This window comes from Caretta caretta, chromosome 24, assembly GCF_965140235.1.
Source record: "Caretta caretta isolate rCarCar2 chromosome 24, rCarCar1.hap1, whole genome shotgun sequence".
Classification (NCBI taxonomy): domain Eukaryota; kingdom Metazoa; phylum Chordata; order Testudines; family Cheloniidae; genus Caretta; species Caretta caretta.
The window spans coordinates 18,717,940-18,787,283 of NC_134229.1; the positions used below are offsets into that span (position 1 = coordinate 18,717,940).

Sequence of the window (69,344 nt, forward strand, 5' to 3'; positions counted from 1 at the left end):
TGACTTACCTTGGACACCAGGTGGGTCAAGGAACTATCAGCCCCCTACAAGCCAAAGTGGATGCAATCCAAAAATGGCCTGTCCCAAAGTCAAAGAAACAGGTTCAATCCTTCTAAGGCTTGGCTGGTTATTACAGACAATTTGTACCAAATCGCCGCCCCACTGAGAGACCTAACCAAAAAGAAACCGCCAAATGCTGTTCAGTGGACCAAAAAGTGTCAGGAGGCCTTTAACCAGCTTAAAGCGACACTCATGTCTGACCCTGTACTAAGGGCCCCAGACTTTGACAAACCATTCCTAGTAACCACAGATGCGTCCGAGCGTGGTGTGGGAGCAGTTTTAATGCAGAAAGGACCGGATCAAGGATTCCACACTGGAGTGTTTCTCAGTAAAAAACTGTCTGAGAGGGAAAACAACTGGTCAGTCAGTGAAAAAGAATGTTTCGCCATTGTCTACGTCCTGGAAAAGCTACGCCCATACGTTTGGGGACGGCGTTTCCACCTGCAAACCGACCATGCTGTGCTACAGTGGCTTCATACCGCTACGGGAAATAACAAAACATTTCTTCGGTGGAGTTTAGCTCTCCAAGATTTTGATTTCGACATCCAACACATCTCAGAAGCTTCTCACAAAGTGGTTGATGCACTCTCCCGTGAAAGTTTCCCACAATCAACTGGTTAAAATCGTCCTTGAGATGTGGAAAAGATTGTTAGTCTTTATGTACTTGGTAGTATATTTAGAGGTGCAGGTGTACATGGCAATGCCCCTCTGCCATGTACATTGGTCAAATTGGACAGTCTCTACGTAAAAGAATAAATGGACACAAATCAGATGTCAAGTATTATAACATTCATAAACCAGTCGGAGAACACTTCAATCTCTCTGGTCACGCAATCACAGACATGAAGGTCGCTATCTTAAAACAAAAAAACTTCAAATCCAGACTCCAGCGAGAAACTGCTGAATTGGAATTCATTTGCAAATTGGATACTATTAATTTAGGCTTAAATAGAGACTGGGAGTGGCTAAGTCATTATGCAAGGTAGCCTGTTTCCTCTTGTTTTTTCCTACCCCCCCCCCCCCCAGATGTTCTGGTTTAACTTGGATTTAAACTTGGAGAGTGGTCAGTTTGGATGAGCTATTACCAGCAGGAGAGTGAGTTTGTGTGTGTATGGGGGTGGGGGGGATGTGAGAAAACCTGGATCTATGCAGGAAATAGCCCGACTTGATTATGTAAAGAGTTGTCACTTTGGATGGGCTAGCACCAGCAGGAGAGTGAATTTGTGTGGGGGGGTGGAGGGTGAGAAAACCTGGATTTGTGCTGGAAATGGCCCACCTGTTGATCACTTTAGATAAGCTATTACCAGCAGGACAGTGGGGTGGGAGGAGGTATTGTTTCATATTCTCTGTGTGTATATAAAGTCTGCTGCAGTTTCCACGGTATACATCTGATGAAGTGAGCTGTAGCTCATGAAAGCTCATGCTCAAATAAATTGATTAGTCTCTAAGGTGCCACAAGTACTCCTTTTCTTTTTGCGAATACAGACTAACACGGCTGTTCCTCTGAAACCTTATTAACTCTGTTTTTCCTAGAGCTCCAGGAAGAAATCCCAGCCAGCGTTTCACCCAGCTGAGATTTGGGGGGCGTGTCATAAATATAAAGTGAAGGGTAAACCCCTTTAAAATCCCTCCTGTCCAGAGGAAAATTCCTCTCACCTGTAAAGGGTTAAGAAGCTAAAGGTAACCTCGCTGATACCTGACCAAAACGACCAATGAGGAGAAAAGATACTTTCAAAAGCTGGGAGGAGGGAGAAAAACAAAGGGTCTGGCTCTCTACTCCGGGGCTCTGAGTCATCTATCTGCCACCCTGACTGGGAAAACCGAGAAGTCTGCTGCTTCCTGGGGGCTAAGATTTGCGATGTGACGTAGAGACTGCCGAGACTCATCAAGCCCTCGGATCGCTACCCCTTCCTGCTTCTCCATGTGGGCACCAATGATACTGCCAAGAATGACCTTGAGCAGATCACTACGGACTACGTGGCTCTGGGAAGAAGGATAAAGGAGTTTGAGGCGCAAGTGGTGTTCTCGTCCATCCTCCCCATGGAAGGAAAAGGCCTGGTTCGGGCCCGTCGAATCGTGGAAGTCAACGATTGGCTACGCAGGTGGTGTCGGAGAAAAGGCTTTGGATTCTTTGACCATGGGATGATGTTCCATGAAGGAGGAGTGCTGGGCAGAGACGGGCTCCACCTTACGAAGAGAGGGAAGAGTATCTTTGCGAGCAGCCTGGCTAACCTAGTGAGGAGGGCTTTAAATTAGGTTCACCGGGGGAAGGAGATTAAAGCCCTGAGGTAAGTGGGAAAGCGGGATACCGGGAGGAAGCACAGGCAGGAATGTCTGTGAGTGGAGGGCTTCTGACTCATACTGAGAATGAGGGGCGATCAGCAGGTTACCTCAAGTGCTTATATACGAATGCACAAAGCCTTGGAAACAAGCAGGGAGAACTGGAGGTCCTGGTGATTTCAAGGAATTATGACGTGATTGCAATAACAGAGACTTGGTGGGATAACTCACATGACTGGAGTACTGTCATGGATGGTTATAAACTCTTCAGGAAGGACAGGCAGGGTAGAAAAGGTGGGGGAGTAGCACTGTATGGAAGGGAGCAGTATGACTGCTCAGAACTCCGGTACGAAACTGCAGAAAAACCTGAGTGTCTCTGGATTAAGTTTAGAAGCGTGAGCAACAAGAGTGATGTAGTGGTGGGAGTCTGCTATAGACCACCGGACCAGGGGGATGAGGTGGATGAGGCTTTCTTCCAGCAGCTCGCAGAAGCTACTAAATCGCACGCCCTGGTTCTCATGGGTGACTTTAATTTTCCTGATATCTGCTGGGAGAGCAATACAGCGGTGCATAGACAATCTAGGAAGTTTTTGGAAAGCGTAGGGGACAATTTCCTGGTGCAAGTGCTAGAGGAGCCAACTAGGGGGGGCGCTTTTCTTGACCTGCTGCTCACAAACCGGGAAGAATTAGTGGGGGAAGCAAAAGTGGATGGGAATCTGGGAGGTAGTGACCATGAGTTGGTTGAGTTCAGGATCCTGACACAGGGAAGAAAGGTAAGCAGCAGGTTACGGACCCTGGACTTCAGGAAAGCAGACTTCGACTCCCTCAGGGAACGGATGGGTAGGATCCCCTGGGGGACTAACATGAAGGGGAAAGGAGTCCAGGAGAGCTGGCTGTATTTCAAGGAATCCCTGTTGAGGTTACAGGGATCAAACCATCCTGATGTGTCGAAAGAATAGTAAGTATGGCAGGTGAATAGCTTGGCTTAATGGTGAAATCCTAGCGGATCTTAAACATAAAAAAGAAGCTTACAAGAAGTGGAAGGTTGGACATATGACCAGGGAAGAGTATAAAAATATTGCTCGGGCATGTAGGAATGAAATCAGGAGGGCCAAATGGCACCTGGAGCTGCAGCTAGCGAGATATGTCAAGAGTAACAAGAAGGGTTTCTTCAGGTATGTTGGCAACAAGAAGAAAGCCAAGGAAAGTGTGGGCCCCTTACTGAATGAGGGAGGCAACCTAGTGACAGAGGATGTGGAAAAAGCTAATGTACTCAATGCTTTTTTTGCCTCTGTCTTCACGAACAAGGTCAGCTCCCAGACTGCTGTGCTGGGCATCACAGCATGGGGAGTAGATGGCCAGCCCTTTGTGGAGAAGAGGTGGTTAGGGACTATTTAGAAAAGCTGGCCTTCTCCAGAGTCCTGACTGGCTTCATGGGGAGCAGTTCCAGAGCATCGCCCAGGGACTCCGTGACAATGTTCCCTTCCTCCCACCTGGGACCCTGGCAAAGGCAGGGGAAGGCATTTGGAGGTTGAAGTGATGTTTCCAGAGGAAAGCTCTGGAAAAAAACAAAGTGAACCAATTGGTTTTCTTTCTTTCGTCCTTCAATTAAAAACTTATGTTCACTGACTGAATTGAAACTCTCCCAAGCTCTGGACAGGAAAGAGTTAACGATCATGGGATCTCTTCAGCCAGCCCAGAGTTTTTGCATGCATGATGGAGGTGTGAAGCCATCAGTGGCGAGGGTGAACGATCACCAATCAAATTCGGAAGAAGAGAGTTGACAGGACAGGATGGTCCCCGGCTTTGGAGTCGACACTTTTCTGGTGCTTGCATTTCAGTGGAGAGAATATAGAGCAATATGAACAAGGGGTCGACAGTTTAGCTCGTACTGACTTCACTCGTGCCTTAATGGGGCCTGTTGTAAATCGAGGCAAATATCAGGATGAGCTGATGTACCCCCGGAAGACCTGTGTGTACCCCTAGGGTACACGGACCCCTGGCTGAGAACCGCTGATCTCCACTAACGCACAAGGGAATTGGCCTCAGTACACATTGGCATCACCTGGTCAGCCAGTGTCACATGCAGGGTTGTGAAATCTCCCATCTCCGGGCACACCAGGATGTCATGGGGCAGCCCCAGCCGATCCCCCAGGGGGCAGGTATTTGGCAACCTGCCGGATAAAACCACAGCCAGATGCTTCCTCGCTGTTCTGCTCACTGCAGCAAACACCCGGGCACCATGTGGGTGGCTCTGCCCCTCTGCCTGCTGTCCGCTCTCCTGGCCACAGGTGAGTCCCGTCCGTCCCCGGGCACAGGGAGCCGGGTGGTGGGGTCGGGAATTCACCTGGGGAACGTGCCGCTGTCGATGGCAGATTCTGGTGTCAGGATGGAATTTGTGGGTAAAACCAGCGAGAGGAAAACCCGTGGCCACGTCCCACGGCTGACTCGGGGAGAGCAGGGACTCCCACAACCCATGCTAGGGGCCTGGCCAGCGGGTCTGAGTCCGTCTGTCCTTCCTTCCTCTCGTTCCTCCTCCAGCTCTCGCCCAGGCTTGGGGTCATCCCGATGACGAGCACCACCCCCGACCTGTTGTAATCTTGCTTGGAAATGTTCTCCTGCCTGTCAGTGCTGTGATTCCTGCCAGGACTCCTGGCTTCATTCCCCGGGTTTGAAAGGGGAATGCAGGTGCAACGGGTAGGCGCTGGGAGCCAGGACTCCTGGGATCATTCCCCAGCTGTGGAAGAGGGCTGGGGTGTAGTGAGTTTGAGCAGAGATGGCTGCAAATCAGGACTCCCAGGTTCTGTCCATGGCTCTGAGAGAGGAGTGGGGTCTCGTGGGTTAGAGTGGGCTGGGAGTCAGGAGTGAGGACTTCTCGGCTGTCTTCTTGGTTCTAAGCCTGAATTGAACACATCTTTTTTCTACCTCAGTTTCCCTATTTCTTAGATGGGGAGAATATCACTTTGCTACCATCTAGGGACATAGAAGGGGCAGGGGAAGGCATTCTGAGGTTTAATAGATGTTTCCACATGAAAGCTCTAAAAAAACCAAAGTAGGCAAATTTCTTTCTTTCTTTCTTTCAACTACCTGACACTCACGTCATGAATTTAAAGTCCCCCACGCTCTGGAGAGGAAAGAGTTGATGCTCCTGGGATCGCTGGCTGGAGGCGCACAGCCATCAATCCAAAGGCTTAAAAAGTGTCAATTGTATTCTGAAGAAGAGAATTGTCAGGATCAGCGATGAAAAGTGGGCTGAAGTCGAGTGTGGCTGAGCTGATGTAACTCTGAGAGGCAGAGGCCTGGAGCAGAGAGTTATGGCGGGATGTGTGTGTGTGTGTGTGTGAAAGGTTCACCGCAAAGTCAGGCACAAACCCCTTTTCAGAGCAGCCGAATTCTTGTTTTTCTGTCTACACAGATGTGTGGGGTTTGTTCATAGGGAGAAGCTGCACCCAAGATAGCCACATCAGCAGCTGAAAATGTATTCTAGCCACAGACACTCAGGCAGCAAACAGACTTGTCTGTGGTTTTGAGTAAGATACAAATGACCAGCTAGCAAGATGCCTTTCCCCATCCAGAGAGTTAAATGGAACTGGGCAGAATTGCTGCAAAAGCAGGTGGCATTTCTCCAAGATCTGCCGGCCCACACGTTCAGTGAGGAGGCATTGGTGGTAACAACTCCCACAGCGCCACCTCTTGGTTGCTGGTGGTATTTAGCCCACGGGCACTGCCTGGGGAGGGGTGGGGAGCCGGGGTTTGTACTGAGAAGGGATTTTTCCAACCTCCAGGGAGCGCTCTGCAATGCGAGGTGTGTGCGTCCAGAGAGCAATCGTGCTCCGGCCCCCTGCAGTCCTGTGCCCCCTCGGAAGGGACCTGCATCACCGTCGTGGCAGAGATGAGGCTGGGTGAGTGAAAGAAGATTCCTACTAAGTGTCGACACCATTGTCCTCCTGAAGCCAGGGATCGAACCCAGGAGACCTGGCTCCCAGCCCCTACCCCTACTCTAACCAATAGACTCCTCTGCTCTCCAGGAGCAGGGACTGCTCAGTCTGGAAAGGTAATGTCATAGACGGGGGATGGGATGAGATGGGGAATTGCAGTGGGTGGCTGTGGGGCCTGGATCAGACAGAAGAGAGGATTTTATCGCAGGGGGTGGGGAGATGAGATGAGTTGGGGGTGGGGTGGATGGAACAAAAGGGGAGGATGGAGCAGTTGGGGGTCCATTGGGGAGCTCAGAGGTGATTCTCTGTTTCTCTTTCACAGAGGGAAACTCCTTCTCCTACACGGCTAAATCGTGCCTGGAGCCCAAGAACTGTGAGCCTGGCCCCTTCTCACTGACCTACCCGCACAATGTCACCATGCGGGTGAACATCGCCTGCTGTGACACCGACGGCTGCAACACCAGGGCTGTCCCAGGTGTGTGTCTCCTGCAAACCTAGAGCCGTGCTATGGCCATACCCGCCTGGAGAGTACCCAGGAATCCTGGCTCCCAGCCCCCCTGCTCTAACTACTAGACCCCACTCCCTTCCCCGAGCTGGGATCGAGCCCAGCGTGTGGTGACTTCTCACCCCTGGCTGACTTGTGTGTGTCTGACTGTTCTCAGTGCCAACTGTGAGCTCCGTCCCCAACGGCCGGCAGTGCCTGTCGTTTTTCAAATTGGATCGTTTTGACATTCAGCCGATGGGGATCTTGGCCTGCACCGGCTCCGAGGACCATTGTGTTGAGGAATCTGGGATATTAACACTGGGTAAGTCCTCCAGATGGGGGCGGGGTCTGAACACAGAGCACGAGGTGGAGCCCAGGTGTCCTGGCTCAGTCCCAGCTGCCCGTGCTCTGACCCACTAGACCCCACTCCCCTGGCAGAGTTGCAGAGAGAACCCTGGAGTCCTACTTGCTGAGATGCCAAAGGAGCACCCAAGGAGGATCAGGCCACTGCGGAGAAACTAAATGAATTCTGTGCATCGGTCTTCACGGCTGAGGCTGGGAGGGAGATTCCCAAACCTGAGCCATTCTGTTTTGGTGACAAATCTGAGGAACTGTCCCAGATTGAGGAGTCATTACAGGAGTTTTTGCAACATATTGATAAATTAAACAGCAATGAGTCACCAGGACCAGATGGGATTCGCCCAAGAGTTCAGAAGGAAGTCAAATCTCAAATTACAGATCTACTCTCTGTGGTTTGTAACCTACCATTTAAATCAACTTCTGTCCCAAATGGCTGGAGGATGGCTAATGACATGCCAATTTCTAAAAAGGGCTCCAGAGGTGATGCCAGCAACAACAGGCCAATAAGTCTGACTTCAGTACTGGGCAAACTCATTGAAACTATAGGAAAGAAGAGAACTGTCAGCCACATAGATGAACATAATTTGTTGTGGAAGGGTCAACATGGTTTCGGTAAAGGGAAATCACGCCTCACCGATCTACTAGAATTCTCTGAGGGGGTCAACAAGCATGGCGACAAGGGGCATCCCATGGATATAGTGTACTTAGATTTTCAGAAAGCCTTTGAAAAGGTCCCTCACCAAAGGCTCTTAAGCAAAGTGAGCTGTCATGGGATAAAATCCTCTCATGGCTCAGTAACTGGTTAAAAGATAGGGAAAAAAGGGTAGGAAGAAATGGTCAGTTTTCAGAACGGAGAGAGGTAAATAGTGGGAGTCCCCAGGGATCTGCACAGGGCCCAGTGCTATTCACCATATTCCAAAATGTTCTGGAAAAAGGGGTAAATCGTGAGGTGGGAAAATTTGCAGAAGATACAAAGCTACTCAAGATAGTTAAGTCCAAAGGAGACTGCGAAGAGTTACTAAAGGGTCTCTCAGAACTGGGTGACTGGGCAACAAAACAGCAGATGAAATTCAATGTTGATAAATGCAAAGTGACACACATGGGCAAACGTAATCCCAACTAGACATACACAATGATGGGTCTTGAATTTACCACTCAAGAAAGATCTTGGAGTCATTGTGGAGAGTTCTCTAAAATCATCCACTCCATGTGCAGCGGCCGTGAGGAAAGCGAACAGAATGCTGGGAATCATTAAGAAAGGGACAGAGAATAAGACAGACAAGAGCATGTTGCCTCAATATAAATGCATGGGACGCCCACAGCTTGAACACTGTGTGTGGATGTGGTCGCCCCGTCTCAAAAAAGAGATATTGGAATTGGAAAAGCTTCAGAAAAGCCCAAACAAAATGATGAGGGGGTTGGAACGGCTGCCATATGAGGAGAGATTTTAAGAGTTGGACTTTTCATCCTGGAAAAGAGACGGCTAAGGGGGGATATGATCAAGGTCTAGAGAAGATTGAAGGGCGTGGAGGAAGTAAAGAAGGAAGAGTTATTTACTACTCCTAATATAAGAACGAGGGGTCACCAGAGGCAGTAGGTTTTAAACAAACCAAAGGAAGTACTGCTTCACACAACACACAGTCAACCTCTGTTATGTTCTCACGTTGTTCCAGCCCCCTGCTCTGAGCACTAGACCCCACTCTGCCTGCAGAGCCAGGTGCAGTCCTGCTGGGAGGGGAGTGTGTGAGAAACCACATGGGGGATGGGGGTGGGGGGTTGTGGGAGCCCCTGATTACGTCTTTCTCCCCCCGTCCAGGTGGCATCACCGTGACGAAGATTGTGGCTGGATGTGGCTCCCCTGGCGCCTGCGTGAAGAGAGTGGGGGTGAAGAAATACGCTCAGGGAGTGGTGGAGATGCTGAGCCAGGCTGACTGCTACCCAGCTCCCAGGGCCGGTGGAGGCATCAGGGAGCCCTGAGCCCCAGCCTGGCATCCTTCCCTTGTGCTGCGTGTTGGGCTGCAGTGAACCTCCCTTCAGCAGCCACCGGCTGCTGCTTCTCTTTGGGGGGGATTGCGGGTTAATTTTGTGCATTGGCTGAATAAAGCAAGTTGTGAGGAAAGTACCCCCCTTGCTCCTTGTCCCCTGACCGCCCCCTACCGGGCCCCCCCACCCCACCCCTATCTGTGCACAAGTGATGTTGACAGGAAGAGAACCAGGGAGTCCTGACTCCCAGTACCCCACCCTGTAACCCACCAGACCCCACTCCCTTCTGAAAGACAGGGATAGAGCCCAGGAGTCCTGGCTCCCAAGCCCCCTGCTCTAACCACTGGACCCCTCTCCCCTTGCAGGGCCAGGGAATGGAACCCAGGAGTCCTGCCTAGACCCCCTCCCCCAAGGCAAGGCCCATGGCCTGTGGAAAGGCACCGGCTGGCTGAGCTCCCCTGGGGAAGGAGGTCTGTGGGAAAGAGAGGCCGTGGCTCACCCAGCTGTCCAGGCGGGCGGGAACGCCCTGGAGGGGAGAAATGTCCTTCTAGGTTGATTTTGCAGGGCTCAGTTCATCCCGCTCTCTGGGGCGGCTCCACTGGGTGTGCCGGGCTCAGGGAAGGTGTCAGGAAACAGGGCAGATCCCCCCAGCCGGTGGTGCTCTGTGAGCAGATTTCACCCAGTGTGAACTCCTGGATCGCTGCCCCCGTCTGACCCCGGAGTCACAGCCAGTCCCCTCAGATACTCTCAGACAAGCCGGACTTTGTGAGGAAACCTCACGTACACCCCAAACCAGCCCACCCAGGTTGTTCCCAGCCCCAGGAGACCAGTCTCTTACCCCAGAGCCACGGGACCCCAGATCCTACAGCAAAGGCAACGCTGGCAGCCAGGTCTGTAGGAATCTCGCTAAAGGTTTGTGAGCTAAGGAAAGGGAATGAGGGTCACAAGGGGTTAAAGCAGGTAAAATTCATGCCCAGTTGAGTCGCAGTCTGTAATTCCAAACGGTGGCGGTGAAGGAAGAAACTGCCATTTTCCAAAGTCTTTTCAGGTGCCCCCAGACAGTCTCCAGGGATCCCCACTTTGCATCCGGTTCCGGTCCCTGTAAGCATCCAGCCAGCCCAGCGAGGCAGGGTTCCCTCAATCCATCCTTACAGCTTCTTCTCCCAGAGAACAAGCTGGCAGGGCCCCCACCCACGTGGGCTTTGCCTTCGATGGGGGGAGGGAGGAACGCGGTGGTCTGCACACACGATGCCCCTGCCTTTGGGGTCAGCACTTTTCTGGTGCTAAAGCTCTTCGTTAGCATCCCTACGGCATTGTCAAGGTTCCTTCCCCACTCTGAACTCTAGGGTACCAAAATGACCAATGAGGAGATAAGATGCTTTCAAAAGCTGGGAGGAGGGACAAAAACAAAGGGTCTGTGTCTGTCTGTGTGATGCTTTTGCCGGGGACAGAACAGGAATGGACTCTTAGAAGTTAGTAAAAGTAATCTAGCTAGGTATGTGCTAGATTATGATTTCTTTAAACGGCTGAGAAAATAGCTGTGCTGAATAGAATGGATATTCCTGTCTGTGTGTCTTTTTGTAACTTAAGGTTTTGCCCAGAGGGATTCTCTCTGTTTCGAATCTAATTCCCCTGTAAGGTATTTGCCATCCCGATTTTACAGAGGTGATTCTTTTTTACTTCTATTAAAATTCTTCTTGAAAGGAAAATCAATGCTTTTTCATTGTTCTAAGATCCAAGGGTTTGGCTCTGTGGTCACCTATGCAAATTGGTGAGGATTTGTACCAAACCTTCCCCAGGAAGTGGGGTGCAAGAGTTGGGAGGATTTTGGGGGGAAAGACGTTTCCAAACTACGTTTTCTCAGGAACCCAGATAAAGTTTGGTGGTGGCAGTGGAAATCCAAGGGAAAGGGTAAAATAGCTTGTACCTTGGGGAAGTTTTAACCTAAGCTGGTAAAAGTAAGCTTAGGAGGTTTTCATGCCGGTACAGTGGATGAGAAGCTGGCTATGAGTCAGCAGGGTGGCCTTGTTGCCAAGAAGGCCAAAGGCATTTTGGGCTGCATCAGTCGGAGCGTTGCCAGCAGATGGAGGGAAGTGATTATTCCCCTCTATTCGGCACTGGTGAGGCCACATCTGCAGTACTGGGTCCAGTTTTGGGCCCCCCACTACAGAAGGGATGTGGACAAATTGGAGAGAGTCCAGCGGAGGGCAACGAAAATGATTAGGGGGCTGGAGCATGTGACTTAGGAGGGGAGGCTGAGGGAACTGGGCTTCTTTCGTCTGCAGAAGAGAAGAGTGAGGGGGAATTTGATAGCACCTTCAACTACCTGAGGGGGGTTCCAAAGAGGATGGAGCTCGGCTGTTCTCAGTGGTGGCAGATGACAGAACGAGGAGCAATGGTCTCCAGTTGCAGTGGGGGAGGTCTAGGTTGGAGGTCGAGGGGAGGGACGGCATCCACAGGACAGCAACCGGGACCCCAGGGCAGGTCACAGCGGTGAGAGCTCAGCTGCCCGGCCCTGGGGAGCAGCTGGCCGCACGCTGCATGGTGGACGTCTCCTGTTCTTCCATCGGCGGCGGTTGCTACTTCAGGCTGATGGTGGCCAGCGAGAAGCCGGGAAGGCTGGGCTGTGCAGGCCCTGGGGCCCGCCCGCCCCTTCTGCCTGCAGTCCCACCCCTGTTCTGCTCCTTCCCCCGTGGCCCTGCCCCGGTTCCACCCACAGTCCTGCCAGGCACCGGGCTTGGGGTGCAGGGGTGCCCATTTTTCAGGGGGCCCCCAATGGGCTGAGGCTGCTGGGCACAGGCCCTGGCGGCCCATTGGCTAATCCGCCACCGCTGCACTGCGGGTAGGGGTGCAGGCTCCCCTGGCTGAGCTGCCCTGGCAGGGCAGGGCAGGGCAGGTGGGGGCAGGGGGCTCTGTGTGTGGACGGAGCGGGGTTTGGGTTTAAACACGGGTCAGAGCCATGTCCACAGGGAGAGGGGGAAGCCGGCTGGCTTTGAAACAGGGGAGCGTGGCTCCGAACTCGCTTGCAAAGCCACAGGGTGTGACAAGAGGCTCTGGCCCCATAGGGAGCCTGGGGCTGAGCCTTGCCCAGAGCTGGGCCAAGGGCATAGCCAGGTAAAGCGGGAACTGCCGGGACGCTGCGGGGGCCTGGCCCACTGGAAATCCCGGCCCCGGGCCTCCCTTTGTCCTAGTGCCTATGGGCCCTGAGAGCCGGGGCTGGAAGGAATCCGGGACAGGCGCTCACCTTCCGAGATCTGCCCGCTGATGGAAATGCACTGGCTGGCACGGCCCTCGCACTGCAGGGTCTCCGTGCTGGAACAGCTGCTCCGACCAGGGGCAATGCAGATCGGGCACCGGCCTCCCGTCTAGACGGTGTTCATGATCGGCCCTGCAAGACCCCCAAAGAGAGGGTCGGTGGGGGTTGACGGGCTGGGCTGAGGACAGGTGCCTTCTCTACTTTGTTACCACTTATTTCTAGCACCACAATAACTGAGATCAGGGACCTCCTTGTGCCAAGAGCTGCACAGACTCCCCAGAGCAGGGGCCCTGATTGCACTGGGCACTGCATAGATCCCCCCAGCCTGCTACTGGGGGCCCCCCATTGTGCCAGGCACTGTACGCCTCCCTCCCCTGAGATCAGGGTCCCTCCTATGGCACCAGGTGCTACACGGGACCCCACTCTTCTCCAGAAAAGAACCTTTTCCGAACCAGTTTGACACTCAGTCGGAGCCTGGGCCACTGGGAACGAGCAGGGAAGGATGCAGAGACGTACAGACAGGACAGAACCGGGTATTGCAGCTGTTCGTAGAGCAGGTCTGGGATTGAATCTTCACAAAGACCCCATTCCCGAAGAAGAGGAAGATATTCCTGGGCGTAGCGGAGGATACACAGGAGAAGGAATAGCCTGCATTTTCCTTCGCTTCTGGTTAGAAGCGAAACAGTCACAAAAATTATTTACAGATGAAACCAGCGCCCCGAGGGCTGGTGATTCCTGGGAGCCACCTCACCCCTTTTCCTGGCGTCCCAGGCCAGAAGGGCCCATACCCAGCACCTACTCTGACCTGCCGCACAGCCCAGGCTGGAGAAGTCCTCCCTACATTGTGCCCGATCACGTGTATTTGATGAAAGCATCTTCCAGGAGGGCAGCCAGCCTGGCCTGGGGGATGCCGATGGATGCTGCATCCACCACATCCCTAAGGAGCTTGTTAACCACCCTCCCCAGCATGTCTAGCTAAATACTTGTCTGGCACGCATCATCATGGTATCTGAACCCTGCGTCATCTTTAATGTATTATCCTCACAGCCACCTTGTGGGATGGGGCAGGGCTGTCACCCACATTGAACAGATGGGGGAAACTGAGGCACAGATCCTCAGCAGGACCTAACTCTTTGAAGCTCTGGGCCTAAGTGGTGTGTCCCAGGTCACACAGGGTGGCTGGCAGAGGGGGGCCTGGAGCCCAGGTGTGCTAAGCCCTTGGCACGCGTGTCCCGCACACAGCCAGCAAACGGTCGGTGCGGAGAACGATGGTGGAAAGTCAGCGCCACCCACCTTTGACCAGTGCATTTGCCTCCCAGACACCGAGGCAGGTGCTGTGACCAGCGGGGCAGGGCTGTGGCTGAGCAGGACAGTTGCTCACAGAATTTTTCCTACACTGGTAACAGGATCTGGTGAGGAGGGAAATAAAGCAGGATTTCCATTTTAATTTCTGGTGCCAGCGTCCCCCCTTTCTCGTACGGTCCCCGCAGGCCTAGGGCTTGTGGAGGTGGCCTTGGCTGGGTTGATCTCACTCCCGCCGTTAAAGCCAGTGCCTGGGATCGGTGCTGGCAGTGGCAGGGTGCACAGGCCGGTGTCTGCAGCAGTTTGGGGCACAGAGGGATGCGACAAAGTGGGAATTGAGCTCCTATTTCTACGATGCCATGGAGTGCCTCAGTTTCCCTCTGTGCTTTGCAAGGCTGTGCAGGGCCGCCCCTCCATCCATCCCCGACACACCTGTGAGGAAGTGGAAGCGTTCTTAATGTTTCCTCTCAATAGTGTGGGGGTGCCTCAGTTTCCCCTAGGCAGTTCTTAAGTATCTAGGTGGGATAAGGGTGTATGATCCTTGCAGAGCCCGAGAGGGCAGGTGTGTGCAGGGGTCTGGACACAGAGAATGGCCGACACCCTGTTTCCTGGCCACTGATGGCCTGGGCCCTTCCCCCCTGCAAGGTGAGAGCTAAAGGGTTGGAGAACAAAGGAATCAGGTGATCTCCTGGCCCGGGAAAGGGACAAAGCCCAGAGGAGGAGGGGCTGAAAGGAGTTTCAGTTTGGGGCTGGCTGGGACATGGAGTGAAGTGCAGACGTGGTTGCAAAATGGACCCAGCTGAGGGGTCCTGTTCTCTGCACCTGCAAGCTCTGTGTTAGACCATGTGAAGTGCAGACGGGGTTGTCTGGCTCACTGCCCCCCAAAATGGACCTGGCTGAGCGGTCCTGTTCTCTGCACCCACAAGCTCTGTTTTAGACTATGTTCCTGTTGTCTAATAAACCTTCTGTTTTACTGGCTGGCTGAGAGTCCCGTCTGACTGTGGAGTTGGGGTGCAGGACCCTCTGGCTTCCCCAGGACCCCGCCTGGGCAGACTCACTGTGGGAAGCGCATGGAATGGCAGAGGAGGCTGAATGCTCCGAGGTCAGACCCAGGAAGGTGGAAGCCGGGCGAGCTGTGTGTCCTGCAGATAGGCTGCTCCCAGAGAGGAGACTTCCCCAGAGTCCTGCCTGGCTTCGTAGGGAGCAGGTCCAGAGCATAGCCCGGGGACTCCCTGACAACACCCATCCTTCCGTCCGTCCATCCTCCTACACGTCCACCCTTCCCCCTACATACCCATCCATCCATTCCCCTACGAGACTGTCTGTCCATCTATCCATCTGCCTTCACGCCTGTCCATCCATTCCCCTACACACCTGTCAAGGTTCCTTCCCCACTCTGAACTCTAGGGTACAGATGTGGGGACCTGCATGAAAACCTCCTAAGCTTACTTTCACCAGCTTAGGTTAAAACTTCCCCAAGGTACAAATTAATTTTATCCTTTGCCCCTGGATTTCCACTGCCACCACCAAACTTTAACTGGGTTTACTGGGAAACGTAGTTTGGACACGTCCTTCCCCCACAAAATCCTCCCAACCCTTGCATCCATTTCCTGGGGAAGGTTTGGTAAAAATCCTCACCAATTGCATAGGTGACCACAGACCCACACCCTTGGATCTTAGAATGATGAAAAAGCATTCAGTTTCCTCACAAGAAGACCTTTAATAGAAGTAAAGGAATCACCTCTGGAAAATCAGGATGGTAGATACCTTACAGGGTAATTAGAATCATAGAATCATAGAATATCAGGGTTGGAAGGGACCTCAGGAGGTCATCTAGTCCAACCCCCTGCTCAAAGCAGGACCAATCCCCAATTCAATCATCCCAGCCAGAGCTTTCTCAAGCCTGACCTTAAAAACTTCTAAGGAAGGAGATTCTACCACCTCCCTAGGTAATACATTCCAGTGTTTCACCACCCTCTTGGTGAAAAAGTTTTTCCTAATATCCAACCTAAACCTCCCCCACTGCAACTTGAGACCATTACTCCTTGTCCTGTCCTCTTCCACCACTGAGAATAGTCTAGAACCATCCACTCTGGAACCACCTCTCAGGAAGTTGAAAGCAGCTATCAAATCCCCCCTCATTCTTCTCTTCTGCAGGCTAAACAATCCCAGTTCCCTCAGCCTCTCCTCATAAGTCATGTGTTCCAGACCCCTAATCATTTTTGTTGCCCTTCGCTGGACTCTCTCCAATTTATCCACATCCTTCTTGTAGTGTGGGGCCCAAAACTGGACACAGTACTCCAGATGAGGCCTCACCAATGTCGAATAGAGGGGGACGATCACGTCCCTCAATCTGCTCGCTATGCCCCTACTTATACATCCCAAAATGCCATTGGCCTTCTTGGCAACAAGGGCACACTGCTGACTCATATCCAGCTTCTCGTCCACTGTCACCCCTAGGTCCTTTCCCGCAGAACTGCTGCCTAGCCATTCGGTCCCTAGTCTGTAGCGGTGCATTGGGTTCTTCCATCCTAAGTGCAGGACCCTGCACTTATCCTTATTGAACCTCATCAGATTTATTTTGGCCCAATCCTCCAATTTGTCTAGGTCCCTCTGTATCCTATCCCTGCCCTCCAGCGTATCTACCACTCCACCTAGTTTAGTATCATCCGCAAATTTGCTGAGGGTGCAATCCACACCATCCTCCAGATCATTTATGAAGATATTGAACAAAACCGGCCCCAGGACCGACCCCTGGGGCACTCCACTTGACACCGGCTGCCAACTAGACATGGAGCCATTGATCACTACCCGTTGAGCCCAACAATCTAGCCAACTTTCTACCCACCTTATAGTGCATTCATCCAGCCCTTACTTCTTTAACTTGCTGACAAGAATACTGTGGGAGACCGTGTCAAAAGCTTTGCTAAAGTCAAGAAACAATACATCCGCTGCTTTCCCTTCGTACACAGAACCAGTAGTCTCATCATAGAAGGCGATTAGATTAGTCAGGCATGACTTTCCCTTGGTGAATCCATGCTGGCTGTTCCTGATGACTTTCCTCTCATGTAAGTGCTTCAGGATTGATTCTTTGAGGACCTGTTCCATGATTTTTCCAGGGACTGAGGTGAGGCTGACTGGCCCGTAGTTCCCAGGATCCTCCTTCTTCCCTTTTTTAAAGATTGGCACTACATTAGACTTTTTCCAATCATCCGGGACTTCCCCTGTTCGCCACGAGTTTTCAAAGATAATGGCCAATGGCTCTGCAATCACAGCCGCCAGTTCCTTTAGCACTCTCGGATGAAACTCGTCCGGCCCCATGGACTTGGAGAAGGCCAGCTTTTCTAAATAGTCCCTAACCACCTCTTTCTCCACAAAGGGCTGGCCATCTACTCCCCATGTTGTGATGCCCAGCACAGCAGTCTGGGAGCTGACCTTTTTCGTGAAGACAGAGGCAAAAAAAGCATTGAGTACATTAGCTTTTTCCACATCCTCTGTCACTAGGTTGCCTCCCTCATTCAGTAAGGGGCCCACACTTTCCTTGGCTTTCTTCTTGTTGCCAACATACCTGAAGAAACCCTTCTTGTTACTCTTGACATATCTCGCTAGCTGCAGCTCCAGGTGCCATTTGGCCCTCCTGATTTCATTCCTACATGCCCGAGCAATATTTTTATACTCTTCCCTGGTCATATGTCCAACCTTCCACTTCTTGTAAGCTTCTTTTTTATGTTTAAGATTCGCTAGGATTTCACCATTAAGCCAAGCTGGTCGCCTGCCATACTTACTATTCTTTCAACACATCAGGATGGTTTGATCCCTGTAACCTCAACAGGGATTCCTTGAAATACAGCCAGCTCTCCTGGACTCCTTTCCCCTTCATGTTAGTCCCCCAGGGGATCCTACCCATCCGTTCCCTGAGGGAGTCGAAGTCTGCTTTCCTGAAGTCCAGGGTCCGTAACCTGCTGCTTACCTTTCTTCCCTGTGTCAGGATCCTGAACTCAACCAACTCATGGTCACTACCTCCTAGATTCCCATCCACTTTTGCTTCCCCCACTAATTCTTCTCGGTTTGTGAGCAGCAGGTCAAGAAAAGCGCCCCCCCTAGTTGGCTCCTCTAGCACTTGCACCAGGAAATTGTCCCCTACGCTTTCCAAAAACTTCCTGGATTGTCTATGCACCGCTGTATTGCTCTCCCAGCAGATATCAGGAAAATTAAAGTCACCCATGAGAACCAGGGCGTGCGATTTAGTAGCTTCTGCGAGCTGCCGGAAGAAAGCCTCACCCACCTTATCCCCCTGGTCCGGTGGTCTATAGCAGACTCCCACCACTACATCACTCTTGTTGCTCACACTTCTAAACTTAATCCAGAGACACTCAGGTTTTTCTGCAGTTTCGTACCAGAGTTCTGAGCAGTCATACTGCTCCCTTCCATACAGTGCTACTCCCCCACCTTTTCTACCCTGCCTGTCCTTCCTGAACAGTTTATAACCATCCATGACAGTACACCAGTCATGTGAGTTATCCCACCAAGTCTCTGTTATTCCAATCACGTCATAATTCCTTGAAATCACCAGGACCTCCAGTTCTCCCTGCTTGTTTCCAAGGCTTTGTGCATTCGTATATAAGCACTTGAGGTAACCTGCTGATCGCCCCTCATTCTCAGTATGAGTCAGAAGCCCTCCACTCACAGACATTCCTGCCTGTGCTTCCTCCCGGTATCCCGCTTTCCCACTTACCTCAGGGCTTTGGTCTCCTTCCCCCGGTGAACCTAATTTAAAGCCCTCCTCACCAGGTTAGCCAGGCTGCTCGCAAAGATACTCTTCCCTCTCTTTGTAAGGTGGAGCCCGTCTCTGCCCAGCACTCCTCCTTCATGGAACACCATCCCATGGTCAAAGAATCCAAAGCCTTCTCTCCGACACCACCTGCGTAGCCATTCGTTGACTTCCACGATTCGACGGGCCCGAACCAGGCCTTTTCCTTCCACGGGGAGGATGGACGAGAACACCACTTGCGCCTCAAACTCCTTTATCCTTCTTCCCAGAGCCACGTAGTCCGTAGTGATCTGCTCAAGGTCATTCTTGGCAGTATCATTGGTGCCCACATGGAGAAGCAGGAAGGGGTAGCGATCCGAGGGCTTGATGAGTCTCGGCAGTCTCTACGTCACATCGCAAATCTTAGCCCCCAGCAAGCAGCAGACTTCTCGGTTTTCCCGGTCAGGGCGGCAGATAGATGACTCAGACCCCCGGAGTAGAGAGTCCCCGACCACCACCACCTGCCAAGCTTAGGTTAAAACTTCCCCAAGGTACAAATTAATTTTACCCTTTGCCCTTGGATTTCCACTGCCACCACCAAACTTTATCTGTGTTTACTGGGAAACGTAGTTTGGACACGTCTTTCCCCCCAAATCCTCCAAACACTTGCACCCCACTTCCTGGGGAAGGTTTGGTAAAAATCCTCACCAATTTGTATAGGTGATCACAGACCCAAACCCTTGGATCTTAGAACGATGAAAAAGCATTCAGTTTTCTTACAAGAAGACTTTTAATAGAAGTAAAGGAATCACCTCTGTAAAATCAGGATGGTAGATACCTTACAGAGTAATTACATTCAAAACATAGAGATTCCCTCTAGGCAAAACCTTAAGTTACAAAAAAGACACACAGACGGGAATAGTCATTCTATTCATCACAATTCTTTTCTCAGCCAATTAAAGAAATCGTAATCTAACATATACCTAGCTAGATTACTTACTAAAAGTACGAAGACTCCATTCCTTTTCTATCCCCGGCAAAAGCAGCATACAGACAGACACAGACCCTTTGTTTTTCTCCCTCCTCCCAGCTTTTGAAAGTATCTTGTCTCCTCATTGGTCGTTTTGGTCAGGTGCCAGCGAGGTTACCTTTAGCTTCTTAACCCTTTACAGGTGAGAGGATTTTTCCTCTGGCCAGGAGGGATTTTAAAGGGGTTTAACCTTCACTTTATATTTATGACACATCCCCCAAATCTCAGCTGGGTGAAACGCTGGCTGGGATTTCTTCCTGGAGCTCTAGGAAAAACAGAGTTAATAAGACACATGCACCTCTAAATATACTACCAAGTACATAAAGACTAACAATCTTTTCCACATCTCAAGGACGATTTTAACCAGTTGATTGTGGGAAACTTTCACGGGAGAGTGCATCAACCACTTTGTGAGAAGCTCCTGAGATGTGTTGGATGTCGAAATCAAAATCTTGGAGAGCTAAACTCCACCGAAGAAATGTTTTGTTATTTTCTGTAGCGGTATGAAGCCACTGTAGCGCAGCATGGTCGGTTTGCAGGTGGAAACGCCATCCCCAAACGTATGGGCGTAGCTTTTCCAGGACGTAGACAATGGCGAAACATTCTTTTTCACTGACTGACGAGTTGTTTTCCCTCTCAGACAGTTTTTTGCTGAGAAACACTACAGGGTGGAATTCTTGATCCGGTCCTTTCTGCATTAAAACTGCTCCCACACCACGCTCGGACGCATCTGTGGTTACTAGGAATGGTTTGTCAAAGTCTGGGGCCCTTAGTACAGGGTCAGACATGAGTGTCGCTTTAAGCTGGTTAAAGGCCTCCTGACACTTTTTGGTGCACTGAACAGCATTTGGCGGTTTCTTTTTGGTTAGGTCTCTCAGTGGGGCGGCGATTTGGTACAAATTGTCTGTAATAACCAGCCAAGCCTAAGAAGGATTGAACCTGTTTCTTTGACTTTGGGACAGGCCATTTTTGGATTGCATCCACTTTGGCTTGTAGGGGGCTGATAGTTCCTTGACCCACCTGGTGTCCAAGGTAAGTCACTCTGTTTAGACCTATTTGACACTTCTTAACCTTAACAGTTAGTCCTGCCTCCCTTATGCGCTCAAGGACTTTTTGTAGATGTTCCAGGTGTTCTGCCCAGGAATCTGAAAATATGGCCACATCGTCAAGGTAGGCGACTGCATATTCCCCTAATCCCGCTAGGAGACCATCTACAAGTCTTTGGAAGGTGGCGGGTGCATTCCGCAGCCCGAAAGGGAGGACATTAAATTCATACAGCCCGAGATGTGTGATGAAGGCTGACCTTTCCTTGGGGGATTCATCTAGCGGTACCTGCCAGTACCTCTTGGTTAAGTCCAAGGTAGAGATGAACTGGACCCGCCCCAGTTTCTCTTACAGTTCATCTGTGCGTCGCATTGGATAGTTGTCTGGGCGAGTTACAGCGTTTAGCTTATGGTAGTCCACACAAAAACGTATCTTCCCATCTGGTTTGGGAACTAGAACCACTGGAGATGCCCATGCACTCTGTAACATATCCTGGATCTCCCGGTCTATAGCAGTTTTAGCTTGAGGAGATACCCGGTAAGGTTGGACTTTAATTGGGTGAGCATTACCTGTGTCAATGGAGTGGTATGCCTGTTCAGTCAGTCCTGGGGTGGATGAGAATGTCGGCGCGTAGCTAGTGCACAGCTCCTTGGTCTGCTGTCACTGCATACAAGGGTCATGGAGAGGTTCACCTCTTCCACGCCACCAACAGTTTTCCCTTCGTAATAGACACCTTCAGGCCACTCAGCGTCGTCTCCTCCCTGGGCTGGAAACTGACAAACCTTTAATTCTCTGGAAAAAAAGGGCTTTAGAGAATTAATATGGTACACCTTAGGCTTTTGGTTGGAGGTGGGGAATGCTATGAGGTAATTAACAGCTCCCAGGAGCTCCTGGACCATGAATGGCCCTTCCCACGATGCTTCCATTTTATGGGCCTGGAGCGCCTTTAAGACCATGACCTGGTCCCCTACTTTGAAGGAACGCTCTCTGGCATGTTTATCATACCAGGCTTTTTGCTCTTTTTGAGCATCCTGTAAGTTTTCTTTAGCAAGGGCTAAAGAGGTCCGGAGGGTGTTTTGTAGGTTGGTTACAAAGTCCAGAATGTTAGTTCCTGGAGAAGGTGTAAATCCCTCCCATTGCTGCTTCACCGACTGTAATGGCCCCTTAACCTCACAGCCATATACAAGTTCAAATGGGGAAAACCCTCAACTGGGATGTGGTACAGCTCTGTAGGCAAAGAGCAACTGCTGCAACACTAGGTCCCAATCATTGGAGTGCTCATTTACGAATTTACGCATCATGGCCCCCAAAGTCCCATTAAACTTCTCCACCATGCCGTTTGTTTGATGGTGGTAAGGAGTGGCAACCAAGTGATTTACCCCATGAGCTTCCCAGAGGTTTTTCATAGTTCCTGCCAGGAAATTAGTCCCTGCACCTGTGAGGATGTCGGAGGGCCAACCTACCCTGGCAAAAATGTCTGCTAGTGCCTGGCACACACTTTTATCCCTGGGGTTTCTTAGAGTTACTGCTTCCGGCCATCGGGTGGCAAAATCCATGAAAGTCAGTCTGTACTGCTTCCCTCTAGGTGTCTTTTTCGGAAAAGGACCCAGAATATTCACAGCTACTCACTGAAATGGAACTTCAATGATGGGGAGTGGTTGGAGAGGGGCTTTGACCTGGTCTTGGGGTTTTCCCACTCTTTGGCATCCTTCACAAGACCGGACATAGGTGGAAACATCCTTGCCCATTCCCTCCCAGTGGAATGGCCCCCCAAAAACGGTCTTTGATCCTGTTCAGCCCAGCATGGCCACTAGGGTGATCATGGGCTAAGCTCAAGATCTTGGCCCGGTATTTAGTTGGACCTTCCAACTGTCTCTGAGGATGCCAGTCTTCCTGGTGTCCACCAGAAAGAGTTTCTTTGTATAAAAGTCCTCTTTCTACAACAAACCTGGATCGATTAGAAGAGCTGAGAGACGGTGGGTTGCTCCGTGCCGCCGTCCAAGCTCTCTGGAGGCTTTCATCCGCTTCCTGTTCGGTCTGGAACTGTTCCCTTGATGCTGGAGACATCAGTTCCTCATTGGATTGTGGACCTATGCTTGGTGCCTCTGGAAGCAATGTAGGGGATGGGGCTGTTTCCGTTGACTGTGAACCACTCTCCGCTGGGACACTATGTTGGGGTTCAGGCTCTGGCTGAGCCTCTTGTGTAGCGTTATGGGCTGCTGCCGGTTCAGGTTCATTGGGGCCCTCTAGTGTTGAGGTTGCAAGTACTGGGTTCAGTGCTGGCAATGGGTCTGGTGCTGGTTGTTCCTCTGGTTCTGGTTCTGGGACTGGTTCCGTCTGGGTCTCTGGGACTGGATCCACTAGTGCTGTTGCAGACATTGGCCTGGGGTCCAGGTCCATCACCTCTGACCTGGTCCTGATAGAAGTTTCCTTGTTTAGCCTGGCTGCGGGTGACCATTCCCACCCTCTTGGGCCGCTTCACATGATTGGCCAAGTCTTTCCCCTACAGCATGGGGATGGGATAATCATCATAGACTGCAAAAGTTCACATTCCTGACCAGCCCTGGTACTGGACAGGCAATTTGGCTGTAGGCAAATTGAAAGAGTGGGACTTGAAGGGTTGAATTGTCACTTGGATCTCTGGGTTGATTAAATTGGGGTCCACTAATTAAGCATGGATAGCTGACACTTGTGCTCTGGTGTCCCTCCACTCGGTGACCTTCTTCCCACCCACACTCACAGTTTTCCTCCACTCCAAGGGTATCTGGGAGGTATCTGGGTCACTGAGGTGAGGTGGGTTGCTGGAGAACGGGGTGGTGGGACGATAAGGTGTTTGGAGGGTTCTTTGGGAGGTAGGTGGGGCCTTGGGCGTCCCCTGGTAATAGGGTGTGGTCTGGGGTTGTCCCTTCTGGTCTCCGCTCCAACTGCGACCAGTTTTCTTCTTCTCTGCCACCTCTACCCATCTGTCTCTAATCTCTCCTGCCTCGATTACAGTTTGGGCTTCCCATCAAGGATGTATCTTTCTATTTCCTCAGGAACACCCTCTAAGAATTGTTCCATTTGCATTAGGAAGGGCAAATTTACTGGAGATTCAACACTTGCTCCTGATATCCAGGCATCCCAGTGTTTCACAATGTGGTAGGCATGTCGGGTAAATGACACGTCTGGTTTCCACCTTAGGGCTCTGAACCTCCGACGAGACTGCTCGGGTGTTATCCCCATTCTGACTCTTGCCTCGGATTTAAACAGTTCATGCTCGTTCCTGTGTTCTTTAGGCATTTCAGCCGCCACCTCAGCTAATTGTCCACTGAGCTGCGGCCTCAGCTCTACCATGTATTGGTCTGTAGGGATGCTGTACAGTTATCCCACCAAGTCTCTGTTATTCTGATCACGTCATAGTTCCTTGACATCACCAGGACCTCCAGTTCTCCCTGCTTGTTTCCAAGGCTTTGTGCATTCGTATATAAGCACTTGAGACAACCTGTTAATCGCCCCTCATTCCCAGGATTAGGCAGGAGCCCTCCCCTCACAGACATTCCTGCCTGTGCTTCCTCCCGGTATCCCGCTTTCCCACTTACCTCAGGGCTTTGGTCTCCTTCCCCCGGTGAACCTAGTTTAAAGCCCTCCTCACTAGGTTCGCCAGCCTGCTGGCAAAGATGCTCTTCCCTCTCTTCGTAAGATGGAGCCCGTCTCTGCCCAGCACTCCTCCTTCATGGAACACCATCCCATGGTCAAAGAATCCAAAGCCTTCTCTCCGACACCACCTGCGTAGCCATTCGTTGACTTCCACGATTCGACGGTCCCTACCTAGGCCTTTTCCTTCCACTGGGAGGATGGACGAGAACACCACTTGCGCCTCCAACTCCTTTATCCTTCTTCCCAGAGCCACGTAGTCTGCAGTGATCCGCTCAAGGTCATTCTTGGCAGTATCATTGGTGCCCACGTGGAGAAGCAGGAAGGGGTAGCGATCCGAGGGCTTGATGAGTCTTGGCAGGCTCTCCGTCACATCGCGAATCTTAGCCCCTGGCAAGCAGCAGACTTCTCGGTTTTCCCGGTCAGGGCGGCAGATAGATGACTCAGACCCCCGGAGGAGAGAGTCCCCGACCACCACCACCCGCCTTCTCCTCTTGGGAGTGGTGGTCGTGGAACTCCCAACCTCAGGACATAGCATCTTCTGCCTTCCAACCAGCGGAGTCTCCTTCTGCTTTCTCGCCCCAGACATATCATCTGGTCCACTCTCTGCAACAATACCTGTGGAGAGAACATGAAAGCGGTTAGTTACCTGTGTCTGTGTTACTGGAACCCGGACATTCCTCTTACCTCTTCTGGAGGTCACATGTTGCCAAGCTTCTTCACTGGCCTCTTGGCTCCGCTGTGCAACCTGCTCTATATCTGTAGAGCTTTGTGCCCCTAGAAGCCTATCCTGAGTTTTGTCCAGAAAATCCTCAGTTTCTCGTATGCAAAGCAGGGTCGTTATCTGTTGCTCCAGACCTTCAATCTTCTCTTCCAATATGGAGACCAGCTTGCAGTTTGTACAGACAAAGTCGCTTCTGTCCTGTGGAAGAAAGACAAACATGGCACATCCAGTGCAGGTCACAACAGCTGAACCCCCCCCTTCCATATCACCTTCCTACTATGAGCTTCCTCAGAGCAGTTTGCAAGACGTAAGCCTCACTGGGCTCACTCCAGGCGAACTCCCAGGCAAACTCCTGCTGTGAGCTGCTCTGCTGTCCTCCGCTGCTCAGCTGGTTCACCGCCACTCAGCTGGGAACTACAGGCCAGTAAGCCTCACCTCAGTCCCTGGAAAAATCATGGAGCAGGTCCTCAAAGAATCAATCCTGAAGCACTTGCATGAGAGGAAAGTGATCAGGAACAGCCAGCATGGATTCACCAAGGGAAGGTCATGCCTGACTAATCTAATCGCCTTTTATGATGAGATTACTGGTTCTGTGGATGAAGGGAAAGCAGTGGATGTATTGTTTCTTGACTTCAGCAAAGCTTTTGACACGGTCTCCCACAGTATTCTTGTCAGCAAGTTAAGGAAGTATGGGCTGGATGAATGCACTACAAGGTGGGTAGAAAGCTGGCTAGATTGTCGGGCTCAACGGGTAGTGATCAATGGCTCCATGTCTAGTTGGCAGCCGGTATCAAGTGGAGTGCCCCAAGGGTCGGTCCTGGGGCCGGTTTTGTTCAATAACTTCATAAATGATCTGGAGGATGGTGTGGATTGCACTCTCAGCAAATTTGCGGATGATACTAAACTGGGAGGAGTAGTAGATACGCTGGAGGGCAGGGATAGGATACAGAGGAACCTAGACAAATTGGAGGATTGGGCCAAAAGAAATCTGATGAGGTTCAATAAGGATAAGTGCAGGGTCCTGCACTTAGGATGGAAGAATCCAATGCACCACTACAGACTAGGGACCGAATGGCTAGGCAGCAGTTCTGCAGAAAAGGACCTAGGGGTGACAGTGGATGAGAAGCTGGATATGAGTCAGCAGTGTGCCCTTGTTGCCAAGAAGGCCAATGGCATTTTGGGATGTATAAGTAGGGGCATAGCGAGCAGATCGAGGGACGTGATCGTTCCCCTCTATTCGACATTGGTGAGGCCTCATCTGGAGTACTGTGTCCAGTTTTGGGCCCCACACTACAAGAAGGATGTGGATAAATTGGAGAGAGTCCAGCGAAGGGCAACAAAAATGATTAGGGGTCTGGAACACATGACTTATGAGGAGAGGCTGAGGGAGCTGGGATTGTTTAGCCTGCAGAAGAGAAGAATGAGGGGGATTTGATAGCTGCTTTCAACTACCTGAAAGGGGGTTCCAAAGAGGATGGCTCTAGACTGTTCTCAATGGTAGCAGATGACAGAACGAGGAGTAATGGTCTCAAGTTGCAGTGGGGGAGGTTTAGATTGGATATTAGGAAAAACTTTTTCACTAAGAGGGTGGTGAAACACTGGAATGCGTTACCTAGGGAGGTGGTAGAATCTCCTTCCTTAGAGGTTTTTAAGGTCAGGCTTGACAAAGCCCTGGCTGGGATGATTTAACTGGGAATTGGTCCTGCTTCAAGCAGGGGGTTGGACTAGATGACCTTCTGGGGTCCCTTCCAATCCTGATATTCTATGATTCTATGATTTTCCAATTCCGATATCTCTTTTATACGCTGGGGTGACCACATCTCCACACAGTTTTCAAGAATGGGAGTAGCATGGATTTATATAGGGGCAATATGACATTTACTGTCTCATTATCTCTCCCTTTCTTAATGATTCCCAACATTCTGTTCTCTTTTTTGACATGCACTGCGTACTGTGAACTATCCACTGTGACTCCAAGATCTCTTTCTTGACTGGGAACAGCTAATTTAGACTCCATGTCTGGTTTTGGAAGCAAGTAGTTTTAAGTGAGGGGAAACTTGGGCTATGCAAGACACATCAGACTGCCACAATGGGTATAGCTGTCTGGAAATGTCGAGAGCCCCTGGCCTAGATCAAAGGCATGGCGAAGGTAGAACAGTGTGTTTGGAGTTTCAATTTCATGAAAACCAATGGGCCGTGGTATGGTTTTCCCTTCCCCGTCTGCTGTTTTCGCGGAGTAACAACCATTCACCCTGAGCACAGCCCTGGGACTCACTGACCCAGCAGAGACGGTGGAGGGATGCTAAGGAGGAACTTTAGGACCAGGAAAGTGCTGAGTCCAAAGGCAGGGGCCATCGTGTGTGCTGACTGCCGCGTTCCTCCCTCCCTCATCGAAGGCAAAGCCTACGTGGGTGGGGGCCCTGCCAGCTTGTTCTCTGGGAGAAGAAGCTGTAAGGATGGATTCAGGGAAGGATCCTGCCTCGCTGCGCTGGCTGGACTCTTACAGGGACCAGAACCAGATGCAAAGCGGGGATCCCCGGAGACGGTCTGGGGGCACCTGAAAAGACTTGGGAGAATGGCAGGTTCTTCCATCACCGCCACCGTTTGGAATTACAGACTGCAACTCATCTGGGCATGAATTTTACCGCCTTTAACCCCTTGTGACCCTCATTCCCTTTCCTTAGCTCACGAACCTTTAGCGAGTTTCCTACAGACCTGGCTCCAGGGTTGCCTTTGGTGGAGGATCTGGGGTCCCGTGGCTCTGGGGTAAGTGACCGGTCTCCTGGGGCTGGGAACAACCTGGGTGGTCTGGTTTGGGGTGTACGTGACCTTTCCTCACAAAGTCCGGCTTGTCTGAGAGTATCTGAGGGGACTGGCTGTGACTCCGGGGTCAGATGGGGGCAGCGATCCAGGAGTTCACACTGGGTGAAATCTGCTCACAGAGCACCACCGGTTGGGGGGATCTGCCCTGTTTCCTGACACCTTCCCTGAGCCCGGCACTCCCAGTGGAGCCGCCCCAGAGAGCGGGACGAACTGAGCCCTGCAAAATCAACCTAGAAGGACATTTCTCCCCTCCAGGGCGTTCCCACCCGCCTGGACAGCTGGGTGAGCCATGGCCTCTCCTTCCCACAGCCCTCCTTCCCCAGGGGAGCTCAGCCAGCCAGTGCCTTTCCAGAGGCCATGGGCCTTGCCTTGGGGGAGGGGGTCTAGGCAGGACTCCTGGGTTCCATTCCCTGGCCCTGCAAGGGGAGAGGGGTCCAGTGGTTAGAGCAGGGGTCTTGGGAGCCAGGACTCCTGGGCTCTATCCCTGGCTTTCAGAAGGGAGTATGGTCTGGTGGGTTACAGGGTGGGGTACTGGGAGTCAGGACTCCCGGGTTCCCTTCCTGCCAGCATCACTTGTGCACAGATAGGGGCGGGGTGGGGCCCGGTACGGGACGGTCAGGGGACAAGGAGCTAGGTGGGTACTTTCCCCACAACTCGCTTTATTCAGCCAATGCACAAAAGGAACCCGCAATCTCCCCCAAAGAGAAGCAGCAGCCAGTGGCTGCTGAAGGGAGGTGCACTGCAGCCCGGCACGCAGCAGAAGGGGAGGATGCCAGGCCGGGGCTCAGGGCTCCCCGATGCCTCCACGGGCCCTGGGAGCTGGGAAGCACTTGGCCTGGCTCAGGATCTCCGGCACGCCCTGGGCATATTTCTTCAAAAACGCTCTCTTCATGCAGGCGCCAGGGGAGCCACATCCAGCCACAATCTTCCTCAGTTTGATGTCACCTGGACAGGGGAGAGACGTGATCAGGGGCTCCCAATTCCCCCCCCCAACCCACATGAGGTCCCTCCCAGCAGGACTGCACCCGGCTCTGCAGGCAGACTGGGGTCTAGTGCTCAGAGCAGGGGGCCTGGAACAACGTGAGAACATAACAGAGGAATGGCCCTCCTGGGTCACCCCAAAGGTCCATCTAGCCCAGTATCCTCTGGCCAATGCCAGGTGCCCCAGAGGGAATGAACAGAACAGGGAATCATCCAGTGATCCATCCCCTGTCGCCCATTCCCAGCTCCTGGCAAACAGAGGCTAGGGCCACCTTCCCTGCCCATCCTGGCTAATAGCCACAGATGGACCTGTCCTCCAGGAACTTCTCTAATTCCTGTTTGAACCCTGTTATAGTCTGCGCCTTCACAACTTCCCCCGGCAATGAGTTCCACAGGTTTCTTGTGCGTTGTGTGAAGCAGTACTTCCTTTGGTTTGTTTTATACCTGCTGCCTGTGGAGACCCCTCCTTCTTATGTTAGGAGGAGTAAATAACACTTCCTTCTTTACTTCGTCCACACGCTTCAACCTTCTTTAGACCTCGATCATATCCCCCCTTAGCCGTTTCATTTCCAAGCTGAAGAGTCTCACTCTTATTAATCTCTCCTCATATGGCAGCCATTCCATCCCCCTCATCATTTTGGTTGGCATTTTCTGAAGCCTTTCCAATTCCAATAGATCTTTTTTGAGACAGGGCGACCACATCCGTCCGCAGTGTTCAAGCTGTGGGCGTCCCATGGATTTATATTGAGGCAACACGATCTTTGGGGTTAGATCTCTGTCCTATTCTCTGTCCCTTTATGAATGATTCCCAGCATTCTGTTTGCTTTTTTGACGGCCGCTGCACATGGAGTGGATGATTTCAGAGAACTCTCCACAGTGACTCCAAGATCTTTCTTGAGTGGTAAATTCGACCCATCATTGTGTATGTCTACTTGGGATTACGTTTGCCCATGTGCATTACTTTGCATTTATCAACACTGAATTTCCTCTGCCATTTTGTTGCCCAGTCACCCAGTTCTGAGAGACCCTTTAGTACCTCTTCACAGTCTGCTTTGGACTTTGCTATCTTGAGTAGGTTTGTATTTTCTGCAAATTTTGCCACCTCACTATTTACCCTTTTTTCCAGAACATTTCGGAAATTGGTGAATAGCACTGGGCCCAGTGCAGATCCCTGGGGGACTCCCACTATTTACCTCTCTCCCTTCTGAAAACTGACCATTTCTTCTGACCCTTTTTTCCCTATCTTTATAACCAGTTACTGAGCCATGAGAGGATTTTATCCCATGACAGCTCACTTTGCTTAAGAGCCTTTGGTGAGGGACGCTTTCTGAAAATCTAAGTACACTATATCCATGGGATCACCCTTGTCCACACTCTTGTTGACCCCCTCAGAGAATTCTCGTACACTGGTGAGGCGTGATTTCCCTTTACCGAAACCATGTTGACCCTTCCACAACTAATTATGTTCATCTATGTGACTGACAGTTCTCTTCTTTCCTATAGTTTCAATGAGTTTGCCCTGTACTGAAGTCAGACTTATTGGCCTGTAGTTGCCGGGATCACCTCTGGAGCCCTGTAGCCAGACAGCCAGCCCCCCCCCCCCCCCCCGCCCCCTCAGACCAGCATTGCTGGAAACACAGGAGGAAGCCAGAACAGGGCACTTAACATATATTCCAGCACAGCCTTTGAAGCAGTGAAAAGCACAGGTGTGCTGCTACAATGTGCCTCTGGGAACAGATACAATGATTAAGCTCACAGCAGGCAGAGGCCCTGTGACAGACATGGCTCTTAGCCCCTACTAAATAGCGTGATGCACACACCCCAACATCCGAGGTGGGAAAATATTTACCCTGATAAAAGAAATGTCCAGTTGTCGACACTTATTGTTTCTCTCCCTTGCAAGTGTAAACTACTCTTGCGAAATTTGGCGTCACCCAGACAGACCAGCCCTAATTTGGCAGAAGAAAGGAGAAAGAGAATAAAGGAGTACAGAGGTATAAGTAGGGGACCTACAGCACCATGGTTTTGGAGTGCTTTTCACTATCTATCTGCTGGTTAGATAAGTGACAGCCTCCCAAGGCTTCTGCAGCTAAGAGGGTCCCTAAGCCTTGTCCCTTATTCGTCTTTCCGTGGAATTGAGTGACCGATCCTGGCTTGGCACCGCTGGAATCGAGAGATGCAAGGAGGGTAAGAAGCACCCACACCTGATCTCCTATCTTTAGTGTACACATATTTTGAAATAGAGCTCTGTACTTTGTTTTCTTTCTTTGGGATTGTGGCTTCAGTTTTGTAACCTGTTTGTGTGTGTAACATCTCTACATTTAAATAAGTAGGCACTAGCAATTTTGTAACCACATGATTAGAATCTAGCTTCATAAATTTTGGGAACCATTTGTGCATAAGCCTGACTTGTTTTCTCTGGTTTACTGTAAAGCAGCCAACACAATGAAAGAACCTCAGCCATTTTGGCTCTAAAGCCTGGCCATTAAGTGAGAGTACTAAGAGCCTAGCTTTGAGTTGTGCCGCCTCCACGGGGCAAACTCTTGGGGCACCTGTCAGTCAATCCTGGCTGCCCGCTGCGAAGGAGCTCTGAGCTCTAGCAGTTAAAGTCACGGGTGGTTAGGACCTTGGGGCATCCGTCAGCCTAGCCCGGGCTGCCCGCCGCGAAGGGACAGTGCGTCCTAGTGGTTAAAGTCACGGATGGTATAAACGGGCATAGCTGGCACCTCACCAAACATCCTTGGCCATCGGCTAACAAGCCCTTTTTTGAAACAGGCGTGTCATTAGCTGTCCTCCAGCCAGTTGAGACAGAAGCTGATTTAAATGGTAGGTTACAAACCACAGTTAGTAGTTCTGTTATTTGACATTTGAGTTCCTTCCGAACTCTTGGGCGAATCCCATCTGGTCCTGGTGACTTATCACTGTTTAATTTATCAATTTGTTGCAAAAACTCCTGTAATGACTCCTCAATCTGGGACAGTTCCTCAGATTTGTCACCAAAACAGAATGGCTCCGATTTGGGAATCTCCCTCCCATCCTCAGCCGTGAAGACTGATGCAGAGAATTCATTTAGTTTCTCCGCAGTGGCCTTATCCTCCTTGGGTGCTCCTTTGGCATCTCAGCAAGTAGGACTCCTGGGTTCTCTCTGCAACTCTGCCAGGGGAGTGGAGTCTAGTGGGTCAGAGCAAGGGGGTCTGGGACTGAGCCAGGACACCTGGGCTCCATCTCATACTCTGTGTTCAGACCCCGCCCGCATCTGGAGGACTTACCCCATGTTACTATCCCAGATTCCATAACACAATAGTCCTCGGTGCCGGTGCAGGCCAAGAGCTCCTTCCTGTTCCAGTGATGTGGCCCCACTCTGAGGAACGACGGGCACTGCCGGCCGTTGGGGACGGAGCTCACAGTTGGCACTGAGAAAAGTCAGACACACACAGTCAGCCAAGGGTGGGGAGTCACCACACATTGGGCTCAATCCCAGCTCGGGGAAGAGAGTGGGGTCTAGTGGTTAGGAATGGGAGCTTTGGGCTGGGAGCCAGGACTCCTGGGTTCTCTCCAGGCAGGTGTGGCTGGAGCAGGGCTCTAGGTTTGCAGCAGACACGCACCTGGGATGGCCCCGGCGTTGCAGCCGTCGGTGTCACAGCAGGCGATGTTCGCCCGCGCGGTGACATTGTGCGGGAAGGTCAGCGAGAAGGGGCCGGGCTCACAATTCTTGGGCTCCAGGCACGATTTACCTGTGTAGGAGAAGGAGTTTCCCTCTGTGGAAGGGAAACAGAGCATCACCTCTGAGCTCCCCAATGGACCCCCAGCCGCTCCATCCTCCCCTTTTGTTCCATCCACCCCACCCCCAACTAATCTCATTTCCCCACCCCCCACGATAAAACCCTCTCTTCTGTCTGATCCAGGCCCCACAGCCACCCACTGCAATACCCCATCTCATCCCATCCCCCGTCAATGACATTATCATTCCAGACTGAGCAGTCCCTACTCCTGGAGAGCAGAGGAGACTATTGGTTAGAGTAGGGGGACGGGCTGGGAGCCAGGATTCCTGGGTTCGACCCCTGGCTTCAGGAGGACAATGGTGTCTACACTTAGTAGAAATCTTCTTTCACTCACCCAGCCTGATCTCTGCCACGACGGTGATGCAGGTCCCTTCCCAGGGGGCGCAGGGCTGCAGGGGGCCGGAGCACGATTGCTCTCTGGACGCACACACCTCGCATTGCAGAGCGCTCCCTGGAGGTTGGAAAAATCCATTCTCAGTACAAACCCCAGCTCCACACCCCTCCTCAGGCAGTGCCCGTGGGCGAAATACCACCAGCAACCAAGAGGTGGCGCTGTGGGAGTTGTAACCACCAATGCCTCCTCACTGAACGTGTGGGCCGGCAGATCGTGGAGAAATGCCACCTGCTTTTGCAGCAGTTCTGCCCAGTTCCATTTAACTCTCCGGATGGGGAAAGGCATCTTCCTAGCTGGTCATTTGTATCTTACTCAAAACCACAGACAAGTCTGTTTGCTGCCTGAGTGTCTGTGGCTAGAATACATTTTCAGCTGCTGACGTGGCTATCTGGGGTGCAGCTTGTGCCTGCGAACAAACCCCACACGTCTGTGTAGACAGAAAAACAAGAATTCGGCTGTTCTGAAGAGGGGTTTCTGCCTGGCTTTGTGGTGAACCTTTCTCACACACACACACACACCCCGCCGTCACTCTCTGCTCCAGGCCTCTGCCTCTCAGAGTTACATCAGCTCAGCCACACTCGACTTCAGCCCACTTTTCATCGCTGATCCTGCCAATTCTCTTCTTCAGAATACGATTGAGGCTTGTTAAACCTTTGGATTGATGGCTGTTCGTCTCCAGCCAGCGATCCCAGGAGCATCATCTCTTTCCTCTCCAGAGCGTGGGGGCTTTTAAATTCATTACGTGAGCATAAGGTAGTTTTAAGAAAGAAAGAAAGGAAGATTTTCCCACTTTGTTTTTTTTAGAGCATTCATGTGGAAACATCAATTAAACCTCAGAACACCTTCCCCGCCCCTTCTATGTCCCTAGATGGTTGGAAAGTTATATTATCCCTATCAAAGAAATATGGAAACTGAGGTAGAAAAAAGATGTGTTCAGTTCAGGGTTAGAACCAAGAAGACAGCTGAGAACTCCTCACTTCTGACTCCCAGCCCACTCTAACCCACGAGATCCCACGCCTCTTTCAGAGCCACGGACAGAGCCCGGGAGTCCTGATTTGCAGCCATCTCTGCTCAAACTCACTACACCCCAGCCCGCTTCTACAGCTGGGGAATGAGCCCAGAAGTCCTGGCTCCCAGCCCCCACCCGTTGCACCCCCATTCCCCTTTCAAACCCGGAGAATGAACCCAGGAGTCCTGGCAGGAATCTCAGCACTGACAGGCAGGGGAACATTTCTAGGCAGGATGACATGTGGACGGGGGTGCTGCTCCTCATCGGGATGACCCCAAGCTCGGGCGAGAGGTGGAGGAGGAATGAGAAGAAGGAAGGACAGACGGACTCAGACCCGCTGGCCAGGCCCCTAGCATGGGCTGTGGGAGTCCCAGACTCCAATCCCTGCTCTCCCTGAGTCAGCCGGGGGACGTGGCACCGGGTTTTCCTCTTGCTGGTTTTACCCACAAATTCCATCCTGACCCCAGAATCCGCCATCCACAGCGGCACGTTCCCCAAGTGAATTCTCGACCCCACCACCTGGCTCCCTGTGCCCGGGGACGGACGGGACTCACCTGTGGCCAGGAGAGCGGACAGCAGGCAGAGGGGCAGAGCCACCCACATGGTGCCTGGATGTTAGCTGCAGTGACAGAACAGTGAGGAAGCATCTGGCTGCGGTTTTATCCGGCAGGTTGGCAAATACCTGCCCCCTGGGGGATGGGCTGGGGCTGCCCCATGACATCCTGGTGCACCCGGAGATGAGAGATTTCACAGCCCTGCATGTGACATTGGCTGATCAGGTGATGCAATGTGTCTTGAGGCCAATTCCCTTGTGCTTTAGTGGAGATCAGTGGTTCTCAGCCAGGGGTCCGTGTACTCCAGGGGTACACACAAGTCTTCAGGGGGTACATCAGCTTATCTTGATGTTTGCCTCATTTTACAACAGGCCAGATATAAAGCACGAGTGAAGTCAGTACGAGCTAAAATTTCCTGACACAATGACTTGTTTCTGCAGCTCTATGTACTATCCACTGAACTGTAAGAACAAGATTTATATCCCAGTGGAGTTATCTTATAATTACACGGGGGAACTGAGAAAGGAAGCTATTTGTCAGTCACAATGTGGCCGTAACACTTATGTATTTTTATAATAACATAAGAAAGGACCTGTCATAAATATAAAGGGAAGGGGAACCACCTTTCTGTCCCCGGTGCTATAAAATCCCCCATGGCCAGTGGCAAAACACTTTCACTTGTTGTCATAAATAGAAAGGGAAGGGTAAACTCCTTCATAATCCCTCCTCTCCAGAGGAAAAATCCTCTCACCTGTAAAGGGTTAAGAAGCTAAAGGTAACCTCGCTGGCACCTGACCAAAATGACCAATGAGGAGATAAGATACTTTCAAAAGCTGGGAGGAGGGAGAAAAACAAAGGGTCTGTGTGATGCTTTTGCCGGGGACAGAACAGGAATGGACTCTTAGAATTTAGTAAGTAATCTAGCTAGGTATGTGTTAGATTATGATTTCTTTAAATGGCTGAGAAAATAGCTGTGCTGCATAGAATGGATATTCCTGTCTGTGTGTGTCTTTTTTTAACTTAAGGTTTTGCCTAGAGGGATTCTCTCTGTTTTGAATCTAATTCCCCTGTAAGGTATTTGCCATCCTGATTTTACAGAGGTGATTCTTTTCTACTTCTATTAAAAGTCTTCTTGTAAGGAAACTGAATGCTTTTTCATTGTCCTAAGATCCAAGGGTTTGGGTCTGTGGTCACCTATGCAAATTGGTGAGGATTTGTACCAAACCTTCCCCAGGAAGTGGGGTGCAAGGGTTGGGAGGATTTGGGGGGAAAGGCGTGTCCAAACTACGTTTCCCAGTAAACCCAGTTAAAGTTTGGTGGTGGCAGTGGAAATCTAGGGGCAAAGGACAAAATTAATTTGTACCTTGGGGAAGTTTTCACCTAAGCTGATGAAAGTAAGCTTAGGAGGTTTTCATGCAGGTCCCCACATCTGTACCCTAGAGTTCAGAGTGGGAAGGAACCTTGACATGGTGACAGAGTGGTGGGATTAACCTGAAATCATTTTGAGATCAATTTGAGATATTTTTGAACCAGAAAAACGGATTTTAAAAAGGAAATATTTTTTTTCCTTTGGGGCTGCTGGAAAGGAGGTCCAACTGAAAGCAACTAGTTTTTTCTCTGCTTTGGGGCCAGAGCAGAGACAAAAGGGGATTATCTTTGTGAATTGCAGGTTTTCTTTGCCTGGAGACAGAGTAGTTAATCTCCTGCAGGGAAATTCACAGTCTTCGAAAACCTGAGGTTTTTTCCCCCCTAAAACTAAATGGGAGGGGGGGGGGGTGTTCCACCCATTTGCCTGGAGACAAAAGTGGCAGGGGTTTTTTTTTTTTAGGATTTTGATTTTTTTTTTCGAAGGAGCACAGATTTGAACACGAAATTTTTTTTCCTTTGGGGCTGCTGATAAGCAGGTTTCTAAGTAGTTGGAGGTTTTTTGCTTTGATTTGGGGCCAGAGCAGAGACAAAGGGAATTGTCTTTTTCTGTAGGCTGACAATCACTATCAGAGAATAGGTATCCTATTCCAGCACAGCAAAATTTTACAGCCAAGTTTTGTTTGCTTATTTCCAAACCTCCGGTGAAAAGTTGGTTAAAAACAGAGAGGTTAGGATGACAGAATCCACGGCTCAACAAAAGCTGGAATTAGCCAGATTTCAGGCTGAGGAAAAACAAAAGGAACGTGAAAGACAGATAGAACTCATGCGGCTGGAGAAGGAGGTACAGGAGGCTGCCCACAGGAGGGAAATGGAGGCAAGGAAGCATGTGGAGGAGGAGAAGGAAAAAGAGAGGAAGCATGAACTGGAGATGGAGCAAGTAAAGACTCAGCAGAATATACCAACAAACCCTAGCAATCCTTCTCCAGGTAGCACTTCCCATCCCAGAAAGTTCCCCACCTACAAGGCAGGCGATGATACCGAGGCCTTCTTAGAAAAGTTCAAAAGGGCCTGCCTTGGGTACAGCATCCCTACAGACCAATACATGGTAGAGCTGAGGCCGCAGCTCAGTGGACAATTAGCTGAGGTGGCGGCTGAAATGCCTAAAGCACACATGAACGAGTATGAACTGTTCAAATCCAAGGCGAGAGTCAGAATGGGGATAACACCCAAGCATTCTCGTCGGAGATTCAGAGCCCTAAGGTGGAAACCAGACGTGTCATTTACCCGACATGCCTACCACATTGTGAATCACTGGGATGCCTGGATATCAGCAGCAAGTGTTGAATCTCCAGTAAATTTGCCCTTCCTACTGCAAATGGAACAATTCTTAGAGGGTGTTCCTGAGGAAATAGAAAGATATATCCTAGAAGGGAAGCCCAAAACTGTAATCGAGGCAGGAGAGATCGGAGCCAGATGGGTGCAGGTGGCAGAGAAGAAGAAAACTGGTCGCAGTTGGAGCGGAGACCAGAAGGGACAACCCCAGACCACACCCTCTTACCCAGGGTCACCCAAAGCCCCACCTACCTCCCAAAGAACCCTCCAGACAACTTATCGTCCCACCACCCCGTTGTGCAGGGCCGCCCCTCTATCCATCCCGACACACCTGTGAGGAAGTGGAAGCGTTCTTAATGTTTCCTCTGAATAGTGTGGGGGTGCCTCAGTTTCTCCTAGGCAGTTCTTAAGTATCTAGGTGGTGGGATAAGGGTGTATGATCCTTGCAGAGCCCGAGAGGGCAGGTGTGTGCAGGGGTCTGGAGACAGAGAATGGCCGACACCCTGTTTCCTGGCCACTGATGGCCTGGGCCCTTCCCCCCTGCAAGGTGAGAGCTAAAGGGTTGGAGAACAAAGGAATCAGGTGATCTCCTGGCCCGGGAAAGGGGAAAGCCCAGAGGAGGTGGGGCTGGAGGGAGTTTCAGTTTGGGGCTGGCTGGGGAGTGGAGTGAAGTGCAGACGGGGTTGTCTGGCTCACTGCCCCCCAAAATGGACCTGGCTGAGGGGTCCTGTTCTCTGCACCCACAAGCTCTGTTTTAGAGCATGTTCCTGTTGTCTAATAAACCTCTGTTTTACTGGCTGGCTGATCGTCCCGTCTGACTGTGGAGTTGGGGGGCAGGACCCTCTGGCTTCCCCAGGAACCTGCCTGGGTGGACTCGCTGTGGGAAGCGCGTGGAATGGCAAAGGAGGCTGAATGCTCCGAGATCAGACCCAGGAAGGTGGAAGCCGGGTGAGCTGTGTGTCCTGCAGACAGGCTGCTCCCAGAGAGGAGACTTCCCCAGAGTCCTGCCTGGCTTCGTAGGGAGCAGCTCCAGAGCATCGCCCGGGGACTCCCTGACAACACCCATCCTTCTGTCCGTCCATCCTCCTACACGTCCACCCTTCCCACCCCACACCCATCCATCCATTCCCCTAAGAGACTGTCTGTCCATCCATCCATCCGCCTTCACGCCTGTCCATCCATCTCCCTACACACCTGCCAAGGTTCCTTCCCCACTCTGAACTCTAGGGTACAGATGTGGGGACCTGCATGAAAACCTCCTAAGCTTACTTTTACCAGCTTAGGTGAAAACTTCCCCAAAGTACAAATTAATTTTGTCCTTTGCCCCTAGATTTCTACTGCCACCACCAAACTTTAACTGGGTTAACTGGGAAACATAGTTTGGACACGTCTTTCCCCCCAAAATCCTCCCAACTCTTGCACCCCACTTCCTGGGGAAGGTTTGGTAAAAATCCTCAACAATTTGCATAGGTGACCACAGACCCAAACCCTTGGATCTTAGAACAATGAAAAAGCATTGAGTTTCCTTACAAGAAGACTTTTAATAGAAGTAGAAAAGAATCACCTCTGTAAAATCAGGATGGCAAATACCTTACAGGGGAATTAGATTCAAAAGAGAGAGAATCCCTCTTGGCAAAACCTTAAGTTACAAAAAGACACACAGACAGGAATATCCATTCTATGCAGCACAGCTATTTTCTCAGCCATGTAAAGAATCATAATCTAACACACACCTAGCTAGATTACTTACTAAGTTCTAAGAGTCCATTCCTGGTCTGTCTCCAGCAAAAGCATCACACAGACAAACACAAACCCTTTGTTTTTCTCCCTCCTCCCAGCTTTTGAAAGCATCTTATCTCCTCATTGGTCATTTTGGGTAGGTGCCAGCGAGGTTACCTTTAGCTTCTTAACCCTTTACAGGTGAGAGGATTTTTCCTCTGGACAGGAGGGATTATAAAGGGGTTTACACTTCCCTTTATATTTATGACAACAGGTGAAAGTGTTTTGCCACTGGCCATGAGGGATTTTAGAGCACCAGGGACAGAAAGGTGGTTCCCCTTCCCTTTATATTTATGACAGGTCCTTTCTTATGTTCTTCTAAAAATATATAAAAGTGTCACGGCCACACTGTGACTGACAAATAGCTTCCTTTCTCATTTCCACTGTGTAATTATAAGATAACTCCACTGGGATATAAATATTGGTCTTACAGTTCAGTGGATAGTACATAGAGCTGCACAAACAAGCCACTGTGTCCGGAAATTTTAGCTCGTACTGACTTCACTCGTGCTTTTTATCTGGCCTGTTGTAAAATGAGGCAAACATCAAGATGAGCTGATGTACCACCCTGGAAGACCTGTGTGTACCCCTGGGGTACACGGACCCCTGGCTGAGAACCACTGCTCTCCACAAATGCACAAGGAAATTGGCCTCAAGACACATTGGCATCACCTGATCAGCCAGTGTCCCATGCAGGGTTGTGAAATCTCCCATCTCCGGTCACACCAGGATGTCACGGGGCAGCCCCAGCCGATCCCGCAGGGGGCAGGTATTTGCCAACCTTTCCTCAGAGAAGGACCTGGGGATTACAGTGGATGAGAAGCTGGCTATGAGTCAGCAGGGTGGCCTTGTTGCCAAGAAGGCCAACGGCATTTTGAGCTGCATCAGTAGGAGCGTTGCCAGCAGATGGAGGGAAGTGATTATTCCCCTCTATTCGGCACTGGTGAGGCCACATCTGGAGTACTGGGTCCAGTTTTGGGCCCCCCACTACAGAAGGGATGTGGAAAAATTGGAGAGAGTCCAGCGGAGGGCAACGAAAATGTTAGGGGGCTGGAGCACGTGACTTAGGAGGGGAGGCTGAGGGAACTGGGCTTCTTTCGTCTGCAGAAGAGAAGAGTGAGGGGGAATTTGATAGCACCTTCAACTACCTGAGGGGGGTCCCAAAGGGGATGGAGCTCGGCTGTTCTCAGTGGTGGCAGATGACAGAACGACGAGCAATGGTCTCCAGTTGCAGTGGGGGAGGTCTAGGTTGGAGGTCGAGGGGAGGGACGGCATCCACAGGACAGCAACCGGGACCCCAGGGCAGGTCACAGCGGTGAGAGCTCAGCTTCCCGGCCCTGGGGAGCAGCTGGCCGCATGCTGCATGGTGGACGTCTCTTTTTCTTCCATCGGCGGCGGTTGCTACTTCAGGCTCATGGTGGCCAGCGAGAAGCCGGGAAGGCTGGGCTGTGCAGGCCCTGGGGCCCGCCCGCCCCTTCTGCCTGCAGTCCCACCCCTGTTCTGCCCCTTCCCCCGTGGCCCTGCCCCGGTTCCACCCACAGTCCTGTCCCAGTCCACCCACCCCCTTGCAGCCACAAGTGTTACGGCCACATTGTGATTGACAAATAGCTTCCTTTCTCAGTTCCACTGTGTAATTATAAGATAACTCCACTGGGATATAAATATTGTTCTTACATTTCAGTGGATCGTACATAGAGCTGCACAAACACGTCATTGTGTCAGGAAATTTTAGCTCGTACTGACTTCACTAGTGCTTTATATCTGGCCTGTTGTAAAATGAGGCAAACATCAAGATAAGATGATGTACCCCCTGGAAGACCTGTGTGTACCCCTGGAGTACACAGACCCCTGGCTGAGAACCACCGATCTCCACTCACGCAAAAGGGAATTGGCCTCAACACACATTGCATCACCTGATCAGCCAAAGTCACGTGCAGGGTTGTGAAATCTCCCATCTCCGGGTCCACCAGGATGTCATGGGGCAGCCCCAGCCCATCCCCAAGGGAGCAGGTATTTGCCAACCTGCCGGATAAAACCATAGCCAGATGCTTCCTTGCTGTTCTGCTCACTGCAGCTAACATCCAGGCACCATGTGGGTGGCTCTGCCCCTCTGTCTGCTGTCCACTCTCCTGGCCACAGGTGAGTCCCGTCCGTCCCCAGGCACAGGGAGCCGGGTGGTGGGGTCGGGAATTCACTTGGGGAACGTGCTGCTGTTGATGGTGGATTCTGGGGTCAGGATGGAATTTGTGGGTAAAACCAGCAAGAGGAAAACCCGGAGCCACGTCCCCTGGCTGACTCGGGGAGAGCAGGGATTGGAGCCTGGGACTCCCACAACCCACGCTAGGGGCCTGGCCAGCGAGTGTGAGTCCGTCTGTCCTTCCTTCTTCTCGTTCCTCCTCCAGCTCTCGCCCGAGTTTGGGGTCATCCGGATGAGGAGCAGCACCCCCGTCCACATGTCATCCTGCCTAGAAATGTTCCCCTGCCTGTCAGCGCTGAGATTCCTGCCAGGACTCCTGGCTTCATTCCCTGGCTTTGAAAGGGGAATGGGGCTGCAACGGGTAGGGGCTGGGAGCCAGGACTTCTGGGCTCATTCCCCAGCTGTAGAAGCGGGCTGGGGTGTAGTGAGTTTGAGCAGAGATGGCTGCAAATCAGGACTCCCGGGCTCTCTCCGTGGCTCTGAAAGAGCCGTGGGATCTCGTGGGTTAGAGTGGGCTGGGAGTCAGGAGTGAGGACTTCTCAGCTGTTTTCTTGGTTCTAACCCTGAATTGAACACATCTTTTTTCTACCTCAGTTTCCATATTTCTTTGATAGGGATAATATAACTTTGCAACCATCTAGGGACATAGAAGGGGCGGGGAAGGTGTTCTGAGGTTTAATTGATGTTTCCACATGAATGCTCTAAAAAAACCAAAGTGGGAAAATCTTTCTTTCTTTCTTTCTTTCTTTCTTTCTTTCTTTCTTTCTTTCTCTCTTTCTTTCTTTCTTAAGACTACCTTATGCCCACGTAATGAATTTAACGGCCCCCACGCTCTGGAGAGGAAAGAGTTGATGCTCCTGGGATCGCTAGCTGGAGGTGCACAGCCATCTATCCAGAGGCTTAACAAGCGTCAATCGTATTCTGAAGAAGAGAATTGGCAGGATCAGCGATGAAAAGTGGGCTGAAGTCGAGTGTGGCTGAGCTGATGTAACTCTGAGAGGCAGAGGCCTGGAGCAGAGAGTTACGGCGGGGTGTGTGTGTGTGTGTGAAAGGTTCACTGCAAAGCCAGGCAGAAACCCCTCTTCAGAGCAGCCGAATTCTTGTTTTTCTGTCTACACAGACGTGTGGGGTTTGTTCACAGGCACAAGCTGCACCCCAGATAGCCACGTCAGCAGCTGAAAATGTATTCTAGCCACAGACACTCAGGCAGCAAACAGACTTGTCTGTGGTTTTGAGTAAGATACAAATGACCAGCTAGCAAGATGCCTTTCCCCATCCGGAGAGTTAAATGGAACTGGGCAGAACTGCTGCAAAAGCAGGTGGCATTTCTCCAAGTTCTGCCTGCCCACACGTTCAGTGAGGAGGCATTGGTGGTAACAACTCCCACAGCGCCACCTCTTGGTTGCTGGTGGTATTTCGTCCACAGGCACTGCCTGAGGAAGGGTGTGGAGCTGGGGTTTGTACTGAGAATGGATTTTTCCAACCTCCAGGGAGCGCTCTGCAATGCGAGGTGTGTGCGTCCAGAGAGCAATCGTGCTCCGGCCCCCTGCAGCCCTGCGCCCCCTGGGAAGGGACCTGCGTCACCGTCGTGGCAGAGATCAGGCTGGGTGAGTGAAAGAAGATTTCTACTAAGTGTAGACACCATTGTCCTCCTGAAGCCACGGGTCAAACCCAGGAATCCTGGCTCCCAGCCCCTCCCCCTACTCTAACCAATAGTCTCCGCTCCTCTCCAGGAGCAGGGACTGCTCAGTCTGGAATGATAATGTCATTGACGGGGGATGGGAGGAGATGGGGTATTGCAGTGGGTGGCTGTGGGGCCTGGATCAGACAGAAGAGAGGATTTTATCACGGGGGGTGGGGAGATGAGATTAGTTGGGGGTGGGGTGGATGGAACAAAAGGGGAGGATGGAGCAGCTGGGGGTCCATTGGGGAGTTCAGAGGTGATGCTCTATTTCTCTTCCACAGAGGGATCCTCCATGTCCTACACGGGTAAATCGTGCCTGGAGCCCAAGAACTGTGAGCCCGGCCCCTTCTCGCTGACGTACCCGCACAATGTCACCGTGCGGGCGAACATCGCCTGCTGTGACACCGACGGCTGCAACACCGGGGCCATCCCAGGTGTGTGTGTGCTGCAAACCTAGAGCCCTGCTCCGGCCACACCTGCCTGGAGAGAACCCAGGAGTCCTGGCTGCCAGCCCAAAGCCCCCATCCCTAACCACTAGACCCCACTCCCTTCCCCGAGCTGGGATTGAGCCCAATGTGTGGTGACTCCCCACCCTTGGCTGACTATGTGTGTCTGACTGTTCTCAGTGCCAACTGTGAGCTCCGTCCCCAACGGCCGGCAGTGCCCGTCGATCCTCAGAGTGGGGCCATATCACTGGAACGGGAAGGGGGTCTTGGCCTGCACCGGCACCGAGGACCATTGTGTTGTGGAATCTGGGATATTTATATTTGGTAAGTCCTCCAGATGTGGGAGGGGTCTGAACACAGAGCATGAGGTGGAGCCCAGGTGTCCTGGCTCAGTCCCAGCCCCCCTTGCTCTGACCCACTAGACTCCACTCCCCTGGCAGAGTTGCAGAGAGAACCCAGGAGTCCTACTTGCCGAGATGCCAAAGGAGCACCCAAGGAGGATAAGGCCACTGCGGAGAAACTAAATGAATTCTCTGCATCAGTCTTCACGGCTGAGGCTGGGAGGGAGATTCCCAAATCGGAGCCATTCTGTTTTGGTGACAAATCTGAGAAACTGTCCCAGATTGAGGAGTCATTACAGGAGTTTTTGCAACAAATTGATAAATTAAACAGTAATAAGTCACCAGGACCAGATGGGATTCGCCCAAGAGTTCGGAAGGAACTCAAATGTCAAATTACAGAATGACTAACTGTGGTTTGTAACCTACCATTTAAATCAGCTTCTGTTCCAACTGGCTGGAGGATGGCTGATGACACGCCAATTTCTAAAAAGGGCTCCAGAGGTGATCCCGGCAGCTGCAGGCCAATAAGTCCGACTTCAGTACTGGGCAAACTCATTGAAACTATAGGAAAGAAGAGAACTGTCAGACACATAGATGAACATAATTTGTTGGGGAAGGGTCAACATGGTTTCGGTAAAGGGAAATCACGCCTCACCAATCCACTAGAATTGTCTGAAGGGGTCAACAAGCGTGTGGACAAGGGGGATCCCATGGATATAGTGTACTTAGATTTTCAGAAAGCGTCCCTCACCAAAGGCTCTTAAGCAAAGTGAGCTGTCATGCGATAAAATCCTCTCATGGCTCAAAAAGAAAAGGAGTACTTGTGGCACCTTAGAGACTAACCAATTTATTTGAGCCTGAGCTTTCGTGAGCTACAGGTCACTTCATCAGATGCATACCGTGGAAACTGCAGCAGACTTTATATACACACAGAGAATATGAAACAATACCTCCTCCCACCCCACTGTCCTGCTGGTAATAGCTTATCTAAAGTGATCATCAAGTTGGGCCATTTCCAGCACAAATCCAGGTTTTCTCGCCCTCCACCCCCCCCACACAAATTCACTCTCCTGCTGGTGATAGCCCATCCAAAGTGACAACTCTCCACACAATGAATGTCACGGCTAACCTGGTGGCTGAACTTTGTGACTTTGTCCTTACCCATAACTATTTTACTTTTGGGGACAATGTATACCTTCAGATCAGCGGCACTGCTGTGGGTACCCGCATGGCCCCACAGTATGCCAACTTTTTTATGGCTGACTTAGAACAACACTTCCTCAGCTCTCGTCCCCTAATGCCCCTACTCTACTTGCGCTATATTGATGACATCTTCATCATCTGGACCCATGGAAAAGAAGCCCTTGAGGAATTCCACCATGATTTCAACAATTTCCATCCCACCATCAACCTCAGCCTGGTCCAGTCCACACAAGAGATCCACTTCCTGGACACTACAGTGCTCATAAACAATGGTCACATAAACACCAGCCTATACCGGAAACCTACTGACCACTATTCCTACCTGCATGCCTCCAGCTTTCACCCTGACCACACCACACGATCCATCGTCTACAGCCAAGCTCTGCGATACAACCGCATTTGCTCCAACCCCTCAGACAGAGACAAACACATACAAGATTTCTGTCAAGCTTTCTTACAACTACAATACCCACCTGCGGAAGTGAAGAAACAGATTGATAGAGCCAGAAGAGTTCCCAGAAGTCACCTACTACAGGACAGGCCTAACAAAGAAAATAACAGAACGCCTGCACATCCATCTGCACATCCACCAATGTGATCTATGCCATCATGTGCCAGCAATGCCTCTCTGCCATTTACATTGGTCAAACTGGACAGTCTCTACGCAAAAGAATAAATGGACACAAATCAGATGTCAAGAATTATAACATTCAAAAACCAGTCGGAGAACACTTCAATCTCTCTGGTCACGCAATCACAGACATGAAGGTCACTATCTTAAAACAAAAAAACTTCAAATCCAGACTCCAGCGAGAAACTGCTGAATTGGAATTCATTTGCAAATTGGATACTATTAATTTAGACTTAAATAGAGACTGGGAGTGGCTAAGTCATTATGCAAGGTAGCCTATTTCCCCTTGTTTTTTCCTCCCCCCCCTCCCCCCGGGAGGTTCTGGTTTAACTTGGATTTAAACTTTGAGAGTGGTCAGTTTGGATGAGCTATTGCCAGCAGGAGAGTGAGTTTGTGTGTGTATGGAGGTGGGGGGGGGGGGTGAGAAGGCCTGGATTTGTGCTGGGGGTGGCCCACCTTGATTATCATGCGCATTGTGGGGAGAGTGGTCACTTTGGATTAGCTATTGCCAGCGGGATAGTGAGTTTGTGTGTGTGGTTTTTGGGAGGGGGTGGGGGGGTGAGAGAACCTGGATTTGTGCAGGAAATGGCCCAATTTGATTGTCATGCACATTGTGTGGAGAGTTGTCACTTTGGATGGGCTATCACCAGCAGGAGAGTGAATTTGTGTGGGGGGGTGGAGGGCGAGAAAACCTGGATTTGTGCTGGAAATGGCCCAACTTGATGATCACTTTAGATAAGCTATTACCAGCAGGACAGTGGGGTGGGAGGAGGTATTGTTTCATGATCTCTGTGTGTATATAAAGTCTGCTGCAGTTTCCACGGTATGCATCCGATGAAGTGAGCTGTAGCTCACGAAAGCTCATGCTCAAATAAATTGGTTAGTCTCTAAGGTGCCACAAGTACTCCTTTTCTTTTTGCGAATACAGACTAACACAGCTGTTACTCTGAAACCTGTCTCATGGCTCAGTAACTGGTTAAAAGATAGGGAAAAAAGGGTAGGAAGAAATGGTCAGTTTTCAGAAGGGAGAGAGGTAAATAGTGGGAGTCCCCCAGGGATCTGCACTGGGCCCAGTGCTATTCACCAAATTCCGAAATGTTCTGGAAAAAAGGGTAAATAGTGAGGTGGCAAAATTTGCAGAAGATACAAACCTACTCAAGATAGTGAAGTCCAAAGCAGACTGTGAAGAGGTACTAAAGGGTCTCTCAGAACTGGATGACTGGGCAACAAAATGGCAGAGGAAATTCAGTGTTGATAAATGCAAAGTAATGCACATGGGCAAACGTAATCCCAAGTAGACATACACAATGATGGGTCGAATTTACCACTCAAGAAAGATCTTGGAGTCACTGTGGAGAGTTCTCTGAAATCATCCACTCCATGTGCAGCGGCCGTCAAAAAAAGCAAACAGAATGCTGGGAATCATTCATAAAGGGACAGAGAATAGGACAGAGATCTAACCCCAAGATCGTGTTGCCTCAATATAAATCCATGGGACGCCCACAGCTTGAACACTGCGGACGGATGTGGTCGCCCTGTCTCAAAAAAGATATATTGGAATTGGAAAGGCTTCAGAAAATGCCAACCAAAATGATGAGGGGGATGGAATGGCTGCCATATGAGGAGAGATTAATAAGAGTGGGACTCTTCCGCTTGGAAATGAAACGGCTAAGGGGGGATATGATCGAGGTCTAAAAAAGGTTGAAGCGTGTGGAGGAAGTAAAGAAGGAAGTGTTATTTACTCCTCCTAACATAAGAACGAGGGGTCACCACAGGCAGCAGGTATAAAACAAACCAAAGGAAGTACTGCTTCACACAACGCACAAGAAACCTGTGGAACTCATTGCCGGGGGAAGTTGTGAAGGTGCAGACTATAACAGGGTTCAAACAGGAACTAGAGAAGTTCCTGGAGGACAGGTCCATCTGTGGCTATTAGCCAGGATGGGCAGGGAAGGTGGCCCTAGCCTCTGTTTGCCAGAAGCTGGGAATGGGCGACAGGGTATGGATCAATGGATGATTCCCTGTTCTGTTCACTCCCTCTGGGGCACCTGGCATTGGCCAGAGGATACTGGGCTAGATGGACCTTTGGGGTGACCCAGGAGGGCCATTCCTCTTCTGTTCTCATGTTGTTCCAGCCCCCTGCTCTGAGCACTAGACCCCACTCTGCCTGCAGAGCCGGGTGCAGTCCTGCTGGGAGGGGAGTGTGTGAGAGACCTCATGAGGGTCGCGGGGGGGGGGGAATTGGGAACCCCCGATCACGTCTCTCCCCCTGTCCAGGTCACATCAAAATGAGGAATACTGCGGCTGGATGTGGCTCCCCTGGCGCCTGCGTGAAGAGAGCGTTGGTGAAGAAATACACCCAGGGCGTGCCGGAGATCCTGAGCCAGGCCAAGTGCTTCCCAGCTCCCAGGGCCGGTGGAGGCATCGGGGAGCCCTGAGCCCCGGCCTGGCATCCTCCCCTTCTGCTGCGTGCCGGGCTGCAGTGCACCTCCCTTCAGCAGCAACTGGCTTCTGCTTCTCTTTGGGGGAGATTGCGGATTCCTTTTGTGCATTGGCTGAATAAAGCGAGTTGTGGGGAAAGTACCCCCCAAGCTCCTTGTCCCCTGACCGTCCTGTACCGGCTCCCCCCCCCAACCCCTGTCTGTGCACAAGTGATGCTGGCAGGAAGAGAACCCAGGAGTCCTGACTCCCAGTACCCCACCCTGTAACCCACCAGACCATACTCCCTTCTGAAAGCCAGGGATAGAGCCCAGGAGTCCTGGCTCCCAAGCCCCCTGCTCTAACCACTGGACCCCTCTCCCCTTGCAGGGCCAGGGAATGGAACCCAGGTGTCCTGCCTAGACCCCCTCCCCCAAAGCAAGGTCCGTGGCCTGTGGAAAGGCACCAGCTGGCTGAGTTCCCCTGGAGAAGGAGGGCTGTGGGAAGGAGAGGCCGTGGCTCACCCAGCTGTCCAGGCGGGCGGGAATGCCCTGGAGGGGAGAAATGTCCTTCTAGGTTGATTTTGCAGGGCTCAGTTCGTCCCGCTCTCTGGGGCGGCTCCACTGGGAGTGCCGGGCTCAGGGAAGGTGTCAGGAAACAGGGCAGATCCCCCCAGCCGGTGGTGCTCTGTGAGCAGATTTCACCCAGCGTGAACTCCTGGATCGCTGCCCCCGTCTGACCCCGGAGTCACAGCCAGTCCCCTCAGATACTCTCAGACAAGCCGGACTTTGTGAGGAAACCTCACGTACACCCCAAACCAGCCCACCCAGGTTGTCCCCTGCCCCAGGAGACCGGTCACTTACCCCAGAGCCACGGGACCCCAGATCCTCCACCAAAGGCAACGCTGGCAGCCAGGTCTGTAGGAAACTCGCTAAAGGTTCGTGAGCTAAGGAAAGGGAATGAGGGTCACGAGGGGTTAAAGGTGGTAAAATCATGCCCAGATGAGTCGCAGTCTGTAATTCCAAACGGTGGCGGTGATGGGAGAAACTGCCATTCTCCCAAGTCTTTTCAGGTGCCCCCAGACCGTCTCCAGGGATCCCCGCTTTGCATCTGGTTCTGGTCCCTGTAAGAGTCCAGCCAGCCCAGCGTGGCAGGATCCTTCCCTGAATCCATCCTTACAGCTTCTTCTCCCAGAGAACAAGCTGGCAGGGCCCCCACCCACGTGGGGTTTGCCTTCGATGCGGGGAGGGAGGAACGCGGCGGTCAGCACACGCGATGGCCCCTGCCTTTGGGGTCAGCACTTTTCTGGTGCTAAAGTTCCTCCTTAGCATCCCTCCGGCGTCTCTGCTGGGTCAGTGAGTCCCAGGGCTGTGCTCAGGGTGAATGGTTGTTACTCCGTTAAAACAGCAGACGGGGAAGGGAAAACCATGCGACGGCCCATTGGTTTTCATGAAATTGAAACTCCAAACACACTGTTCTACCTTTGCCATGCCTTTGATCTAGGCCAGGGGCTCTCGACCTTTCCAGACCGCTGTACCCCTTGTGGCAGTCTGATGTGTCTTGCATAGCCCAAGTTTCCCCTCACTTAAAACTACTTGCTTCCAAAACCAGACATGGAGTCTAAATTAGCTGTTCCCAGTCAAGAAAGAGATCTTGGAGTCACAGTGGATAGTTCACAGTACGCAGTGCATGTCAAAAAAGAGAACAGAATGTTGGGAATCATTAAGAAAGGGAGAGATAATGAGACAGTAAATGTCATATTGCCCCTATATAAATCCATGCTACTCCCATTCTTGAAAACTGTGTGGAGATGTGGTCACCCCAGCGTATAAAAGAGATATCGGAATTGGAAAATCATAGAATCATAGAATATCAGGATTGGAAGGGACCCCAGAAGGTCATCTAGTCCAACCCCCTGCTTGAAGCAGGACCAATTCCCAGTTAAATCATCCCAGCCAGGGCTTTGTCAAGCCTGACCTTAAAAACCTCTAAGGAAGGAGATTCTACCACCTCCCTAGGTAACGCATTCCAGTGTTTCACCACCCTCTTAGTGAAAAAGTTTTTCCTAATATCATATCTAAACCTCCCCCACTGCAACTTGAGACCATTACTCCTCGTTCTGTCATCTGCTACCATAGAGAACAGTCTAGAGCCATCCTCTTTGGAACCCCCTTTCAGGTAGTTGAAAGCAGCTATCAAATCCCCCCTCATTCTTCTCTTCTGCAGGCTAAACAATCCCAGCTCCCTCAGCCTCTCCTCATAACTCATGTGTTCCAGACCCCTAATCATTTTTGTTGGCCTTCACTGGACTCTCTCCAATTTATCCACATCCTTCTTGTTGTGTGGGGCCCAAAACTGGACACAGTACTCCAGATGAGGCCTCACCAATGTCGAATAGAGGGGAATGATCACGTCCCTCGATCTGCTCACTATGCCCCTACTTATACATCCCAAAATGCCATTGGCCTTCTTGGGAACAAGGGCACACTGCTGACTCATATCCAGCTTCTCATCCACTGTCACCCCTAGGTCCTTTTCCGCAGAACTGCTGCCTAGCCATTCGGTCCGTAGTCTGTAGCTGTGCATTGGATTCTTCCATCCTAAGTGCAGGACCCTGCACTTATCCTTATTGAACCTCATCAGATTTCTTTTGGCCCAATCCTCCAATTTGTCTAGGTCCCTCTGTATCCTATCCCTCCCCTCCAGCGTATCTACCACTCCTCCCAGTTTAGTATCATCCGCAAATTTGCTGAGAGTGCCATCCACACCATCCTCCAGATCATTTATGAAGATATTGAACAAAACCGGCCCCAGGACCGACCCCTGGGAACTCCACTTGATACCGGCTGCCAACTAGACATGGAGCCATTGATCACTACCCGTTGAGCCCGACAATCTAGCCAGCTTTCTACCCACCTTATAGTGCATTCATCCAGCCCATACTTCCTTCACTTGCTGACAAGAATACTGTGGGAGACCGTGTCAAAAGCTTTGCTAAAGTCAAGAAACAATACATCCACTGTATTCAGAAAAGATTCAGAAAAGGGTCATAAAATTATTAGGGGGATGGAACAGCTTCCGTGAGGAGAGATTCATAAGAGTGGGACTTTTCAGCTTGGAAAAGAGACGGACAAGGGGGGATAGGGGAGAGGTCTAGAAAATCATGAGTGGTGTGGAGAAAGTAGATAAGGAAGTGTTATTTACTCCTTCTCATAACACAAGAACTAGGGGCCACCAAATGAAATTAAGAGGCAGTAGGTTTAAAAAAAAAAGGGAAGTGTTTTTTCACATAATGCACCATCAACCTGTGGAACTCCTTGCCAGAGGAATGTGCAAAGTCCAAAAGTAAGCTGGGTTCAAAAAAGAGCTAGATAAATTCATGGAGGATAGGGCCATCAATGGCTATTAGCCAGGCTGGGTAGGGATGGTGTCCTTAGCCTCTGTTTGCCAGAAGCTGTGAATGGAGGACAGGGGATGGAACACTTGATGTTTGATTACCTGTTCTGTTCATTCCCTCTGGGCACCTGGCATTGGCCACTGTCGGAAGACAGGATACTAGGTTAGATGGACCTTTGGTCTGACCCAGTGTGGCCCTGTCAGGGTTCCTTCCCCACTCTGAACTCTAGGGTACAGATGTGGGGAACCGCAGGAAAGACCCCCTCAGCTTATTCTTACCAGCTTAGGTTAAAAACTTCCCCAAGGTACAAACTTTGTCTTGTCCTTGAACCGTACGCTGCCACCACCAAGTGTCTTACACAAAGACCAGGGAAAGAGCCCACTTGGAGACGTCTTCCCCCAAAATATCACCCCAAGTCCTACACCCCCTTTCCTGGGGAAGGCTTGATAAGAATCCTCCCCAATTTGTACAAGTGAACACAGACCCAAACCCTTGGATCTTTAGAACAATGAAAAAGCAAACAGGTTCTTAAAAGAAGAATTTGAATGAAAGAAAAGGGGAAAGAATCACCCCTGTAAAATCAGGATGGTAAATACCTTCCAGGGTAATCAAATTCAAAACATAGAGAATCCTCTAGGCAAAACCTTAAGTTACAAAAAGACACCAAACCAGGAATATTCATTCCCTCCAGCACAGCTTATTTTACCAGCCATTAAACAAAAGGAAATCTAACACATTTCTAGCTAGATTACTTACTAACTAACAGAAGTTCTGAGACTCCATTCCTGAGCTGTTCCAGCAAAAGATCACACAGACAAGCAGTCCCTTTGTTTCCCTCACTCCCGATTTGAAAGTATCTTGTCTCCTCATTGGTCATTTTGGGTCAGGTGCCAGCAAGGTTACCTTAGCTTCTTAACCCTTTACAGGTGAAAGTGTTTTGCCTCTGGCCACGAGGGATTTTACAGCAGCGGGGACAGAAAGGTGGTTCCCTTTCCCTTTATATTTATGACAGGTCCTTTCTTACGTAATTATAAAAATACATAAGTGTCACGGCCACATCGTGACTGACAAATAGCTTCCTTTCTCAGTTCCACCATGTAATTATAAAATAACTCCACTGGGATATAAATATTGCACTTACATTTCAGTGGACAGTACATAGAGCTGCACAAACAAGTCATTGTGTCCGGAAATTTTAGCTCGTGTTGACTTCACTAGTGCTTTATATCTGGCCTGTTGTAAAACGAGGCAAACATCAAGATGAGCTGATGTTCCCCCTGGAAGACCTGTGTGTACCCCTGGGGTACACGGACCCCTGGCTGAGAACCACTGATCTCCATGAATGCACAAGGAAATTGGCCTCAAGACACATTGGCATCATCTGATCAGCCAGTGTCACATGCAGTCTGTGAAATCTCCCATCTCCGGGTCCACCAGAATGTCATGGGGCAGCCCCAGCCGATCCCGCAGGGGGCAGGTTTTTGCCAACCCTTCTGCAGAGAAGGACCTGGGGATTACAGTGGATGAGAAGGTGGCTATGAGACAGCAGGGTGGCCTTGTTGCCAAGAAGGCCAACGGCATATTGGGCTGTATTAGTAGGAGCGTTGCCAGCAGATGGAGGGAAGTGATTATTCCCCTCTATTCGGCATTGGTGAGGCCACATCTGGAGTACTGGGTCCAGTTTTGGGCCCCCCACTACAGAAGGGATGTGGAAAAATTGGAGAGAGTCCAGCAGAGGACAACGAAAATGATTAGGGGGCTGGAGCACGTGACTTAGGAGGGGAGGCTGAGGGAACTGGGCTTCTTTCGTCTGCAGAAGAGAAGAGTGAGGAGGAATTTGAGAGCAGCCTTCAACTACCTGAGGGGGATTCCAAAGAGTGTGGAGCTCGGCTGTTCTCAGTGGTGGCAGATGACAGAACGAGGAGCAATGGTCTCCAGTTGCAGTGGGGGAGGTCTAGGCTGGAAATCAGGAAACACTATTTCAATAGGAGGGTGGTGAAGCGCTGCATTGGGTTCCCTAGGGAGGGGGTGGAATCTCCATCCTTTGAGGTGTTTAAGGCCTACTTGACACAGGCCTGGCCAGGATGAATTAGTTGGGGTTGGTCCTGCTTTGAGCAGGAGTTGGACTAGATGACCTCCTGAGCTCTCTTCCAACCCCGATCTTCTATGGTTCTCCGATTCTCTGAACCTGCCTGCCGTACCCACAGCCAGCAGCTTCATTGCTGCTCTGGTCACTGCAGAAAATGTCCGGCCACCATGTGGGCGCCCCAGCCCCTCTTCCTGCTGTCTGCTCACCTGGTCACAGGGGAGTCCCATCCGTCCCCAGGCACATGGAGCCGGGCACCGATGAGGAGCAGGAATCATTTGGAAATCACAGACAATTCTCAGGAGTCAGGAAAACCGTCCCCCACCCTTGTCATCCTGCTTGGAAATGTTCCCCTGCCCCCTGCACTGAGATTCCTGCCAGGACTCCTGGGATCATTCCCCGGCTCTGGGAGGGAGTGGGGGGTCTCTTCTGGGGTGTATGTACCCCACGCTGGCCCAGCGAGTGCAGGGAGAAAAGGGCCGAGCAGCAGACAGGGTTTTGCAGATTCCTGGGCACAGGGACTAGCGTGAGGGCCGCGCTGAGCTGGGTGAGCCGGGACCGCGCCCTGCTTGGCCAGGAGGGGACACTGTTGCACCATCGCACTGACTCACATAGTCTCATTTCTGGGAGCCAGGACTCCTGGGTTCTATCCCCAGGTCAGGGACGGGGTGGGTCTAGAATAGGCTGGAAGCCAGCAGCAATTAGGACTCCTTGCTTAAAAGAACGGGAGTACTTGTAGCAACTTAGAGATTAACAAAGTCATATAAATTTGTTAGTCTCTAAGGTGCCACAAGCACTCCCGTCCTTTTTGGGGATACAGACTAACACGGCTGCTACTCTGAAATCTAACTCCTTGGCTGTATTCGTGGCTCCGAGTCTGACACTACCTCTTTCTGCCTCAGTTTCCCTGTTTATAAGATGGGGGTAATGTTTGTGTTGAAGTGGGACTGTTCTTGATGTTTCCTCTGAGTGGTGTGGGGGTGCCTCGGTTTCCCCTGGGCAGTTCTTGGGTGTCTAGGTGGTGGGGTGAGGGTGTATGATCATTGCAGAGCCCTAGAGGGCAGGTGTTTGCAGGAGTCTGGACACAGAGAACGGCCGACACCCTGTTTCCTGGCAACTGATGGCCTGGGCCCTTCCCCCCTGCAAGGTGAGAGCTAAAGGGTTGGAGAACAAAGGAATCAGGTGACCTCCTGGCCTGGGAAAGAGACAAAGCCCAGAGGAGGAGGGGCGGGAGGGAGTTTCAGTTTGGGGCTGGCTGGGACATGGAGTGAAGTGCAGACGTGGTTGTCTGGCTCACTGCCCCTCAAAATGGACCCAGCTGAGGGGTCCTGTTCTCTGCACCTGCAAGCTCTGTGTTAGACCATGTTCTTGTCGTCTAATAAACCTCTGTTTTACTGGCTGGCTGAGAGTCACGTCTGACTGCGGAGTTGGGGTGCAGGACCCTCTGGGTTCCCCAGGACCCCGCCTGGGCGGACTCGCTGTGGGAAGCGCAGGGAGGGGCAGAGGATGCTGAATGCTCCGAGGTCAGACCCAGGAAGGTGGAGCCGGGTGAGCTGTGTGTCCTGCAGACAGGCTGCTCCCCGAGAGGAGACTTCCCCAGAGTCCTGACTGGCTTCATGGGGAGCAGTTCCAGAGCATCGCCCAGGGACTCCATGACAATGCTCCCTTCCTCCCACCTGGGACCCTGGCAAAGGCAGGGGAAGGCATTTGGAGGTTGAAGTGATGTTTCCAGAGGAAAGCTCTGGAAAAAAACAAAGTGAACCAATTGGTTTTCTTTCTTTCGTCCTTCAATTAAAAACTTATGTTCACTGACTGAATTGAAACTCTCCCAAGCTCTGGACAGGAAAGAGTTAACGATCATGGGATCTCTTCAGCCAGCCCAGAGTTTTTGCATGCATGATGGAGGTGTGAAGCCATCAGTGGCGAGGGTGAACGATCACCAATCAAATTCGGAAGAAGAGAGTTGACAGGACAGGATGGTCCCCGGCTTTGGAGTCGACACTTTTCTGGTGCTTGCATTTCAGTGGAGAGAATATAGAGCAATATGAACAAGGGGTCGACAGTTTAGTTCGTACTGACTTCACTCGTGCCTTAATGTGGCCTGTTGTAAAACGAGGCAAATATCCAGATGAGCTGATGTACCCCTGGAAGACCTGTGTGTACCCCTGGGGTACACGGACCCCTGGCTGAGAACCGCTGATCTCCACTAACGCACAAGGGAATTGGCTTCAGTACACACTGGCATCACCTGATCAGCCAGTGTCACATGCAGGGCTCTGAAATCTCCCATCTCCGGGTCCACCAGGATGTTATGGCGCAGCCCCAGCCGATCCCCCAGGGGGCAGGTACTTGGTAACCTGCCGGATAAAACCACAGCCAGATTCTTCCTCGCTGTTCTGCTCACTGAAGCAAACACCCGGGCACAATGTCACCGTGTGGGCGAACATCGCCTGCTGGCTCACCGACGGCTGCAAGGCCGGGGCCATCCCAGGCGTGTGTCTGCTGCAAACCTAGAGCCCTGCTCCGGCCACACCTGCCTGGAGAGAACCCAGGAGTCCTGGCTCCCAGCCCCCCTGCTCTAACCACTAGACCCCACTCCCTTCCCTGAGCTGGGATCGAGCCCAGCGTGTGGTGACTCCCCACCCCTGGCTGACTGTGTGTGTCTGACTGTTCTCAGTGCCAACTGTGAGCTCCGTCCCCAATGGCCGGGAGTGCCTGTCGTTCTTCAAAATGGGGGCAGATGGCTGGCAGGAGAAGGAGAAGGAGCTCTTGGCCTGCGCCGGCGCCGAGGACCATTGTGTTGAGGAATCTGGGATATTAACACTGGGTAAGTCCTCCAGATGGGGGCGGGGTCTGAACACAGAGCACGAGGTGGAGCCCAGGTGTCCTGGCTCAGTCCCAGCCCCCCTTGCTCTGACCCACTAGACTCCACTCCCCTGGCAGAGTTGCAGAGAGAACCCTGGAGTCCTACTTGCTGAGATGCCAAAGGAGCACCCAAGGAGGATAAGGCCACTGCAGAGAAAGTAAATGAATTCTGTGCAACGGTCTTCACGGCTGAGGATGGGAGGGAGATTCCCAAACCTGAGCCATTCTGTTTTGGTGACAAATCTGAGGAACTGTCCCATGTTGAGGAATCATTACAGGAGTTTTTGCAACAAATTGATAAATTAAACAGTAATAAGTCACCAGGTCCAGATGGGATTCGCCCAAGAGTTTGGAAGGAAATCAAATGTCAAATTACAGAACGACTAACTGTGGTTTGTAACCTACTATTTAAATCAGCTTCTGTTCCAACTGGCTGGAGGATGGCTGATGACACGCCAATTTCTAAAAAGGGCTCCAGAGGTGATCCCGGCAGCTGCAGGCCAATAAGTCTGACTTCAGTACTGGGCAAACTCATTGAAACTATAGGAAAGAAGAGAACTGTCAGACACATAGATGAACATAATTTGTTGGGGAAGGGTCAACATGGTTTCGGTAAAGGGAAATCACGCCTCACCAATCTACTAGAATTCTCTGAGGGGGTCAACAAGCGTGTGGACAAGGGGGATCCCATGGATATAGTGTACTTAGATTTTCAGAAAGCGTCCCTCACCAAAGACTCTTAAGCAAAGTGAGCTGTCATGCGATAAAATCCTCTCGTGGCTCAGTAACTGGTTAAAAGATAGGGAAAAAAGGGTAGGAAGAAATGGTCAGTTTTCAGAAGGGAGAGAGGTAAATAGTGGGAGTCCCCCAGGGATCTGCACTGGGCCCAATCCTATTCACCATATTCCAAAATGTTCTGGAAAAAGGAGTAAATAGTGAGGTGGCAAAATCTGCAGAAGATACAAAGCTACTCAAGATAGTGAAGTCCAAAGCAGACTGTGAAGAGGTACTAAAGGATCTCTGAACTGGGTGACTGGGCAACAAAACGGGAGAGGAAATTCAATGTTGATAAATGCAAAGTAACGCACATGGGCAAACGTAATCCCAACTAGACATACACAATGATGGGTCGCATTTACCACTCAGGAAAGATCTTGGAGTCATTGTGGAAAGTTCTCTGAAATCATCAACTCCATGTGCAGCGGCCATGAAGAAAGGGAACAGAAAGCTGGGAATCATTAAGAAACGGACAGAGAATAAGACAGTCAAACTGTGGAACTCCTTGCCAGAGTATGTTTTGAAGGCCAAGACTATTACAGGGTTCAAACAGGAACTAGAGAAGTTCCTGGAAGACAGGTCCATCTGTGGCTATTAGCGAGGATGGGCAGGGAAGGTGGCCCTACCCTCTGTTTGCCAGGAGCTGGGAATGGGTGACAGGGGATGGATCATTGGATGATTCCCTGTTCTGTGCATTCCCTCTGGGGTACCTGGGATTGGCCAGAGGATACTGGGCTAGATGCACCTTTGGTGTGACTGAGGAGGGCGGTTCCTCTGTTATGTTCTCACATAGTTCCAGCCCCCTGCTCTGAGCACTGGACCCCACTCTGCTTGCAGAGCCGGGTGCAGTCCTGCTGGGAGGGGAGTGTGTGAGAAACCACATGGGGGTCGGGGGAGGGGGGATGTGGGAGCCCCTGATTACATCTCTCTCCCCCCGTCCAGGTGGCATCACCGCGATGAAAGCTGTGGCTGGATGTGGCTCCCCTGGCGCTTGCATGAAGAGAGTGGGGGAGCAGAAATACATCCAGGGCGTGGTGGAGTGGCAGATCCAGAGCGAGTGCTACCCAGCTCCCAGGGCTGGCGGGGGCATCGGGGAGCCCCGAGCCCTGGCCTGGCGTCCTCCCCTTCTCCTGAGTGCCGGGCTGCAGTGCACCTCCCTTCAGCAGCCACCGGCTGCTCCCTCTCTTTGGTGGGGATTGTGGCTTCCTTTTGTGCATTGGCTGAGTAAAGGGAGTTGTGCAGAAAGCACCCCCCTCGCTCCTTGTCCCCTGACCGCCCAGTCCCGCCTCTCCCCCCCGTCCCTTTCTGTGCACAAGTGATGTTGACAGGAAGAGAACCAGGGAGTCCTGACTCCCAGTACCCCACCCTGTAACCCACCAGACCCCACTCCCTTCTGAAAGCCAGGGATAGAGCCCAGGAGTCCTGGCTCCCAAGACCCCTGCTCTAACCACTGGACCCCTCTCCCCTTGCAGGGCCAGGGAATGGAACCCAGGAGTCCTGTCTAGGCCCCCTCCCGCAAGGCAAGGCCGGGGGAAAGGCATGGGCTGGCTGAGCTCCCCTGGGGAAGGAGACACCGTGGCTCACCCAGCTGTCCAGGCAGGCGGGAATGCCCTGGAGGGGAGAAATGTCCTTCTAGGTTGATTTTGCAGGGCTCAGTTCAACCTGCTCTCTGGAGCGGCTCCACTGGGAGTGCCGAGCTCAGGGAAGGTGTCAGGAAACAGGGCAGATCCCCCCAGCCGGTGGTGCTCTGTGAGCAGATTTCACCCAGCGTGAACTCCTGGATCGCTGCCCCCGTCTGACCCCGGAGTCACTGCCAGTCCCCTCAGATACTCTCAGACAAGCCAGACTTTGTGAGGAAAGGTCACGTACACCCCAAACCAGCCCACCCAGGTTGTCCCCTGCCCCAGGAGACCGGTCACTTACCCCAGAGCCACGGGACTCCAGATCCTACACCAAAGGCAACGCTGGCAGCCAGGTTTGTAGGAAAGTCGCTAAAGGGTCGTGAGCTAAGGAAAGGGAATTAGGGTCACGAGCAGTTAAAGTCGTAAAATTCATGCCCAGGTGAGTCGCATTCTGTAATTCCAAACGGTGGCTGTGATGGGAGAAACTGCCATTTTTCCAAGTCTTTTCAAGTGCCCCCAGACGGGCCCCAGGGATCCCCGCTTTGCATCCGGTACCGGTCCGTGTAAGAGTCCAGCCAGCCCAGCGAGGCAGTGTTCCCTCAATCCATCCTTATAGCCTCTTCTCCCAGAGAACAAGGTGGCAGGGCCCCCACCCACATGGGCTTTGACTTCGATGGGGGGAGGGAGGAACGCGGTGGTCTGCACACGCGATGGCCCCTGCCTTTGGGGTCAGCATTTTTCTGGTGCTAAAGTTCTTCGTTAGCATCCCTACGCCGTTCTCAAGGTTCCTTCTCCACTCCGAACTCTAGGGTACAGATGTGGGGACCTGCATGAAAACCTCCTAAGCTTACCTCCACCAGCTTAGGTTAAAACTTCCCCAAGGTACAAATTAATTTTACCCTTTGCACTTGGATTTCCACTGCCACCACCAAACTTTATCTGTGTTTACTGGGAAACGTAGTTTGGACACATCTTTCCCCCAAAATGCTCCCAACACTTTCACCCCACTTTCTGGGGAAGGTTTGGTACAAATCCTCACCAATTTGCATAGGTGACCACAGACCCAAACCCTTGGATCTTAGAACGATGAAAAAGCATTCAGTTTTCTTACAAGAAGACTTTTAATAGAAGTGAAGGAATCACCTCTGTAAAATCAGGATGGTAGATACCTTACAGAGTAATTACATTCAAAACATAGAGATTCCCTCTAGGCAAAACCTTAAGTTACAAAAAAGGCACACAGACGGGAATAGTCATTCTACTCATCACAATTCTTTTCTCAGCCAATTAAAGAAATCATAATCTAACATATACCTAGCTAGATTACTTACTAAAGGTATGAAGATGCCATTCCTTTTCTATCCCCGGCAAAAGCAGCATACAGACAGAGCCAGACCCTTTGTTTTTCTCCCTCCTCCCAGCTTTTGAAAGTATCTTGTCTCCTCATTGGTCATTTTGGTCAGGTGCCAGCGAGGTTACCTTTAGCTTCTTAACCCTTTGCAGGTGAGAGGATTTTTCCTCTGGCCAGGAGGGATTTTAAAGGGGTTTACCCTTCCCTTTATATTTATGACACGCCCCCCAAATCTCAGCTACGGTGAAACGCTGGCTGGGATTTCTTCCTGGAGCTCTAGTGAAAACAGAGTTAATAAGACACATGCACCTCTAAATATACTACCAAGTACATAAAGACTAACAATCTTTTCCACATCTCAAGGACAATTTTAACCAGTTGATTGTGGGAAACTTTCACAGGAGAGTGCATCAGCCACTTTGTGAGAAGCTCCTGAGATGTGTTGGATGTCGAAATCAAAATCTTGGAGAGCTAAACTCCACCGAAGAAGTGTTTTGTTATTTCCCGTAGCGGTATGAAGCCACTGTAGTGCAGCATGGTCGCTTTGCAGGTGGAAACGCCATCCCCAAACGTGTGGGCGTATCTTTTCCAGGATGTAGACAATGGCGAAACATTCTTTTTCACTGACTGACCAGTTGCTTTCCCTCTCAGACAGTTTTCTGCTGAGAAACACTACAGGGTGGAATTCTTGATCAGGTCCTTTCTGCATTAAAACTTCTCCCACACCACGCTCGGACGCATCTGTGGTTACTAGGAACGGTTTGTCAAAGTCCGGGGCCCTTAGTACAGGGTCAGACATGAGTGTCGCTTTAAGCTGGTTAAAGGCCTCCTGACACTTTTTGGTCCACTGAATGGCATTTGGCTGTTTCTTTTTGGTTAGGTCTCTCAGTGGGGTGGCAATTTGGCTCTATTGCAGTTCAAATCGTCTGTAATAACAAGCCAAACCTAAGAAGGATTGAACCTGTTTCTTTGACTTTGGGACAGGCCATTTTTGGATAGCATCCACTTTGGCTTGTAGGGGGCTGATAGTTCCTTGACCCACCTGGTATCCAAGGTAAGTCACACTGTTTAGGCCTATTTGACACTTCTTAACCTTAACAGTTAGTCCTGCCTCCCTTATGCGCTCAAGGACTTTTTGTAGATGTTCCAGGTGTTCTGCCCAGGAATCTGAAAATATGGCCACGTCGTCAAGGTAGGCGATGCATATTCTCCTCATCCCGCTAGGAGACCATCTACAAGTCTTTGGAAGGTGGCGGGTGCATTCCACAGCCCGAAAGGGAGGACATTAAATTCATACAGCCCGAGATGTGCGATGAAGGCTGACCTTTCCTTGGTGGATTCATCTAGCGGTACCTGCCAGTACCCCTTGGTTAAGTCCAAGGGAGAGATGAACTGGGCCCGCCCCAGTTTCTCTAATAGTTCATCTGTGCGTGGCATTGGATAGTTGTCTGGGCGAGTTACAGCGTTTAGCTTATGGTAGTCCACACAAAAACGTATCTTCCCATCTGGTTTGGGAACTAGAACCACTGGAGATGCCCATGCACTCTGTAACATATCCTGGATCTCCCGGTCTATAGCAGTTTTAGCTTGAGGAGACACCCGGTAAGGTTGGACTTTAATTGGGTGAGCATTACCTGTGTCAATGGAGTGGTATGCCCGTTCAGTCAGTCCTGGGGTGGATGAGAATGTCGGTGCGTAGCTAGTGCACAGCTCCTTGGTCTGCTGTCACTGCATACGCCCAAGGGTCATGGAGAGGTTCACCTCTTCCACACCACCAACAGTTTTCCCTTCGTAATAGACACCTTCAGGCCACTCAGCGTCGTCTCCTCCCTGGGCTGTAAACTGACAAAGCTTTAATTCTCTGGAATAAAAGGGCTTTAAAGAATTAATATGGTACATCTTAGCTTTCAGTTGGAGGTGGGGAATGCTATGAGGTAATTAACAGCTCCCAGGAGCTCCTGGACCATGAATGGCCCTTCCCACGATGCTTCCATTTTATGGGCCTGGAGCGCCTTTAAGACCATGACCTGGTCCCCTACTTTGAAGGAACGCTCTCTGGCATGTTTATCATACCAGGCTTTTTGCTCTTTTTGAGCATCCTGTAAGTTTTCTCTAGCAAGGGCTAAAGAGGTTCGGAGGGTGTTTTGTAGGTTGGTTACAAAGTCCAGAATGTTAGTTCCTGGAGAAGGTGTAAATCCCTCCCATTGCTGCTTCACCAACTGTAATGGCCCCTTAACCTCACAGCCATATACAAGTTCAAATGGGGAAAACCCTGAACTGGGATGTGGTACAGCTCTGTAGGCAAAGAGCAACTGCTGCAACACTAGGTCCCAATCCTTGGAGTGCTCATTTACGAATTTACGTATCATGGCCCCCAAAGTCCCATTCAACTTCTCCACCATGCCGTTTGTTTGATGGTGGTAAGGAGTGGCAACCAAGTGATTTACCCCATGAGCTTCCCAGAGGTTTTCCATAGTTCCTGCCAGGAAATTAGTCCCTGCACCTGTGAGGATGTCGGAGGGCCAACCTACCCTGGCAAAAATGTCTGCTAGTGCCTGGCACACACTTTTAGCCCTGGGGTTGCTTAGAGCTCCTGCTTCCGGCCATCGGGTGGCAAAATCCATGAAAGTCAGTCTGTACTGCTTCCCTCTGGGTGTCTTTTTCGGAAAAGGACCCAGAATATCCACAGCTACTCACTGAAATGGAACTTCAATGATGGGGAGTGGTTGGAGAAGGGTTTTGACCTGGTCTTGGGGTTTTCCCACTCTTTGGCATCCTTCACAAGACCGGAAATAAGTAGAAACATCCTTGCCCATTCCCTCCCAGTGGAATGCCCCCCCAAAACGGTCTTTGGTCCTGTTCACCCCAGCATGGCCACTAGGGTGATCATGGGCTAAGCTCAAGAGCTTGGCCCGGTATTTAGTTGGAACTACCAACTGTCTCTGAGGATGCCAGTCTTCCTGGTGTCCACCAGAAAGAGTTTCTTTGTATAAAAGTCCTCTTTCTATAACAAACCTGGATCGAATAGAAGAGCTGAGAGGCGGTGGGTTGCTCCGTGCTGCCGTCCAAGCTCTCTGGAGGCTTTCATCCGCTTCCTGTTCGGTCTGGAACTGTTCCCTTGATGCTGGAGACATCAGTTCCTCATTGGATTGTGGACCTATGCTTGGTCCTTCTGGAAGCAATGTAGGGGATGGGGCTGTTTCCGTTGACTGTGAACCGCTCTCTGCTGGGACACTATGTTGGGGTTCAGGCTCTGGCTGAGCCTCTTGTGTAGGGTTATGGGCTGCTGCTGGTTCAGGTTCGGTAGGGCCCTCTGGTGTTGAGGTTGCAAGTACTGGATTCAGTGCTGGCAATGGGTCTGGTGCTGGTTGTTCCTCTGGTTCCGGTTCTGGGACTGGTTCCGTCTGGGTCTCTGGGACTGGATCCACGAGTGCTGTTGCAGACATTGGCCTGGGGTCCGGGTCCATCACCTCTGACCGGGTCCTGAGAGAAGTTTCCTGAACAGAGCTAGGCCTCATGGCTTGTTTAGAGTGGCTGCGGGTGACCATTCCCACCCTCTTGGCCCGCTTCACATGATTGGCCAAGTCTTCCCCCAACAGCATGGGGATGGGATAATCATCATCGACTGCAAAAGTCCACGTTCCTGACCAGCCCTGGTACTGGACAGGCAATTTGGCTGTAGGCAAATGGAAAGAGTGGGACTTGAAGGGTTGAATCGTCACTTGGATCTCTGGGTTGATTAAATTGGGGTCCACTAAGGAAGCATGGATAGCTGACACTTGTGCTCCGGTGTCCCTCCACGCGGTGACCTTCTTCCCGCCCACACTCACAGTTTCCCTCCACTCCAAGGGTATCTGGGAAGTATCTGGGCCTGCGGATCTTTGGTGTGATTCCGGTGCAATGAACTGTAATCTGTTGGGGTTCTTGGGGCAGTTGGCCTTTACTTGCCCCAGCCCGTTACATTTAAAACATCGTCCAGCTGAGGGGTCACTGGGGTGAGGTGGGTTGCTGGAGAACGGGGTGGTGGGACGATAAGGTGTTTGGAGGGTTCTTTGGGAGGTAGGTGGGGCCTTGGGCGGCCCCCGGTAATAGGGTGTGGTCTGGGGTTGTCCCTTCTGGTCTCCGCTCCAACTGCGACCAGTTTTTTTCTTCTCTGCCACCTCTACCCATCTGTCTCCAATCTCTCCTGCCTCGATTACAGTTTTGGGCTTCCCATCGAGGATGTATTTTTCTATTTCCTCAGGAACACCCTCTAAGAATTGTTCCATTTGCATTAGGAAGGGCAAATTTACTGGAGATTCAACACTTCCTCCTGATATCCAGGCATCCCAGTGTTTCACAATGTGGTAGGCATGTCGGGTAAATGACACGTCTGGTTTCCACCTTAGGGCTCTGAACCTCCGACGAGAATGCTCGGGTGTTATCCCCATTCTGACTCTCGCCTCGGATTTAAACAGTTCATGCTCATTCATGTGTTCTTTAGGCATTTCAGCCAACACCTCAGCTAATTGTCCACTGAGCTGCGGCCTCAGCTCTACCATGTATTGGTCTGTAGGGATGCTGTACCCAAGGCAGGCCCTTTTGAAGTTTTCTAAGAAGGCCTCGGTATCATCGCCTGCCTTGTAGGTGGGGAACTTTCTGGGATGGGAAGTGCTACCTGGAGAAGGATTGCTAGGGTTTGTTGGTATATTCTGCTGAGTCTTTACCTTCTCCATCTCCAGTTCATGCTGCCTCTCTTTTTCCTTCTCCTCCTCCACATGCTTCCTTGCCTCCATTTCCCTCCTGTGGGCAGCCTCCTGTACCTCCTTCTCCAGCCGCATGAGTTCTATCTGTCTTTCATGTTCCTTTTGTTTTTCCCTCAGCCTGAAATCTGGCTAATTCCAGCGTTTCTTGAGCCGTGGATTCTGTCATCCTAACCTCTCTGTTTTTAACTAACTTTACACCCGAGGTTTGGAAATAAACAAACAAAAAAAACTTGGCTGTAAAATTTTGCTGTGCTGGAATAGGATACTTTTTCTCTGATAGTGACTGTCAGGCTACAGAAAAAGACAATTCAGTTTGTCTCTGCTCTGGCCCCAAATCAAAGAAAAAACTTCCAACTACTTGGAAACCTGCTTATCAGCAGCCCCAAAGGAAAAAAAAAATTCGTGTTCAATTCTGTGCTCCTTGTAAAAAAAAAATAAAATCCTAAAAAAAACCCCAAAACCTGCCACTTTTGTCTCCAGGCAAATGGGTAGAACACCCCCCCCCCCTCCATTTAGTTTTAGGGGGAAAAAAACCTCAGGTTTTTGAAGACTGTGAATTTATCTGCAGGAGATTAACTCCTCTGCCTCCAGGCAAAGAAAACCTGCAATTCACAAAGATAATCCCCTTTTGTCTCTGCTCTGGCCCCAAAGCAGAGAAAAAACTAGTTGCTTTCAGTTGGACCTCCTTTCCAGCAGCCCCAAAGGAAAAAAAATATTTCCTTTTTAAAATCCGTTTTTCTGGTTCAAAAAAATCTCAAATTGATCTCAAAATGATTTCAGGTTAATCCCACCACTCTGCCACCATGTCAAGGTTCCTTCCCACTCTGAACTCTAGGGTACAGATGTAGGGACCTGCATGAAAACCTCCTAAGCTTACTTTCATCAGCTTAGGTGAAAACTTCCCCAAGGTACAAATTAATTTTGTCCTTTGCCCCTAGATTTCTACTGCCACCACCAAACTTTAACTGGGTTTACTGGGAAATGTAGTTTGGACACGTCTTTCCCCCCAAAATCCTCCCAACCCTTGCACCCCACTTCCTGGGGAAGGTTTGGTAAAAATCCTCACCAATTTGCATAGGTGACCACAGACCCAAACCCTTGGATCTTAGAACAATGAAAAAGCATTGCGTTTCCTTACAAGAAGACTTTTAATAGAAGTAGAAAAGAATCACCTCTGTAAAATCAGGATGGCAAATACCTTACAGGGGAATTAGATTCAAAAGAGAGAGAATCCCTCTAGGCAAAACCTTAAGTTACAAAGAGACACACAGACAGGAATATCCATTCTATTCAGCACAGCTATTTTCTCAGCCATTTCAACAAATCATAATCTAACACATACCTAGCTAGATTACTTACTAAATTCTAAGAGTCCATTCCTGTTCTGTCCCCGGCAAAAGCATCACACAGACAGACACAGACCCTTTGTTTTTCTCCCTCCTCCCAGCTTTTGAAAGTATCTTATCTCCTCATTGGTCATTTTGGTCAGGTGCCAGCGAGGTTACCTTTAGCTTCTTAACCCTTTACAGGTGAGAGGATTTTTCCTCTGGAGAGGAGGGATTATAAAGGAGTTTACCCTTCCCTTTCTATTTATGACAACAGGTGAAAGTGTTTTGCCACTGGCCATGGGGGATTTTATAGCACCGGGGACAGAAAGGTGGTTCCCCTTCCCTTTATATTTATGACAGGTCCTTTCTTATGTTATTATAAAAATACATAAGTGTTACGGCCACATTGTGACTGACAAATAGCTTCCTTTCTCAGTTCAAGATAAGCTGATGTACCCCCTGGAAGACCTGTGTGTACCCCTGGAGTACACGGACCCCTGGCTGAGAACCACAGATCTCCACTAACGCACAAGGGAATTGGCCTCAACACACATTGCATCACCTGATCAGCCAAAGTCACATGCAGGGTTGTGAAATCTCCCATCTCCGGGTCCACCAGGATGTCATGGGGCAGCCCCAGCCGATCACCCAGGGGACAGGTATTTGCCATCCTGCCGGATAAAACCACAGCCAGATGCTTCCTCGCTGTTCTGCTCACTGCAGCTAACATCCAGGCACCATGTGGGTGGCTCTGCCCCTCTGCCTGCTGTCCGCTCTCCTGGCCACAGGTGAGTCCCATCTGTCTCCGGTCACAGGGAGCCGGGTGGTGGGGTCGGGCATTCACTTGGGGAAAGTGCTGCTGTCGATGGTGGATACTGGCGTCAGGATGGAATTTGTGGGTAAAACCAGCGAGAGGAAAACCTGGAGCCACGTCCCCCGGCTGACTTGGGGAGAGCAGGGATTGGAGCCTGGGACGCCCACAGCCCACGCTAGGGGCCTGGCCAGCGGGTCTGAGTCCGTCTGTCCTTCCTTCTTCTCGTTCCTCCTCCACCTCTCGTCCGAGCTTGGGGTCATCCGGATGAGGAGCAGCACCCCCGTCCACATGTCATCCTGCCTAGAAATGTTCCCCTGCCTGTCAGCGCTGAGATTCCTGCCAGGACTCCTGGCTTCATTCCCCGGGTTTGAAAGGGGAATGGGGGTGCAACGGGTGGGGGCTGGGAGCCAGGTCTTCTGGACTCATTCCCCAGCTGTAGAAGAGGGCTGGGGTGTAGTGAGTTTGAGCAGAGATGGCTGCAAATCAGGACTCCCGGGCTCTGTCCGTGGCTCTGAAAGAGGAGTGGGATCTCGTGGGTTAGAGTGGGCTGGGAGTCAGGAGTGAGGAGTTCTCAGCTGTCTTCTTGGTTTATACCCTGAATTGAACACATCTTTTTTCTACCTCAGTTTCCCTATTCTTTGATAGTAATATAACTTTGCAACCATCTAGGGAGATAGAAGGGCAGGGGAATGTGTTCTGAGTTTTAATTGATGTTTCCACATGAAAACTTTAAAAAAACCAAAGTGGGAAAAGTTTTCTTTTTCTTTCTTTCTTTCTTTCTTTCTTTCTTTCTTTCTTTCTTTCTTTCTTTCTTTCTTTCTTTCTTAAAACGACCTTACGCTCATGAATTTAAAGTCCCCCATGCTCTGGAGAGGAAAGAGTTGATGCTCCTGGGATCGCTGGCTGGAGGCGCACAGCCATCAATCCAAAGGTTTAACAAGCCTCAATCGTATTCTGAAGAAGAGAATTGGCAGGATCAGCGATGAAAAGTGGGCTGAAGTCGAGTGTGGCTGAGCTGACGTAACTCTGAGAGGCAGAGGCCTGGAGCAGAGAGCTACGGCGGGGTGTGTGTGTGTGTGAGAAAGGTTCACCGCAAAGCCAGGCAGAAACCCCTCTTCAGAGCAGCCGAAGTCTTGTTTTTCTGTCTACACAGACGTGTGAGGTTTGTTAGCAGGCACAAGCTGCACCCCAGATAGCCACGTCAGCAGCTGAAAATGTATTCTAGCCACAGACACTCAGGCAGCAAACAGACTTGTCTGCCGTGTTGAGTCAGATATAAATGACCAGCTAGCAAGATGCCTTTCCCCATCCGGAGAGTTAAATGGAACTGGGCAGAACTGCTGCAAAAGCAGGTGGCATTTCTCCAAGATCTGCCGGCCCACACGTTCAGTGAGGCATTGGTGGTAACAACTCCCACAGTTGGTTGGTGGTGGTATTTCGCCCACGGGCACTGCCTGAGGAGGGGTGGGGAGCCACGGTTTGTACTGAGAAGGGATTTTTCCAACCTCCAGGGAGCGCTCTGCAATGCGAGGTGTGTGCGTCCAGAGAGCAATCATGCTCCGGCCGCCTGCAGCCCTGCGCCCCCTCGGAAGGGACCTGCGTCACCGTCGTGGCAGAGTTCAGGCTAAGTGAGTGAAAGAAGATTCCTACTAAGTGTAGACACCATTGTCCTCCTGAAGCCAGGGGTCGAACCCAGGAGTCCTGGCTCCCAGCCCCTCCCCCTACTCTAACCAATAGTCTCTTCTCCTCTCTAGGAGCATTGACTGCTCAGTCTGGAAAGATAATGTCATAGATGGGGGATGGGATGAGATGGGGTATTGCAGTGGGTGGCTGTGGGGCTGGATCAGACAGAAGAGAGGATTTTGTCGCGGGGGGGGAGGGGGGAGATGAGATGAGTTGGGGGTGGGGTGGATGGAACAAAAGGGGAGGATGGAGCAGCTGGGGGTCCATTGGGGAGCTCAGAGGTGATGCTCTGTTTCCCTTCCACAGAGGGAAACTCCATATCCTACACGGCTAAATCGTGCCTGGAGCCCAAGAACTGTGAGTCCGGTCCCTTCTCGCTGACCTACGCGCACAATGTCACCGTGCGGGTGAACATCGCCTGCTGTGACACCGACGGCTGCAACGCCGGGGCCATCCCAGGTGTGTGTCTGCTGCAAACCTAGAGCCGTGCTCCGGCCACACCTGCCTGGAGAGAACCCAGGAGTCCTGGCTCCCAGCCCAACCCCCCCATCTCTAACCACTAGAGCCCACTCTCCTCCCACAGCTGGGGACAGAACCCAAGATTCCTGGCTCCCAGCCCCCCTGCTCTAAACACTAGACCCCACTCCCTTCCCCGAGCTGGGATTGAGCCCAGTGTGTGGTGACTCCCCACCCCTGGCTGACTGTGTGTGTCTGACTTTTCCCAGTGCGAACTGTGAACTCCGTCCCCAACGGCCGGCAGTGCCTGTCGGTTTTCAAATTGGATCCTTTTGACATTCAGCCGACTGGGATCTTGGCCTGCACCGGCGCCGAGGACCGTTGTTTTCAGGATTATGGGGTGTTAACACGGGGTAAGTCCTCCAGATGGGGGC

At 51.2% G+C, this 69,344-nt stretch overlaps 4 protein-coding genes across 4 annotated transcripts in view; 3 read left to right on the forward strand and 1 right to left on the reverse strand.

Moving 5' to 3' along the window:
- Positions 1-4,582: 4,582 nt before the first annotated feature.
- LOC142069964 (phospholipase A2 inhibitor and Ly6/PLAUR domain-containing protein-like) lies at positions 4,583-9,099 on the forward strand. The gene is made up of 5 exons (XM_075122808.1): positions 4,583-4,631; positions 6,126-6,242; positions 6,601-6,753; positions 6,941-7,084; positions 8,939-9,099. The coding sequence occupies exons 1-5, from the start codon at positions 4,583-4,585 to the stop codon at positions 9,097-9,099; spliced, it is 624 nt and encodes a 207-aa protein (XP_074978909.1).
- A 19,352-nt stretch (positions 9,100-28,451) lies between these two features.
- On the reverse strand, positions 28,452-34,436 carry LOC142069965 (phospholipase A2 inhibitor and Ly6/PLAUR domain-containing protein-like). The gene is made up of 5 exons (XM_075122810.1): positions 34,388-34,436; positions 32,765-32,881; positions 32,254-32,406; positions 31,918-32,061; positions 28,452-28,612 (listed from the first exon to the last, which is right to left on the reverse strand). The coding sequence occupies exons 1-5, from the start codon at positions 34,434-34,436 to the stop codon at positions 28,452-28,454; spliced, it is 624 nt and encodes a 207-aa protein (XP_074978911.1).
- Positions 34,437-40,956: 6,520 nt separating this feature from the next.
- LOC125628842 (phospholipase A2 inhibitor and Ly6/PLAUR domain-containing protein-like) lies at positions 40,957-47,806 on the forward strand. Its single transcript, XM_075122811.1, has 5 exons — positions 40,957-41,005; positions 42,554-42,670; positions 43,029-43,181; positions 43,374-43,517; positions 47,646-47,806. The coding sequence occupies exons 1-5, from the start codon at positions 40,957-40,959 to the stop codon at positions 47,804-47,806; spliced, it is 624 nt and encodes a 207-aa protein (XP_074978912.1).
- An 18,890-nt stretch (positions 47,807-66,696) lies between these two features.
- LOC125628844 (phospholipase A2 inhibitor and Ly6/PLAUR domain-containing protein-like) overlaps positions 66,697-69,344 on the forward strand; it is a 2,716-nt gene continuing 68 nt past the window's right edge. Inside the window, exons 1-4 of the mRNA XM_048834081.2 lie at positions 66,697-66,745; positions 68,283-68,399; positions 68,761-68,913; positions 69,180-69,344. The exon at positions 69,180-69,344 is cut by the window's right edge and continues 68 nt beyond it. Coding sequence (XP_048690038.2) covers positions 66,697-66,745; positions 68,283-68,399; positions 68,761-68,913; positions 69,180-69,344 — 484 coding nt within the window. The remainder of the gene's footprint in view (positions 66,746-68,282; positions 68,400-68,760; positions 68,914-69,179) is intronic.

Bases quoted from the DNA above. Each gene is read 5' to 3' on its own strand.
- LOC142069964 (XM_075122808.1), top strand. From the start codon at position 4,583: ATGTGGGTGGCTCTGCCCCTCTGCCTGCTGTCCGCTCTCCTGGCCACA. The intron at 4,632-6,125 runs GTGAGTCCCGTC...TCCAACCTCCAG, and splicing joins GTCCGCTCTCCTGGCCACAG to GGAGCGCTCTGCAATGCGAG. The intron at 7,085-8,938 runs GTAAGTCCTCCA...CCCCCCGTCCAG, and splicing joins ATCTGGGATATTAACACTGG to GTGGCATCACCGTGACGAAG.
- LOC142069965 (XM_075122810.1), bottom strand. From the start codon at position 34,436: ATGTGGGTGGCTCTGCCCCTCTGCCTGCTGTCCGCTCTCCTGGCCACA. The intron at 32,407-32,764 runs GTGAGTGAAAGA...TCCCTTCCACAG, and splicing joins CGTGGCAGAGATCAGGCTGG to AGGGAAACTCCTTCTCCTAC. The intron at 28,613-31,917 runs GTAAGTCCTCCA...TCCCCTGTCCAG, and splicing joins ATCTGGGATAGTAACATGGG to GTGACATCAAACTGAGGAAG.
- LOC125628842 (XM_075122811.1), top strand. From the start codon at position 40,957: ATGTGGGTGGCTCTGCCCCTCTGTCTGCTGTCCACTCTCCTGGCCACA. The intron at 42,671-43,028 runs GTGAGTGAAAGA...TCTCTTCCACAG, and splicing joins CGTGGCAGAGATCAGGCTGG to AGGGATCCTCCATGTCCTAC. The intron at 43,518-47,645 runs GTAAGTCCTCCA...CCCCCTGTCCAG, and splicing joins ATCTGGGATATTTATATTTG to GTCACATCAAAATGAGGAAT.